The 72,089-nt window shown below is 39.5% G+C and overlaps 2 protein-coding genes and 2 pseudogenes across 4 annotated transcripts; all 4 read left to right on the top strand.

Annotated features, from left to right (window-relative positions):
• The first annotated feature begins 391 nt into the window (after window positions 1-391).
• LOC133863631 (proline-rich receptor-like protein kinase PERK1) lies at window positions 392-8,502 on the top strand. Of its 2 annotated transcripts, XR_009899414.1 has the most exons (9): window positions 392-811; window positions 3,491-4,021; window positions 5,143-5,229; window positions 5,325-5,395; window positions 6,625-6,701; window positions 6,876-7,023; window positions 7,427-7,588; window positions 7,902-8,326; window positions 8,417-8,502. XR_009899414.1 is itself a non-coding variant. In XM_062299667.1 (8 exons), exons 1-8 carry the CDS (start codon window positions 496-498, stop codon window positions 8,199-8,201), a joined length of 1,692 nt encoding a protein of 563 aa, XP_062155651.1. In that variant the 5' UTR covers window positions 392-495; the 3' UTR covers window positions 8,202-8,415. The 2 variants fall into 2 exon arrangements, 1 of the variants encoding a protein (XP_062155651.1); XM_062299667.1 differs by lacking the exon at window positions 8,417-8,502 and having other exon boundaries at window positions 7,902-8,415.
• An 18,179-nt stretch (window positions 8,503-26,681) lies between these two features.
• On the top strand, window positions 26,682-42,196 carry LOC133863458 (ras-related protein Rab7). Of its 2 annotated transcripts, XR_009899394.1 has the most exons (8): window positions 26,682-26,926; window positions 27,199-27,225; window positions 27,378-27,477; window positions 39,917-40,063; window positions 40,148-40,228; window positions 40,401-40,546; window positions 41,612-41,755; window positions 42,002-42,196. XR_009899394.1 is itself a non-coding variant. In XM_062299388.1 (7 exons), the coding sequence occupies exons 1-7, from the start codon at window positions 26,874-26,876 to the stop codon at window positions 41,679-41,681; spliced, it is 624 nt and encodes a 207-aa protein (XP_062155372.1). In that variant the 5' UTR covers window positions 26,682-26,873; the 3' UTR covers window positions 41,682-41,934. The 2 variants fall into 2 exon arrangements, 1 of the variants encoding a protein (XP_062155372.1); XM_062299388.1 differs by lacking the exon at window positions 42,002-42,196 and having other exon boundaries at window positions 41,612-41,934.
• A 21,119-nt stretch (window positions 42,197-63,315) lies between these two features.
• On the top strand, window positions 63,316-63,471 carry LOC133865066 (5.8S ribosomal RNA; annotated as a pseudogene).
• A 3,461-nt stretch (window positions 63,472-66,932) lies between these two features.
• Window positions 66,933-67,088, top strand: LOC133865065 (5.8S ribosomal RNA; annotated as a pseudogene).
• The last annotated feature ends 5,001 nt before the right edge of the window (window positions 67,089-72,089 follow it).

The raw sequence follows: 72,089 nt of genomic DNA, 5'->3' as shown, positions 1-72,089 counted from the left end.
TTTACCTATTCCTTAATCAAGCCCGCCTGTTTAGTTCCTTTTTCCAAGTGGGATAAAAAGAAATTCGTAGTAAAAATAAAAACAAATCTTTGTAGAATTAATATATGGAAAGTCGGCCCTACCGTGTAACAAAGCGGCATAATTGGATTTTTTTTTTTTTTTTTTTTGGTTTTTTTCTAGTATGCGTAATTGGATTTGCATCTTCGTGATTCGGACATATCTCCCACCGACAAACCTTCGTTATGTCGTCAAGACAAAACACAAAAATAAACGACGGCAACGACACCGATTTGCAACGTAAAAACGACATTGTATTGTTATTCTCTAATCAATGCCGGGCCCACCACATTCTTCTTCAGCAAACCATATGAACTCAATTATTCTACGCTTCTAGCTTTTCTTTCACTCCTCAGCTTTTCACGCAAACACACGTGTGCAAAACACTAGAACCTCGGCGAAATCGAAAAACCTGAACATCGCCGGATATCTCCGGCGATGTCGTCTCCCTCTCCGGAGACTTCTCCGGCGACCAACCCCAGCACTCCTTCAAGTTCTCCGCCTCCGCCGCTGACGACAGAGTTTTCGCAGCCGTCTCCGCCTCGTCCGCCTCCATCACTACCGCTGCCGCTGCCGCCTCCGCCTAACGGGGGTTTGGCAAAGGGGGCGCTGGTAGGGCTGATAGTGGGGATAGGGATAGGAGGGTTAATTGTGCTTGTGGGCGTTTGCATTTTCGTCATTTTCTATAGGAGGAGGAATCGGAGGAACCGATTTGATAATGTTCACTCCGATGGTCATCCACAAGAATCTAAAAGTGAGGTTCTTATTTTATTTGTTTAGTTAATTTTGTCTTAATTTTTAGGTTATATTAATTTTTGTTGTTTTGCCTATTTTTATTTTTATTTTTTTATAATGGCAAGGCTTTGGCTTATTTTATGTTCAACTAATGGACTGATTACTTCCATAGATATAGATATTTGGTTTTCATGCAAAACGCTATCTTGTTTTCAGTGAAACGATTGGATGTGATTTAAGTTCTCCCAGGGAAATTAATTGTGTTTCCGAATTTGTTTAGAACTTGAGCAATTTTTTTTTTTTCTTTCAATACAGTTGCTTTGATGACTTGGTCTTGAAACGCTACGTTGAGATTAATTATTCTCCCATGGAAATTAATTATGTTGAGATTTACCGATTTAGAACTTATATTGATGATTATGGCAATGCTCAATGTTGCTTTGATAACTTGGTCTTGAAACGCCACGTAAAATTTGACAGAATTTTCTGGGTTTCGTACGACCCTCTTAGATTGTCTTTCGTATTGAAGTAGAGCTTTGGGATCTGGATATTGTCATGGAAATGCTCATTTGGTGATAGGGTGAAGGTCTTTTTTTTCGTTAGAGCTTAATTATGTAACTTACGTATGTATTCTGACTAGAACAGGATTGTTGTTGTTGGGTAATGCAAATTTGACTTGGTTTAGTGTTTGCGACATGCAAGGGCCCTTGCCTAACTACAAGGGTTGACAACATCACTCCAAAAATTTGCCAATTCAGCTTCTCAAAAGTCATCACTTTATGAAACTCAACAGTTTTTTTTTTTTTTTTTTTTTTTTTTTTTTTTTACGATGAATGAAAAGTTTTTACTAATGAAACAATTATTACAAAGTCACTCCAGTGAAAACTGGATCCCAACCAGGAACTACAAACCTCACTTCTGCAGAACAAAATCTACAGATTTTATTATTATTATTATTTATTATTTATTATTTTTATATATATAATAATTGGATGATACATTTGGATTTACTTCACAGTTCTATAAAAAAAAATTATTATTTTTATTTATTTATTTATTTTTACAGTTTTTATGTAAAAAAACATACAGTTCTCTTCATAGTTCAATTGATTGCATGATTTACTTTTGATGGTAGCATTCTAGCACCTTCAACTTCTATTGATTTACTTCTCATGTGTGCAGCCCTTATCCATGGACTTCAGTGTTTGGCTCGGATTCGTATATGCATATAGTAATTTGATGATACATTTGGATTTTGGAGACATCGCTTCATCATTCTCGTCTTGCATTTTACTTTCATCCTTTCTCTTAATTAACAAAATTGTATTATTGGTATATAAGTAATGACACACCTTTTTGGATATACACATAAACAAAATTTCTAGATGAACAGAAAGCATAGTGTCACATACACACTTAGATATAGACAATAAGTTATCCAAGTATTTTCTCCTTGATCATCCTGAATCTACCATATTAACCATGTAGGGATTCCGCCCCAATTTTTCTTACAAAATGTGCATGAGTATGTGTTTTTTAAGTATTACTCCCTCTGTCCCACAGGCAACTGTAGCTTAATTAGGGATTGAATTCAGGGGAGATGTGTCTATAAAGCAACCAAAAAAACTGCAAGAATGGCAGTCTACAAATTTGTGAAGATGATGATCATGAAAGAGAAAATTTTCAGCCTAGTATTTAACAAATCTCTGGATATATTTATTAAACTGCATACCATTTAGTGAGGCCACAATTACATTTTGAACGTTATGGAAAAAAACAAAAAATTGATATGCTACAGTTGAAGTTGCTATTATGAGTCAAATTTGCTACATAACATGATTGACAAAGTTGTGGCTATCATCCTCATAGGATTAGGTTTCCAGTAAATTGACCAGCAGACAAACTATAGTAGAGGTGCCAGATAGAAGTTGCAGGAGGGTGACATCTATAAAATTGCCAATTGAACAGTTACGAAAGTTTAATGGGGGTAAGAGTCTCTTTATAATGCCTTGAAACTGCAGATTATGGAGGAATTAATTTCCTATAATGGTCGTTAGGGGTAGAGTGTCAAACTATGATGCACAGTAATTTGGTTGCTTGATCTAAGAATGAGTTATGGGAATCCAACAAAGGCAAGGTTGGTTACTCCTTGTGGATTTACGAAGTGAAGGCATGATTTATTTATTGGTTTTTGATTTGCAGTATGAAACTGTCTATGATGGAAGATTTATGGTGTGTTTGGGTGTTGGATTTTTGAATTAGAATTCAATTTTTATTTGGTGCGCGAATTTCGAGGTTTGACTTTTTAGAAAAAGTTGAATAAAATATAATTTGTTTTTGAAAAAAGCAAAATCAGAATCATATTCATTTTTTAGTTATTGCAAAGATCACTGCTATATGTTTCGCTGCCATGAAGGAATTGTATGTTGAAAGCCTTTACATGCCTCATAAGGATTTGTATTCAATTGTTCATTTTCATTTCCCCTTTTTGATCATTATGTTTTGGTTGGACAATGGATCTGATTGAAGACGTACAATGGATCTCATTGAAGACATTATATTGTTATTTCAATTTTCTAGGAGATGCCAATATACTTGAATTTTATGATTTAGTTCTGATGTATTGTGTGACTGCCACTTTTTGTGGTATCTTACCATGCCTGCTCATTCAGCTTCTTGCTGATCTTGGTTTGTCCAGATGACCCTATTGGTGACCCACCTCAGCATTGGCAACAAAATGCTCCACCACCAAAAGATGGTAAAGTAACATTGTTTCCCAAGCCAACTCGTCCCCCTGGAGTTGCATCAAGTCCCCAACTGTTACAAGTCTCCACTCCTACTGCACATTCTTCGGCAAGTAGCAGTTTGGGCTATGAGAGACCAATCCCACCACCTTCTCCTGGCTATGCCTTAGGTCTTTCACAAAGTACATTTTCATATAAGGAATTAGCCATTGCAACAAATGGTTTCTCCAGTGCCAACCTCCTTGGTGAAGGTGGTTTCGGTTACGTTCATAAAGGAGTCCTTCCTAATGGGAAAGTGGTTGCAATTAAGCAGCTGAAATCTGGCAGTGCACAGGGGGAGCGTGAATTTGTGGCAGAGGTTGAGGTCATTAGTCGTGTCCATCACAAGCACCTTGTTTCACTTGTTGGATACTGCATTTCTGGGGCACAGAGAATGCTTGTTTATGAGTTTGTCCCGAACTACACCTTGGATTTTCATCTACATGGTAAGTCCTTGCACCGACCATATTTTGTGGTCTCATGTATAGCTTGGATTTTTCTTTACGGAATTTCCTTTCCTTGAGATAGGTTATGATTCATGTCCTATGAACAATTTGAACTCCTATGGAAGTTAAAATACTATCAACCTCCCACCCCCCAATTTATACTTGTAGTTCTTGGGTATCAAATATATCTGCCTTCTATGTTTCTTACAAACATAATTTTTCTCTTTATTAAAAGGATAGAGCACAAAGTTATCCTTTCCCCAACATAATTCATTTAAAAGAGGAGGTCCATAAGCGTAGTTATGGTGGTTCAATTGGGTAGGTCCACTTTTTCTTTGTTGGTTCCAATCTTTACAATTGTTTTGATCAGAATACGGGAACAGGATATTTATCGATGCAAAGAGACAACTTAACATTATTCATTAGTAAGCCAATCAATCATTATAAGATTTCTTGAGATAGAAAGAATGACAATGGAAAAAAACATTTACATCATAAATCTTCATAAACATATGAAATAGCTTAACTGAGAATATCTAGAGAGAAAAGAATAAAGAATTTAGTAGTAGTAGATGCCATTATAAAAAAAAAATTTAATAATATACTTTTGTCATTGAGTTAATGTACAAATCTCTATGAACACATTTTTGTCTTTCCAAATGCAGTCAAATATAAGCAAATTTAGCAGATTATATATCTGATATATTGTTGGGGAAATAAAGAAGAAACGAAAAATCTTATGCATTGTGAAATATCATTTCTTGATTTTGTTTTTCAAAAAGTGTTCGCTAGTGGTACAAGTCTCTAAATGAATATTGGCTTAAATGTGAATTGGCTGAAACTATTGGCATGGAGACATAGACCTGTTTCAATTAACCTATGTAAGAAAGACAGTAAAATTATCCAATTTGGTTATTCAACTTCACAAGTCATATCCTCTGGTTGTCATTTCAATTAGGATTCAAATAGGGATCTACCACCCTGAGAGGTTTGATGGTTAGTTGGATCACAATGTAATGTTAGGATTGAGATCGAGATTTCTACAATTTGATTTGGGAATAACTTTATTTGTCTTCACAAACTACTATACACCATTTTATTGTGGAAAAATGGCATTGCAGGAAAGGAGAGGCCAACTGTGAACTGGCCAACCAGAATGAAAATAGCTCTGGGCTCTGCAAAAGGATTGGCATATCTGCATGAGGACTGTGAGTTTCGTTTGTGTAGAATCTTTACATTGCAAACCTTAATAATTTTTTCTGGTTTTAGGTTCACTCTCCTTTTGAGCTAAATTTATCTTCAGGTCAGCCCAAGATTATTCACCGTGACATCAAGGCAGCTAATATTCTTCTTGAATATAACTTTGATGCGAAGGTAGGGTTTATTAATTTTGATTTGTTGAGAAATTAGAGGAATAGATAAAGAGGGAAAACATTGGGACTTTGTTAGGTTTGTAGTAAATATGGATCATTAATTTTTATTTTTATTTTTTTGCTTTTTTTTTTTTTGGTCTAATTGTGTGTATTTGCTTGAATCTTGTGCATGTGTTGATTAAAAATTTGGTTGAATTTTTTGTACTTCGGAATTTTGTAAGATGTCTCTTTTCTTTAAGCTTCAATCTTTTTTTCCCTGTATTCTTTTTCCTATGTACATTTGTTAATTGAATTTGAGCTTTTAAATATATATATAAAAAAATTTTATGATTGATATTATATTTACATCTTTTAGTAGGATCCGCATAAATTCAAAGAAGTTGCTAATGTGAAGTAGTTGCAAAAGCTTTAAATTACTAAATGTATACTTGTATTTTAAAAAAATATTTGAATAATACTACTTATCAAAAAATATTTGAATAATATTACCCTTTTGGAATATTGGAAGTTGATTGAATTAGCATTGAGCATTGCTTTTGAGTTATGATGATTGATTAACTGATTATGTGAAATAATATTATTTTTATTTGCTAGAAGACCATTGAGTACAATTAATATAATTGATGTTAATTTTCTTCTTTTTGTACATTTGAATTTTAAAGTTGAGTAGATGTCTACTTATAAAAAAAAAAAGATGTATTCTTGTATGCACTAATTGAGTTATGTTATAATTTGTAGACTTGGATGGTGCTATAAAAAACATGTTTTCTGTAAGAACTTGGAGATTTATTCATAAATTAGTAGTTAGAAGATACATTTCTTTTTTAGATTTTAATTCAACGTAATTTCCTCTCCCCGAAATAAACTCTTGGCTTCACCTAGGGTGTGTGTTCGTTTACTAGTGACTTTTTGCTACTCCATCTATATTTGCAATTGAGTTTCTGAAGTTTTAGATTTAAATCCGTGGTGATTAGTCTTGGTTCAAAATGGTTCCGGAACAAGCTGCCATGACCAGAAAAATTCTTGATTCCCTTTTGCCTCCTCCTCTACCTACAAATAATATAAGGTTTCGCATGTCATTTAATTGCGTGGTTGCTGTTTGCATGGCATGAGTTATATGGAAAAACATCAATTTTGTCTGGTACTTGTCTAAAATTAAATTCTATGATATGATTTTTTCTTATAAGTAAAATTCTATGATATGATAATGTAACTGGATCTTTTGTTCAGGTTGCAGATTTCGGGCTTGCCAAGTTTTCATTAGATACTGATACTCATGTCTCCACTCGGGTAATGGGAACTTTTGGGTAAGATCCATTTCTGTGTTGTTTAGGCAAAGCTATGGTGCTGCCATGAAGTCTAGTTTTTGAAACAGTTTAAATGCTAAAAAGCAATCATGGTTTGGTTGCTTCATTTTCTTGTACTTTTTAAATGAATTGTTTCTGAAAATCGTGAAAGAATCTTGTATTCACCAAATGCAGTTACTTGGCTCCCGAGTATGCTGCAAGTGGAAAGCTCACTTATAAGTCAGATGTCTTCTCCTTTGGGGTTGTACTTTTGGAGTTGATTACCGGACGCCAACCTCTGGATAAAACTCAATCCTTCACTGATGATAGCATGGTTGAGTGGGTGTGTATGCGATTTCATAAGCACTTATTAATAGTTCGTGATATTTATGGGTGTAATCAGATTCATCATGGGATATGTTTAACTCATCTTTTTTGGTTGTTGAAATATTAAGGGAAAACGCTCTTGGAAAATCTTTGATGGCCTTGTTAAGATTTTTTTTTCTTCGACATTATAGATCCTTGTGGGAATATACACTGGCCTGTAGTTTAACAGCAAATGTTGCTCTCTTAAAAGAAGTGATAGTGGAAAAGAGTATGGGTACCTACTAGAAATACTTAGGGGATTGAATTTTTTATTTTTATTTTTTTATGTATGGAATTGTTGATATCCTTTCCTAGTCCATTATGCCCTCCAGCACCTGCAGGCACAAGGATAATTCTAAGTGCATTTTCTTGTCTTTTAGGCAAGGCCTTTGCTCGCGCAAGCTTTAGAAAATGGAAATTTTGAAGCTCTTGTTGAACCGAGGTTGCAGAATGATTACAACTCTGGCGAAATGGCACGAATGGTTGCTTGTGCTGCTGCTTGCATTCGTCATTCAGCTCGGTATCGGCCAAGAATGAGCCAGGTAAAGTCTACCAAGGTCTAATTTTGAAATAATTGTTCTCTTTGCCTAATCATCATATCCAAAATTACAGATGAACCTCCTTGGCCCTGTGTCTGTGAACTGTAAAACCCTCTGCTTGTGTATTACTAAATGTTTATCCGATATTCTCTTGTAGAATATTAGGTTTGGTCTCAATATAATGCAAAAGTTTAGGATGGTTAGTGACCTTTGTTTGTTCAAATTCACCACCACATTTATGGAATTGAGATATACCAGTTTGACCATTATTCTTTATGATGGCGTATGACCCAATTGCCATTCTTGATAAAAGCAGATAGTTCGAGCTTTGGAAGGAAACCTTCCTCTAGATGATCTAAATGAGGGAATGAAACCCGGGCACAGCAGAGCAATCGGTTCGTTTGAGAGCACGGATTATGAGAGTAGCCAGTATAAGGAGGACTTGAAGAAATTTAGAAAGATGGCACTAGAAAGCCAAGAGCTAGGTACTAGTGAGTGCAGTGGACCTAGCAGCGACTCTGCTCTGCTCCAATCTGTCTCAAGTAGCGAAGGCCAACGAACTACCCAAGAGATAGAATTGGGGAAACTCAAAAATGATGCCCAAGATTTTGGTTAAATCTCTTGCTTGATTTTTCGGGTTTTCTTGTAAATTTGCCCGCTTTTCCCCCATCATTAAAATTGCCTATTTTGCAGATTATTATGCCACCATGAGGAACAAGAACAGAACCCAACTATTTAACGGTAGTTTTGGTTGATTTTTGCCTATTTTCTGATATATTTTCTGATATAGTTAGTTAATCTATAAATAGAATCCTTTTAATGGTTGGACAGCTCTATGGAGAGGAAGATTCAACAGCGTGGAATCTGGCTGTATAATTCTCATGTTTAATGTGATTCAGGTTGTCATCATGTTCATAGATTTCGTCCACTACCATTCAAATCTCACTTATTCCTTTTTACTAACTAATGAAGGAACTTGTTAATATTTTTAGTCTTGAGTTGGCAAGTGCCAAGTTCCCCACATCACCTTACTCGGGTTGACTTCCTGGTTAATTCCTCATTCAGAGGGACCAAAGTATAAATGGCAAGGAAGCAATCATCATAGGCATAGAGCATTTTTTTTTTTTTTTTTTTTTTTTTTTTTTTTTTGTGTCGTGTGTGCAACATTTGATGTACTAGGTATAAATATAATCTGCCAAACTACAAAGAGTTATTAAACTTCCACCATCCATACTAGACATTTTATTGAGTTTTGAGCTTCTACTAATATATTTCATTTCACTATTCAATTATAATTGTTTGAAAGCATGGGCTGAGAATGTTAATCATTATCCATCTTTAAAAGAACTCAAAATCTTTTATTTGGAATGCAAGATTAACTTTGAAATAAAATGGGTATGTTTGGTAACCACCTTCTCCTCTCCTCCCCTTATTTTCAATTTTCTAAAAATAAAACATTTTAATTTTTTTTACTTTTTATATCGCATCAATATTCATTTTTATTACTATTTAAATAAAAAAAACCACTACATAATATATATATATATATATATATTATTTTATTTTTTTTTTCATTTTTTCATATAAATTCTTTTTGCTTTATATCAAATTAATCACTTCTTACTACTACTAAAAAATCAAAATTCACTTTAACAATCTTTACCGAACACACCCTTTAGAATTCGTTTGATAATACTTTTTAGATGGAAAATTTTGCTTTTTTGTTGTGATTTGACATAAAGGCGAAAGTTATTTTGTGTAATTTGTATATTTTTGTTCCAAAGGTGTGGATTAATTTCTTTAGTGATTGACGTTGGATTATTTACCCAAATCTTAAAAAGATATAATCCACGGTTTTTGGTTGCGTCCACTAAGGGTGAAAATGCGGGCGGATATTTATTTTTCTTTTCTTTGGTAATGCAAATCTCAATTACTTTATGAGACAATGACCATCGATGACTAATAATCGTAAATTGTGTAATAAGTTAAATCTTAGTTTATTTAAGTTTGTATATAGTAATAACTGCATTATTTAATCTTGTATATAGATTTAGTTAGTAATCCAAAATACTAATTATCTCATATGCAGATAGCGGATAAGAACCGCAATAACCGCGACAGATAGTAATCATATTATGGGGATGCGGATATCTAAAAGTGATAACCACATTTTAAGGATGCAGATATTTCAAATAACCACATCCGCATCCGCATCCGTATTTTCACCCCTAACGACCACGCCTTAATAACTATTTTTTTTTTTTTTTTTTTTTTTTTTTTTTTCTGGACACAATTGCCCTCCATTTTTTTACACTTTAAATAGATAAACATTGTCCCGTCATTTTGATTAAAAGAAAAATGAGAGCAATTAATGGTATGTTTGGGTATTGAATTTTAGGAATCAGAATTGAATTCTTATTCTCTTTACGAATTTCTAGGCAAATAGAGTTTAGAGTTTTTTTTGAAATTGTGTTTGAGTGTTGAATTTTTGAGATTGAAAAGTATTGTTTTTTAATGGTATGAAATGATTAGAAATGATTGGAGGTATGAAAAGTTGTGTATAATGATTGGTGTTATAAAAAGTAGTGTGGAATTATGATTGAAATAAATATAATAATTAAAAAATGACTATTAAACGGAAAATTTCATACTTAATTAAAATTAATTATAAAATTTAAAAAATATGGCAACAATGCTGTTGATTCCTTGTCCATTCCTTGGTTTCCCATTTTGCCCCTAATCATTTTGTATTCACCTACAGGTCTAGGAGATCGATGCTCTATGGATTTATGCCCAAATAAAACTATTTTTGTTTTTAATTTTAAGTACATTGCTTTTTTCAATCTAAAACTAATGCCGCACTTTTCGTTTAAAAGAAATTCATTTACTTTTTAAAATCCAAGAAGCATACCTCTTTCTCTTCTATTTTTACTATAAATTAATTTTATTAAAATATCATTTTTTAAAACCAAAGTTAATGTCATTATACTTAAACTAACATAAATAAGATAAATCTAAGACAAATGTACACATATAATAATGTAAAATAAAGAAAGAAAAAAAACCATACATAAATCTATGGACAAAAAAAAAAAAACATGCAGGTCAATTCCGAACAAAGCTGGGCAGCTAGTCAAATGCATAGCTCCATTATAGTTCACAAACGGTACTGAAAATAAAACAGTTCAAGTAGCAATATCTAGAAATATCCGACATATATTATACAATAAACTGAGTCCGATAGAAGCAACCGAGATGCATAATAAACAGTGGTTTCACATACCACCCACAAATACAAACCAAACTACTTTAGGCAAACATGACAACCAACAAAAACAGTATCCCTAAGAAACACAAGATGCAAACCCCTGTAATACCATAACATCGCATAATGCCCCCGACAATCCACGGCATGCCCGACGCGCTGCCATCTTCACGTAAACCCACAGTGTCGTCATCATGTACCGCTTCTGGCAAATTTTGCATCAACTCATCTTCCCAATAAAAACCTCCGGGATGATTCTACAATAACACATTAAAACAGAATGAGACTGTCATTGTTAAATACAACAAATGTGTCAAGAATCAAAAGACATAAAAATGAGGCTTCAATTTGAGACCTGTGATTGCTTATGAGTTCATACCTTTCCTAGGGGACACTTGTAAAAGCGTCTCATATAGTTTCTTTCTGTTCTTGAGATGAGGAGTGTCATGGGTCCAGCACCACATGTGCAATTCACCTTGACGTTCATATCTACTTGGTAATGCAGCATAAAACAACAAACTTCTCATGTACTGGTGGACAATTTGACATAATAAAATATGTAATTCAAATGACCCACACAAACAACATACATATCAGTCAATTTCACATATTTGTCTTACATTGAAAAGTCCTATCAACCATAAAACAAACTCAACCATAACAAAATGCACGGACATTATAAAAAATATTACTTCAACATTATAATTGCCATTTTTTTAATTATCTCCAACTTCGTTTCCATGTGCATTATCCCACATTGCTTGTGTAATGCCTTCTCTAAAATTGCTCATTTCAATGGCAGCTGCAGATGAGAAGTCATACTGTCCTGAATGTGAGGGGCCTGCCTCATCATTGTTGCCATATGCATAAGGCTGCTTGTTGTGCAAATTATAATACTCGCAAGTGCACGAATCGTTTGCAATATAGCGTTATGCAAGTGCGAGGTCGATCCCACAGGGAATTGTGTTGCGAAAATTAATCTCTATTCAAACTAATCCTATTTTAACATAGTTCCAAATTTAGGGTTTTTAATAAAAGAAAACATAAACAAAATTAATGAAAATAAAGGGGTCTAGGGTTTTGGAATCCACACTCACCAAATCACAACAACTTGATCTCATGCTCAGCACACATATTTCGAGGTTTTCAAATGCAAATCTTAGGTATGTTCTACTTTTGCTTCAAAAATAGTTTAAATCATTCAATGAATCCATTCTTCCACAAATCACAAAAGATATCTAGTTTCAACTAAATCATCAAATGTATCCATAGAATGAAACACAATGAATATCCAACATACATGAAAACCCAAGCCATCAATTTAATGAAACTATATCAAATCATCACTTGTATCTGGAAATCACAAGAGATATCCAAAAATAATCTCAAAAACCGAAATAGAACAATGAGAAATCAAGCCCATAAACTCAGTTTCTATTCACTGGTGAGGTTTCATCCTCAACCCTAGATGAAAGTATTAGCTAGACATGAACAAAGAAAGCATAAATAAACTACAAGAATGCATTAAAAACGAATAAACTTATAAAAGATTGAAGTTCTAGGTCAAAATCGACCCAAAAACCCTTAGATACAGTGAAATCGGCCCCTAGGGCACTCCTAAGCGGCCTCCCCCGCGGCTCTCTCCTTAAAAATGAGAAAAGAATGGTATTTATAGAGTTAGCTAGGGTTTATGAAATTCCAACTCCGCATAAATTCGATTGATCGATTTTATAATCGATCGATCGACATCGGGAAAATTTCGATCGATCGAACTTGAGATTCGATCGATCGACTTCACAGCAATTCCAAATCTCCAGCTTTTATGCATTTTCACTTGAAAATAACCATTTTTCTCTTTATGTCCTGGAAAAACGTAAAATCACCAAAACTAAGAAAGTAATTAAGCTAAAGGTTTAACTAATGTAAATTAAGGGGTCCAAATATACACTTTTTGGCACTCATCACTGCTCACTCATCCCTGGTTCTACTGCATCAATGTCGTTGAATATTTGATCATTTGGATTACGTGTCCTAATGAAGTTGTGCAGTGTACAACATGCCATTATAATGCCTGGTTGACGTGGCAATAAGTACTTTGGCATATCGTATAAAATACGCCATCTCCTCTTCAATCTAGAGAAGCAGTTCTCAATCATCATTCGTAGTGAGGAGTGTCTGAAATTAAACAGTTCCTTGTACCCACGGGGTAGAGGCCTATTACGAAAATGGGAGAGATGATACCTCTCCCCTTTATATGGAGGCAAGAAACCTCGCGTGCATGGGTATGCAAAATCCGCCACATAATAGTGCCATTCATAAATAAAATACCCAAAGTTTATTCAAGAGCATGAAAATCTATGATAGATGGAAAATTACGCAATTGTATGCAACGTACTAACCATCTGTAGGCCACTCAAAGCCTTGGTCAGTTGTAATAACATCCTTAAAAATGCGGCCATCATTTGCGGTTCCCTCCCAGCCAACGTACATGAACGTGAATAACATATCAAAATCGCATATTGCCATAATGTTATGTGTGCACTCATTTTTGCGGCCACGAAAGAGGCGTTGGTGCTCTGCCGGGATTTGGGCCTTTATGTGTGTGCTGTCGACTGCACCAATACAATCCTGTAATAATTTTCAAACAAAAATAAACTTAAAAATGTACATTGTTTTACAAGTTTTGAACAGTGGCATTGATAGGGCCGCTGTGATATAAATGAACAACACTCACCTTGAACCAAGGATAATATTTAGGATTACCCTGTACATGTGGGTGCACCCCAGTTCTGTGTCTCACTTTGATGTAAACCTTGGCCAGATGACCCACTGCTCTCAACACCTTATTATAATGCCGGTTTATTGTCTCCGTGGAGTGTTGAAAGCGATCTGCAGCGATTCGCTGCCCTTGGCAGTGCCCAATAAGCAAAAGAAATATAGTAACACTTTCCTCAACATCAAGGTTCCTTGTACTCTTTATTAACTGGCGCTCCCTCAACTCAAAACACAAAGCTATAAAATCTGGTGGCTCCATACGAAACATTTGAAAACACGGCACTGGGTGACCGTTCAGCATGTATATTATGTACATGGCCCCTCGTAATGGCAAGTTGCGTTGCGGCATTTTGGTGTTTTCATCGTCGTCTGATGAGTCAATCGCACTCAGTAAAAAGAAAATCTCGTCATCAAGTTCATCATCTCTATCTTCATACGCGGGTACGAAAGGGAGGTTAGATCCGTCCATCTACTAACAAAGACTTAGTTCAATACAGTTTAAAATAATTTGGTGAACAATACCATCTAATACACATTCAACAATTAATTATTGTCACATATGCACGTTGTAAAACACATTGCCCCAATTAAACTTGTCTCATAGGTAATAGCTAAAATACATCAAACTAACATAAAATAACTTGTCTCATAGCTAGTAGCTAAAATACATTAAACTAACATAAAATAACACATTCCACCAATTAACTCAGATTGTCAATCCAGGGGCTTGACCTTTGATAGCCAAAGCAATCTGTGTTCTTTGTTCCAAAGGAGAAACAAGTTTTGAAGTTTTTCATCTAGTAGGGCAATTGATGCAGCCACGTAAGTATCGAGTGTAATTTCAGCCTGCAACTCATTAAGCACGGCGATTGCCTGGTTTATTGGAGGTGTGGATTTGCCAGTGCTGAACTGTTGCGTCGAACTCAAGTCGTGCTGAGTTTGTTGCTGTATGGATTCTCTTCTTGCCTTCGCTAGCTCCCTCATCTCATCATACATAGCCTGCTTCGAAAGAATTACAAGCTTTTGTTTCCCTGCAGGATTTTTTACCCGAGGATCCTTTCTCTAAAGATCCCATGCTGACGCCCAATCCGATACCACGTGCCGGGGCATTTCCCCTACCCCTTGTATCCTCCACCATTGGCTCTTTCCCACTACGGCGACCTCTAACAAATGAAGGTCCACCAATCTCCTCATCATGCGGACTGCCAAGGTCAACAAATGTGGGTGACGGATAATCTTCGGGTTGACCTCTACGACCTACCCCACCATCGTACACGTGTATGCCTTCTGTCTGCATACGGTGCATAAGATGTGCTTCCTCATCGGTGTCAGGCGGGGACTGTGCGGAGGACCGGCAGAGAATGCTAGTTGTTGTGGACCGATCAAATATGAGCCCAAGTTCCTCATAGTTACAGCACCCTTTTGCTTTGAAGCGTGAAATTTTCGGATCCACCTACGGAAGCCCAGAGAAATTATTATTCCCCAAATAATATATAAGAGTGATCATACCAAGCTAGTTTGGAATAAAGCATACCATCTTGGCACGCTCCTATTGCGTCGGGGTCCCAGAAACTGTGTTTAGTACTGGATCCCAGCCAAAGCCAGTTTCATGATTTAACAGACCAGAAAAGTCGATGTGGTCTTTTCGCAACCTTCCATACTTCGATGATAGCTGGCTAGGAGTCCAGACTTTACTTGCCCTCGGATTCATAGCATTGGCTAGCTGCACCCACAATGCTTTATTCGCGGTCCCTCGGATGATGGAACCGTTGTGCACATATTCGACTAAAAGTTGGACGAATAGGTCCTCATCCTCTAGTGGCCACTGCTCTGATTTTTCGCTTGACATTGGCTCTCGTTTTCTCTAGTATGGTTAGGAAAAGTAGGGCTATTATAGAAGTATAGTAATACATGAGCAATACAACCCCACCAGTAACTTTAAATAATTAAACTGATACAAAGTGTATGAGCACGTTTGTTATTGTATTTTAGGGTATTTTTTTCTGTTCAAATAAATTGTTTTGTTGTAATTAATACAAATATTAAAAATAATTTTGGGTTTTTCGCATTTTAATTTGTTTGTTAATAATATTATTTTAAGAATCCAAAATAAAAACCTAACATTTAGATTTTGAGATCATAAATGTGATTGTACTTAATTTAAATTCGTTAGTAATGGTGAAAATTAAAACTCATTACAGGGTATATATATATATATATATATAAAACTCATTACAGGGCTCTACCTTCTCATTTTCTTGAATACTAGAGAGGAATCACTGCACCCTCATTTATTTATGAACGTATTTTCTCGATGATTTGTCAACTTCAATAAAGTCTTTTACTAGAGAGGTATCATTTATGTTTGTCTATTTCTACGTTAAAATTGTGCAAAGATTTTTAATAGAAAAGCATATGAGCTTTTTATTTTGAACAATTCACAAATACTTATAAGTGAACAAACATTTATATAAAACAGATAAAGAAAAAGGTTGTGCGTAATATCTTTCGAATATGATAAGAACTAGTCGCTCCTAATAATTTGTGCTTCCCACTTCTCGTTAGATAAGGCTGTGCACCATGTAAATTCAATTAGTCCAGCATTGGGACACATGAGTTCAATATTAAAATAATTTTTATTTTTTTAAAAAAAAACACATCGCCAGGAAATTACATTTGCCTAACGCCATTGATTTGGAAACGTACGAAACTGCTTTTTAAAATTGGAGGTATGAAATGCTTATTTGAAAGCGCAAAATTGGACGAATAATATACCAATACATAAATCTGTTTGAATTGGACAAATTATAGTATATATATTCCATTTGTTTGATCAGGTTTGACCAATAAATATAACTAGTGTCAAAAAACTATTCTGGCAAGCTAATGAAAATTAATCTTCATCCGGATAAAGCTTATTTTCATAATAAAATAAAATTGGAAAAAAGTATATTTATAAAAGCATGTCTGTAATGTGATCCAAAATAAATATATTGCTTCTATTTTAAATTATAATAACTATGCTAGTCTATTATCTGCTACATACTAATGACACGTGGTATTCTACTATCCATGAAGAATACACGGGATTGACTTCTGTTTTTTTTTTTTTTTTTTCATTCAAAAACTAGTTTCATATTCTACATTTAATAGTATAATACATTATATATTTTTCAGATTTAATAGAAAACCAGTATTGTTTTTGAATTAAATTACAAAATTTTGTAAAACAATTTTGGGCAGATTGTTGTTGCATTTCCAAAACCTAAAAAAAGAGCAAATTTTTTCTTGTTCCCATTTTCCATCTTCATGTGAAATATGTTGGTACAGTTTCCGGTACGGTGACTTGTTGCCTTGTGATTCGTTGCCGTGTTGCCTTGTGATTCGTTGCCTTCCTTGATATTCGCTCTCCTCGTAATCTGCAAAATAATAAACGGCTTGTCGGCTCGTGGGGGTGCCGACCATACCCCCACTCCGATGCCTAAGTCAGTTCAAACTATTTATTTTCTAGAGAGTATCAATAATCTCAGAGCTTAGAGAATTTGCCTGTCAAAAATACCTGACGTAGTAGTCTTATTTATAGACTCACAGTTCACAGTTATGAAACTACTGGAGTGCTTGGAGCATAATCTAATTAGGAGTCTGAGTCCTAGATCACATAGGCTTTAATCTTATCTTCATAGAATTCAAATTGGGTAGTAGAGTCCAAACTGGATATGACACTAATTGGGTAGTAGAGTCCAAACTGGATATGACACTCTCTTTAACTAATGTCATTCTATTATGTGCCTTATCCCATATTTGATGGGATAGAAGTCTATCTTGATATATTTGGGATATGCGGCTTTTTGGAGATAATGGATGGTCTTGTACTTAAGTCTAATCTGGCCGGGTCAACCCGATGGGCTCAGCCCCCGATACTACCTTAGGCCCACGTGTCTTTGGAGCTGATTATTTCTCCAACAATTACCCCCCTAATTCTCTTATTTGAATTTAGAATGTAAGAGAATTAAGTACCTCAATTTATGAATCTGGATCTTCCATAACCTGTATCTAACAATTGCCGCCTCTTTCAAAGTAATTATGACGAATAATGCCTTGAATCTTTGGATTGGAGTGGCGTCCGACCTGATGGATGCCAATTCAATTCTTGGACACTTGTGATCTGTCGAAGTACTAATAGAAACTCCCATAAATATCTTCTACATAAGTGCCTCTACATAATATTGTCGGTCGGGCCAAAGTTGTGAAGATGATCTTCTACTCTCGGTAGGAGATGGATCAGATTGATGTAGTTGATTTCACCAAGATTGTGGTGAAATGCCACTCTGAGAGAACACTTTGCGTACAACTTTCCTGAGATCAAGGTTCTGTCTGACAAAAAATGGTAAACCGTTGAAGAAAAAGGCTTAACATACCTGAAGCTTCTTCATCGGTAGTGCTTCGTAGACCGCTTCCACAAAAATCTCTCTTGGCGGCTTTAGAGGCTCAGACTAGCGCTGAGGCTTTGGTTGTCCGAGACTTACAACGACTAGGGGCTTCTGGTGGCCCGAGGTTTTGTGCTTGGCGTACCGAATCTTCTAATCTAAACACCATCTAGCTTGGTCTCACCTGTGAATCTCTTTATTTTTGAACTTTGTAATGTTTGAATTCTTTGTTATGGAAAAACTTTCCATAACAAATCAATTCTCACTTATCCTCTAATAACTTGAACAAACAATCGGTTTGCGTAAGTTAACTCCGAGGAGGGTAAGAAAAATCTTTTGTTTCAAAAATCTTTTTGTTTCAACCTCCGGGACTAGGAGGGAAAAAATCTTTTGTTTTAACCTCCAAGCCGAAGAGGGAAAAAATCTTTTGTTCCTCCAAGACTAAGAGGGAAAAATCTTTTTGTTTCGACCTCCGGGACTAGGAGGGAAAAATCTTTTTTTTTTTCTGCCTCCGAGACTAGGAGGAAAAAATCTTACTTTGAGTTATCCTCCTTAACTTGAACAAACAATCGATTTGTGTAAGTTATGACTGAGGAGGATAGGAAAAAATCTTTTAGAAGCGATGAACTTACTTGGTTATTTTTTGTAGAGGTGATATCCCCGTATGGTTTGTTATAGGGGTTGTCTCCCCGTAAGGTTTTGTTGTAGGGGTTGTCTCCCCGTATCTTTGTCCGAGCTACTCCTGAGAGATCTTAATTTGAGAGCTTGGTGTAGCTTCAGTGATTTTCCCTTTGCATAAGCTTTAACTTTGTTGAGCTACCCCCCATAACTTTAGTCCGCGACCGCGGGCTAAGTTGTTCGAGGCGGATAGTCAGGTCCTCTTGGTATCCTGGACGATGGTGTAAAAGAGATCTCAGAGTTCGGAGTGAGTCTCGGGGCTTCAACCTGTAAATACTTGAACTTTCCTTTTCAAATGCATATTTTCTTTTCATGTAAATTTTTTTTTGTAATGAACAAAATTTCAATGTTAATGAATGGAAGTCTTGGACATTTTGACTTTCACTTTCCTTTTCTTATTAGCCGTAGAGCATCATAATTTTTCAAACTGAATTGAACATCTCTACCTTCCTGAAGCTTTACCTTCTTGAAGCTTTATCTTCTTGCAGCTTTATCATTCTAAAGCTTTGTCATCCTAAAGCTTTGTCGTTTTGAAGCTTTATCTCCCTGAAGCTTTATCTTCTTGAAGCTATATCATCCTGAATCTTTCCTGAATCTTATCATCCTGAAGCGTTATCATTCTGAAGCTCTACCTTTCTAAAGCTTTATCTTTCTGAAACTTTATCTTTCTGAAGCTTTACCTTCCTGAATCTTTATCTTCCTGAATCTTTACCTTCCTGGATCTTTCCTGAAGCTTTACCTTTCTGAAGCTTTATCTTTCTGAATCTTTACCTTCCTGAAGCTTTATCTTCCTGAAGCCTTATCTCCCTAAACCTTTATCTTCCTAGAGATCTGTCTTCCTGAAGCTTTATCATCTTGAAGCTTTATCATACTGAAGCTTTATCATACTGAAGCTTTATCTTCCTGAAGCTTTACCTTCCTGAATCTTTATCTTCCTGAATCTTTATCTTCCTGGATCTTTCCTGAAGCTTTATCATTCTGAAGCTTTACCTTTCTGAAGCTTTATCTTTCTGAAGCTTTATCTTCCTGAAACTTTGTCATCCTAAAGCTTTGTCATCCTGAAGTTTTATCTTTCTGAAATCTCTAATCTCGCCTTGGTATCCTTTCCATAACCCTTTCGGGTCGTCCGAGGAAAGGACTCGGGCCAATTCTTAACCTTATCCTTCGGAAACCCTCAACCGGGAGGTTTCAACCCTTTGTATCCTTTCCATGACCCTTTTCGGGTTGTTCGAGGAAATGATTCGGGCGGATTCTTTTCTGGATATCCTTAGTCTCATCCTTCGGAAACCTCCAACCGGGAGGTTTCAACCCTTTGTATCCTTTCCATGACCCTTTCGGGTTGTTCGAGAAAAGGAATCGGACGGATTCTAATCGGGATATCCTTAACCTTATCCTTCAAAAACCCCCAACCGGGAGGTTTCAACCCTTTGTATCCTTTCCATGACCCTTTTGGGTTGTTTGAGGAAAGGAATCGGGCGGATTCTAGTCCTCATCCCTTCGGAAACCCCCAACCGAGAGGTTTCTTCCCATTGAATCCTTGCCATGACCCTTTTGGGTTGTTCGAGGAAAGGATTCGGGCGGATCATTCCCTGAGCATCACCACCATAACTCTTTCGAGTCGTTCGAGGGGAGGAGTCGGGTGGACGTTGATGTAGCTTGATCATCTTTGGAGAAGTTTGATGAAGAAGTGCTTTCATTCTGTTTCGGACTGCTGCTTTATTCTTAGTAGAGATCAATCGATACCTGGGGGCTGTATGTTCTTCCTTGCTCTCAGCGTTGGACTAACTGAGAGACTTTCCTTGTTTTCTCTGCAGGGTTGTCTCCCTGGCTCTCGGTGTTGGACTAACCGAGAGATTTTCCTTGTTTTCTCTACAGGGTTGTCTCCCTGGCTCTTGGTGTTGGACTAATCGAGAGACTTTCCTTGTTTTCTCTGCAGGGTTGTCTCCCTGGCTCTCGGTGTTGGACTAACCGAGAGACTTTCCTTGTATAATTTGTTGTAGGGGTTGTCTCCCCATATCTTTTCTACGAAAAGGGTTAAGAAAGCACTGCATATACTAAAACAAAATAGTAGAATGCACAATAGCACCATATATTCTTTTCATCCGTCGAGATGATTTTGTGATCCTTTCACTCACGGCAGGAGTGATGCCTCAACACATAAGTCTATTTTATCAAAAAATATATATATTTTTTGGCAAAGCGTACAAGTGCATGCATATATATATATATATATATTTTTTTTTTTTTCTAGTTGATAAAATAAAAACCAACATTTATCCTTACTTTAACATGAATCATGTTTGTTAAAGAAGAGTATGAACTTATCTGGTGAATTTGATGAACTGTCTTACTTGGAGTTCCTTATCTTGCATGCCACTTGATATGGGGCTTTTTGGGAGAGTTCCTCAAATTGGACCCTCAATTCGGATTGGTCCCTCGGCATGTGACTATACACTTCGGAGGATGGCAAATCTGGAGGAGTCCTCGGAGTGTGCCATTTGGAACTAGAAGCTCGGGCATAGGGTCCTCGGGATAGTACCCTCGGAATAATACTCTCGGTATATGTCATCTCGGTACATACTTTTCTCCTCGGTAGAACACCTCGGATCTAACTTTTCGCCTCGGTAGAACACCCTCGAATCTAACTTTTCTCCTCGGTAAAACACATCGGATCTAACTTTTCTCCTCGGTAGAACATCCTCGGATCTAACTTTTCTCCTCTGTAAAACACCTCGGATCTAACTTTTCTCCTCGGTAGAACACCCTCGGATCTATCTCTTGTTCTCTATAAAACACCCTCGGATCTATCTTTTTTTCCTTAATAGAACACCCTTGGATCTATCCTTTTTTCCCTCAATAGAACACCCTTGGATCTATCTTTTCTTTTCTTCCTTTTTTTTTTTTGTCCGATCTCTTCAAGATATTAGAGGTAAAAGTGTCGGTGTGAGAGAGTTCAACATCTCTCCCTAGTGTGTCATGCTCGCTGACAACCCAAATAATGAGAATATCACACTGTCTAACGAATTGGAAGGCTTTGACTACAACTCTGTCTCCGTTCACTCGCATCAGACCGTTCTTGTATATAAAATCTGTATGGCCGATAACCTGAACCGCCCAGCCCCACAGGACCCCACTTTGCCTCGGAGGTCTGGATCCTCGGGATTCCATAAACTTATGGGTGAGTCTTTCGTTGCCTCAGAAGTCTAAGACCTTCCAGCCAGCAATGTTTTGTGGATCACGGTCGGGATTGGGCTCTCCTTGACAACACTGCAATTCTTCATCCGATCCACTGAAATTGACTAGAAGGGGTTCTGGTTCTTTGATTTTTCTAAAGCTGTGAGCTCTGGAAAATCGTGCGGTGATGCTCTAATCCCCTCACCAGCGCTGTGGTTTCGGATCTAGCTTCAGATTCTGGCTAGTCCCAGTTAAAGCCCGATTGTCTTCTTGGACAGATTCTAGCACCACTCAATTGGCAATAGATCTGACTTCAAACTCCTGGTTCATAAGAGGAACAACCTACCTGATTGGCTGAATCATACCCATAGGTTGGCTTATTCTTCTGAGCCGACTCTTTTCTTCCCTTTTTGATGTGGCTGCCGGAACAAACAACCCATAGACTCGAGTGTTTTCTTTAAAAAAAATTCAAAACCTTGATCTTGCACATCCACATAGAAGGAATTCGATTTTGTGCGGATCAAGAGGCCAAAGGCAATACCCAAGTAGGGCTTACGAGGGACAACAAGTATTTTGTAGACCGAACCTTGTATTTCAATTGTCCTGTTTTTCTTTTCTTCTCTTTTTTGACTCTATGTATGTGTAGGCCTAGATAGCGAACATCGGTCGTTGGCGTTCTTGAAACCAAGCTTGCAAGAAAACACAGCCTGCCTGACATCCCTGCGGACCTGAAACACCTGAGAACTGAATTTTGGCTCCCCGTTGAGCTGGAACACGACCGATCTATGGCTCAAGGAGTCCAATCAGAACGTGTGGTCTGTTTCGGATGGACTGATAGAAGAGGGGAGTCGGTGTGAATCTTCCATGTCGCTGCTGCCTCGGAGGTCCGGATCCTCCTGAGTGGAGTCTCTCCTTCTTCTCGTTATTCTTAGAAATTTTCTCACTTTTTCTGCCGTCTAATCTGCCACCTTATTTTCCAGTAAGACTCAGCGATCATTAAAGGCAAATTGGCAGAGGCGAGCGTGTGATCGATGGTGTATGGCTGATCTGGCTCTTGTGGTGATGCTATTACCTTTTTTGATTTCTCCTTCTTGGAATGAGTCAAAAAAGCTCTATTCTTGACATCGTTCAAATATTGGAATCGTTGGATGCCATTCTAAACCCAAATCTATGTTGGAATGTGCAAATTATGCGAATACCTATCCACGTAACCTCATCCCTGTAAGGCAATTTACTGAACATGTTGCAGTGAGTCCTCTGATCTTCAAGCTGCTAACCAGCAGTCACCTTGCGTGGACTTGATCTATGACTTGCATACCCTGACCTGACAACGGGGCACTACACGGGGTGACTTTGATCCGAAGGACAACGTGGGGCCTTTCTTATCGAAGTTCCTGATGCCTTTCTTTTTTGGTCCGATCCATCATATATGAGGATGCATGGGAATCTTCGTCGTTATTGACGTTGAGTGTGAATATTGGCGTTCCATGTGCCAGATTGGTCTCACATACCATAGACTTGGCACATACTGGTCTCATGATCCAACATTTTTTCATGTGTGTGAACACAGATCTTTATGTTTGACCATAGATTTGCGTAAATCCACCTTTTTGTTGATGATAATGAAAGATACGATGTAATTGCATAGTCACCGTTCCGAATTTGTTTTTGGAGAAACTACGTCGAGTTCCCACAGACGGCGCTAAACTGTTGGTACAGTTTCCGGTACGGTGACGTGTTGCCTTGTGATTCGTTGCCGTGTTGCCTTCCTTGATATTCGCTCTCCTCATAATCTGCAAAATAATAAACGGCTTGTCGACTCGTGGGGGTGCCGACCATACCCCCACTTCGATGCCTAAGTCAGTTCAAACTATTTATTTTCTAGAGAGTATCAATAATCTCAGAGCTTAGAGAATCTGCCTGTCAAAAATAACTGACGTAGTAGTCTTATTTATAGACTCACAGTTCACAGTTATGAAACTACTGGAGTGCTTGGAGCATAATCTAATTAAGAGTCTGAATCCTAGATCACATAGTCTTTAATCTTATCTTCATAGAATTCAAATTGGGTAGTAGAGTCCAAACTGGATATGACACTCTCTTTAGTTAATGTCATTCTATTAGGTGCCTTATCCCATATTTGATGGGATAGAAGTCTATCTTGATATATTTGGGATATGCGTCTTTTTGGAGATAATGGATGGTCTTGTACTTAAGTCTAATCTGGCCGGGTCAACCCGATGGGTTCAGCCCCCGATACTACCTTAGGCCCACGTGTCTTTGGAGCTGATTATTTCTCCAACAAAATATTTGTTATTAAAATCGATCCAATTCTTTCTTCCATTAAAAATTGATAAATAAAATTTATTTTGCAAAACCAACAGATTATTAGCTGAAAAGAAAAAAAAAAAAAAACATACTTAAAGAAAAAAGATATACCACACAAAGATCTGCGGGAACAACTCGACGAGAATGAGCTCAAGATAAATACATACATTGCATTCATAAAAAAAACCCAATAACAGTCCGTTAAAACCCATTGGCAGTGTTCTTGGGCAACATTACAAACGACTAATAAAAAAAAAAAGGAACAACATACTAATCTCAAATTTATGAAACTAACCCTCCAAGATCGTGTTCTCGGACTAACCACGTGGACTGGCTTCACCAGAGGAACTGGGTACCACGAGGAGTTGGAACCACTGGATGAAGAAGGTGATTCCGAGTGAAGAGCATTCTCCGAAGTCATGGATGAGTTTTTCCAATGCTCGAAGTTATAGGAATAAGATGGCACTGTGCGAGGCCTCAAATCAGCCTCAGGATACTCGGAACACACTGCCCCAAAAACGGTAGGTTGATGTCAGTAATAAGAAGTAAAAGCCATTGAAGAAAAAAACTTAAAAGAAATACATACTGATCAAACTCTTTTTCAAGATCTGATGGGGAAGATATGCAGAATATCTCGCTTTGTGAGGACAACGGTCGTAAGGAGGTGATAGATGCCTGCAAAGAACCTGAAACGCTGGTTGAGGAGAATCGTCCCCGCACGGTGTAGGTCTGTATGAGAAAATGAGGGAAATTGTTTTTGGGAAGACAGTATGAACGCATCATCAGGTTCGGGGGTAATATGCACGAGTATTACACAACAACAAAAATTGCAATGGGCTATGGAAATCAAAGACTGATCTACGGTTGAGAAGTTAGCAAAAAAGTGTGGCCTATCGTGAAAATCCAAGCCAAATATCATACATCGGGGGTAGAGAAGCTGAAGACAAATGCATACACGTTTCCCTTTGAAATGGGGAGTTATAGGGTGTGGGCACATGGACGATGTTTGAATCCATTGGACGGCTCGGATGAAAAATCGTCTACAATTTATGCATCCAAAAGCTCATATTAAGTGAAACTAGAATATGGTGTACAAGTTTTACACCGTGTATTTATAAAAGCATAATAATGTCTGACGCAGCAGGTGGAAAAAGGTGAGCATTTGACGTAAAGGCTGTTTGAAAAGTAAATTTTAATAAAAAATAAATAAATTTATTAAAAAATAAATAATTATACATATTTTTTAAAAAAAATTAAAATTTAAAAAAAAAACAAAAAAGAAAAGGAAAAAAGCAAGGGGTGGCCCGATGGCCACCCCCAGCCACTGGGGGTGGAGCGCGGCCACCCCCATAGGCTGGGAGTGGTTGGGCCACCCCTTGCTTTTTTGTTTTTTTTGTTTTGTTTTGTTTTGGTTTTTTTTGTTTTTAAAAAATAAGTATATTTATTTAATTAATTATAATTTTGAAATGGTGTACAAGTTTTACACCGTATGTTTATAAAAGCATATTTACCCCTGATGCATCAAGTGGAAAAAGGTAAAAGTTTGACGTAAAGGCTGTTTGATTTTCGTGGCATTTATGGTGTGGGAAGTCGAGAAATGAATGTTGGTTTTCCAATCGTACTGCGGCATGGGCTCTCTCTGACTCTCTTAAGTAATGGAATTCGGGTTTTAATTTGGGTTTTTGGCTGATTGAATGCGGGTTTTCGGGTTTTGAAAAAAAACCGGAAAAGAATAAGATTTCTTCTCTCTATCCAAACAGAAGGTTGTAGAAACTTTTATAAAAGAAATTCGAGTTATGTTTCACAATTGTTTTGAAAAGTGCCTTTTGGTTTTGATTTGAAAAAAATGTTTCAATATGAAAGTGAGATATTTGAAAATAATTTTTGGAGATAACTTCTTAAAGAGTATCGAACTATCGACCGTTTTGAAAAAATGATACTGAATTTCAAAACGTCTCAAATTAGGGTATCCAAATTTCCAAACGTCTCAATAAGGAGTAATCCGTTATGATTTGATATTAAATCTTAGCAAAATTTTCAAAATACCCTTATGTTTATGTTTTAAAAAAAATTTATAAAATTTTTCAAAGATTCAGGTATGGGTATTTTTGTAAATTCCGTTAAATTCTGACCAACACCTAAATCCTAGCAATTTTATTCTTTTCTTTTTTCCTAAAAAAAGAGGGGTATTTCGAGAATTTTGGCAGGATTTAACAGTAAATCCTAACGAATTATCCCTTATTGAGACGTTTAGAAACTTGGACACTCTAGTTTGAGATGTTTGGAAGTTCAGAACCAGTTTTTAAAAACCGCCGATAGTTTGATAGCCTTTTGAGAAGTTATCCCTAATTTTTCTGCTTTTAATAATTTTTTTTTTTTCCTTTTAAAATATTTTCAAAATCGTGGCCGTTTTGTTGTGGTTCAAAGGTAAATTCGATGCAAAACCAATGGCATACTCGGGACCTCTGAATCTCCGGAACCGCAACTCTCGCTGGCGTTCCATGATTGGCTTTCCCCAACCATAGCAAACCCACGGAAACAGAACTCCCAGATTGAATTCAAATCACATATACAGGATTTCCTTAATTTCCCCAATTCCTTTGTCTCAGAAACCCTAAATCTCAAATTCTTACTCTGACCCATGGCTTCTCGTCGTCGCATGCTTTTAAAGGTCATTATCCTAGGCGACAGCGGGTAAACATTTATTTATTTTTGTTTTAATTTCGTTTGTTTGCTGAGAAAACGGAGGAAAATTTTGAATTTTTATGTTTTATGTTGTTTTTGTTGTTATTGAAGGAATAACACAACTCAATTTAGTGATTTAGTTCGTCTTGGGTTTAGTTGAGTGGATAATTTGTAGGAGATGAAGTTGATATTTTTTTATTTAAGATTTTGTGATTTTATTTTCTGTTTAACTAATGGTATAGGATTTGGAGTAATGTGCAATTTTCTTGATCATTTGGCAGGGTGGGGAAGACGTCGCTGATGAATCAGTACCTTCTAAAACTCAAATCTTGAATTTGTTTTCTGAAGTTCTAAATTTGTTTGTTTGTTTTTTTTTTTCCTTTCAATTTTGTCATATAATTTTTGTTGGGCTTGTAATTGCTGGATTGGTGTTTGATTGTTGTTAATGTGTTGTGGTTAGGTATGTGAATCGTAAGTTTAGTAATCAGTATAAGGCGACTATAGGAGCAGATTTTCTGACCAAGGAAGTTCAGTTTGAAGATAGGTTGTTCACCTTGCAGGTGAGAGCAATGAACACACATTTTGCTTCTTGAACACATTATGCCTTAATAGTATAAACTATGCGATAAATCTAATAACAAGTATTGAGGATTGCTTGTCTACAAGCTTCTTGCTTTGGCTTTATTATTACATTGAATTGTTTGTTAGTGAATGTTATTTGCCCCTTGTAAAGCCCATTTGTTTGCGCTTTAAGTTTCAGTTAAAATTTGCTCATGTGCTTTAGTGAATTGGGTATTGGAGGATAATTATGACTCAGATACCCATTGGTGTTATGAGGACGCAAAATTCTTTTCAGAAGATAATAGTTTTTTCTCCTCCTTTTAATTCTAAATGCTAATCAAAGTGGTTGTAGTGAGATTGAGGTTGTTTTTGTTTAATCTCAATGCTTCAGGGATTCTCTAGGTAACCACTTTGCTTGACTGATGGCTGGTCGATTTTGGGGGGTTTTGGAAGGATATAATTGTTTTGCCGGTGTCTCTGTTTGCCATGAGAGTGGATCTCTTTAACTCGCTTAATACTTATGATTTCTTTTTAATGAGCTAGTTGGTTCGTATGGGGTAAGGGTTTGGAAGAATATCAAAAGGGGTTGGGAGATTTATTCTAGTCATACTAGGTTTTATGTTAGAGATGGCGTCAATGTTAGATTTTGGCATGATCTGTGGCGTAGGGACAAGGCCCTTATTGAAGCCTTTTAAGACTTATATGGCATTGCCCGTGTTCAGGATGCTTTAGTAGTGGCTCTCTTGGAGTATTTTGGTGACCCACTTTAGTGAAACGTAACCTTTACTAGAGTGGCACATGATTAGGAGGTGGATGTTTTTTCCTCGTTTGTCAATTTGCTGTACTAAGTTAGAGTGAGTCGGGTTGGTGTAGACAAGCTTGGTGGTCCCCCTCCATAAACGGGTGGTTCGACGTAAGCTCCTACTATAGTGCCCTTATTGGTAACGATGTCTCTCCTTTCCCCTGAAAGAGTATTTGGAAGATGAAGGTTCCCTTGAGGGTGGCTTTTTTTGCTTGGTTGGCGGCCTTTATGGAAGATCCTTACTATGGATAATCTTAGAAAGCAGCATGTCATTGTAATTAATAGGTGTTGTATGTGCATGAGGAATGGGTTGTCTGTGGATCTTCTCCTCCATTGTGAGGTCGCTTGCTCCTTATATAATACCTATTTCAGTCGTTTTGGGCTATCTTGGGTGATACCTAGTAGTGTTGTTGACTTTTTTGCTTGTTGGTGGATTGGTGGGAAAACTCGGAGTGCTGTTGTGTGGAAGATGGTGCATTCTTGTATCTTGTGGTGTCTTTAGGGGGAAAGAAATGATAGAAGTTTTGAAGAACGTGAGAGATCGTCAGCGGAGCTTGAGTATTTTTTCTTTTTTACTCTTTTTACTTGGACAACTGCATTTGTAGTTCCTTGGGAGCTTAGTTTTCATAATTTTCTTGTTCTCTTCTCTCCTTTTACCTAAGTGTTTTCTTCTGTATACTTCCTGTATACTTGAGTAGCGCTTTTTGCTCTTAGTCATAATTCGAGTATATATATATATATATAATACTTATGCCTTCATTCTCTCCTCATTGTCGAATGCCCTCTCTTCAATGATGTCTAAAGCACATAGCTCTTCAGCCTCTTCCCAAAGGATTTTTTTTCTTTCTTCCTACATCGCCAAACACCTCCTCATTCCATCTCCTTAAATCAACTTTCAAAGCCTTGAGCTTGTTGGCCACAATAAAGCTCAGAGAGCCTTGGAAGTGATAAGAGTCCCACCATTGTTTCACCCTGTTAGTACAGTTTTCAGTATGGCATGAACACAACTCGTTCCTTAGGCTCTTCAATATATATGCAAAAATACAAACACTAAGAGACCCTTCTGGGGGTCTCACTCCGATGCTTAAGCCAGTTTCTGAGAGAAAAAGCCTACTTAACTGCCAAAATAACGTCTGAGTTTATACCTGGAGCCTGGGCCTATTTATAGGCTTTTTAAAGCCGTTTGGAGAGTGTCGAGGATCCTAGATCTCTCGATATCCACGATCTCCTCTCCGAATCTCTCGAGATTCCTTCCTTCTTATCCTCCAAGCGAGATCCTTTCCTGTATATCCAGGACTTATCCTCAATCCCGAATTTTCAGGGGCTGAGCACGATCTCTGAGCCATAAAGTCTACCTTATTTCGTGGGATCCACATCTGGAATTCCTGGGATGCGGTTGATGCCTGATTTTTTGGGATTGGTTTGTCCCAGGCCTTGGCTGGCTAACTCGAATCTCGGTCTCGGGATGTCTGTATTCCCGTTGTAATGGCCTCTCTGCTCATGGAAATCGCAATAGTTGCCCTCATTCTTTTGTGGAGGGTTGCCTGGTATCTTTGGTGGCTGGAAAAACTCTGGATTTCTCTTGATTTCCATGAGAACTCTTGATATCTCGGCATTTAGAGGTGTAAAATTGTAATCCTTAAATTTCTTTACCTGCCTCTGATCTTTTCCTTCAGCCTTTTGAAATCTTTCTTTTTTCTTCCTGGGGACCTATCTCGGGATGGCTTTGAATTGGCCATTGGCTTCAGCATCTCTTCCTAATGGATATATTACTCTACCTTATCCATCAGGCCTTGCAAGCTGCTTGGTTGCTTCCGAGCCAACTTCCTCATTAGAGGCTCCTTGGGTGAAATGCCCTGATAGAGGGCGGCATAAACCATGTCCTTAGTTGGATCTTCAACCACCATCTTCTCTCGGTTGTACCGAGCCACAAAGATCTTTGCTGCTGCGCTGGTGCAGTCTTAACTAGTATCCAGACGGCTTCTTTCTTGTTCGGAAAGCTAAGAATTCCGTTAGGAACATCTTGCTCAACTCCTTAGTTGTCCACCGAGTTGGGGGGCAGTCTCCTGAACCAGTCTTGGGCATTCTCTGAAAGAGCTAGAGGGAAGGCCCGTCATGCTACTTCATTGGATGTCCAGTGAAGGTCTAGGTGGGCTTGAAAATTCTCCAGATGATCAAGAGGATCTTTGTCTCTAGTGTAAATCATGATCTGAGGTACCTTGAACTTCTCGGGTTGTCGGTAGTTTGCTACTCAGCTGGTGAAGGGCGAGTCAGTGCCCGACAAGAGCTTGTCCACCACTAGGGACTTGCTCTTGTCCTTCCTTTCCATCTCCATGTGAGCGCATCTTCTATCTAGCTCGACTAGAATTTTGCTTAGGTCTCCTACATCCTCTTCTCGGCCTCAGGGGCGGTGGGCCTTATGTTTCTTAATTCATGGGAATCACCTTCCTGAAAATTGTCTTCCTGGTGGTTGTCCTCCCGACGATCCTCATCTCGATAACCTTGGCCTTTTGATATGGCTGAGCCGCTCTTCCTTATGCTCATCCTGATTCATATCAGGATGGGGTTGTCCTATATTTCTGAGTAGCAACTCTGCGTTCTGCCGCGTCAAGGCTTCAATATAGGCTTCTAATGCTGCTATGCGATCTTGGTCTCCACCGCCAGGGGGAGGAAACGGTGGAGGCTGCGGGTTGCTCTGAATAACCGGGTCCGGTTGAACTCTTGGCTATCGGTTATTCTGGTTGCCGGAACGTGTGTTCATCACTATTGCAGATTTCTTCTTTTTGTGAGAATCGAGTTCCCACAGATGGCGCCAAACTGTTAGTGCAGTTTTCGGTATGACGTGAACACAGCTCGTTCCTTAGGCTTCTTAATATCTTTGCAAAACAGCAAACACTAAGAGACCCTTCTGGGGGTGTCACTACAATGCTTAAGTCAATTTCTGAGAGAAAAAGCCTACTTAACTGCCAAAATTCCATCTAAGTTTAGACCTGTAGCTTGGGCCTACTTATAGGCTTTCTGATGCGGTTTGGAGAGTGTTGAGGATCCCGGATCTCTCGGGTCCACGATCTCCTCTCCGAATCTCTCGGGATTCCTTCATTCTTATCCTCCAAGCGAGATCCTTTCTTGTATATCTGAGACTTATCCTCAATCCCGGATTTTCACGGGTTGAGCACGATCTCTGAGCCATAACGTCTACCTTAGTTCATGGGATCCACATCCAGAATTCCTGGGATGCGGTTGATGCCTAATTTTCTGGGATTGGCTTGTCCCGGGCCTTGGCTAGCTAGCTCAAATCTCGGTCTTGGGATGCACCTAAGCTGATTATACCTCCTGTCTACCTTAGTTCGTGGGATCCACATCCAGAATTCCTGGGATGCGGTTGATGCCTGATTTTTCGGGATTGGCTTGTCCCAGGCCTTGGCTGGCTAACTCAAATCTTGGTCTTGGGATGTCTGTATTCCCGGGACCTAAGCTGATTATACCTCCTGCCTTTCATTCTCGGGAATGGCTGCTTGGTGTCTACCTCTCGGGATTGGACTATCCCGAGAGTTCTATTATCTTGGTTGCTTAGTACCTGTCTCCCGGGACGGGACTTTCCCAGGAGTTCTTCTGTTTCTCCTTTCTGGGTTGGTATTGACCCGAAGGCTAGTCTAAATGAAATTATTCCCAACACACCCTATCCACAAAACCCTCATACTTCAGCCACACATTAACAAATTTGAAGTACCTACTTCCCCTATGAAAGTTACCACAATTAAGGAGAATTGGAAAATGATCCGAGCACAGTCTAGGGAGCCTTCTATGGGACATATTCGGAAACTGAGCTTACCAAGCTGGAGAAACAAGAAATATGTCAATCCTGGACCAAGAGGGAGACTCCCGATTGTTCGACCAAGTATAAGTACCACCAATAAGAGGGAGGTCCATTAAGCCTCAATAAAAAATGAAGTCAGAGAACTCCATCATAGCTAGGTATAAGTGAGCTACTCCCGATCTAAAGATGCCTTCTATCACTATTATTAGAATTAGGGCCATAGACACCCACAAAGGCCCAGGTGAAATGATCTATAACGTTTCATAAGGTAATAGCTAGAGTGAACTCCCCCACACACTCGTCGATCTTCTCCACCACTCTCCTATCCAATATAATCAAAATGCCACCTAAAGCCCCTCTGGAGTCTTATGCAACACCAATCCACATGATCGCAACGCCACAAACTATACGCTACACTATGAGACATTGCTTCCAACTTAGTTTCATGAAAACATATAGTGTCAACTTTCCATTTTCTGACTAAGTTTCTTACCCTTAGGCATTAATCCTCCTCATTCAAACTCTCACATTCCAAGATAAGATTTTTTAGGCTTTATTAAAAACCGGAGAACCCCTCTCCTTTCCAATTCCACGGCTAGAAGTCTCAAATTTAGAATCATATTTAATGGAGCATTCCAACCATTTTAACAACCTATTGCCCTTTCTACTAGGTTTAGAATTGGAACTTGACACCTTTTGAAGACGACACGCTTCAGTAACTCTCAAGATTGCCTTAAATTGCTCCTCAAAGCCAACACACGAAACTCCCACGGGGAATAGGAGCTTAGGGGAGTACACAACAAGGCTTCCTCCCTCTTGAAAAGATCCACATCCCGACAAGGTTCCAAGTCACGCACAATCTATCTTTTCCTTCCAACACTACCCAACTCCATCCCAATCAAGGTATAGGCAGAGGAGGACCTTCCCTCATATCACCAGTAGGACTTATCTCCCATAGAGGACTTGAGGAAGAGCAAGGAACAACAGAATCATCAACTGAGTTTGTAGGGGGGGAAAGCGCCAGGGTTTGTTTAGGTATCATTGGAAGCTTAGCCACGGGGGAATGGGCTTTTGGCAAACTGCTCGCCATATCCACAACTATATAACAAGATGTTGCCGACTCCTTCTCGGCTGGGTCTCGAACGCGGGGAAGAGACTGAGTTGCCGACGAGTTCTGGGAAGGTGTACTAGCAAGTTGTTTAGGTAACACCAAAGACTTAGCCGTGGGGTAAAGGGCTTCTGGCAAACTGTGCGCCATACCCATAACTCCAAAACTAGGCGCTGCCACCTCCTCGACTGGGTCTGGAATGTGGTGATGAGACAACTTTCGACGAGTTCTTGGAAAGACCATCGAAAAATTCCCTTTGATCTTGGCGAGTTCTTGGAAGGACCACTGGCGAAGTCTAGCCACCCAATTGACGTAGACACCTCCTTTTTGGCAAGGGATGGGTGACGGCGAGAAGGGCTACCGGCGATTTTCTTATCGAAAGAAGCATTGCGCCTTGTGGAGCTTCCCTCCCCACTTTGTGGTGGCTGTTTGCAAAATACCAAAACAGCCTTGTCTGGGCGACCTGCCGAAGGACCATCGGGGTGTGGGAAAACTGAGCCCTTCTTCACGCCCAAGCTCGAGAAATTGCTCCACTTACCCGATAGTTTTGGGTTTAAAGAAGAGTTTGGCCCGAGAATTAGGACCCAAAATTCCTTTGCCTTTCAAAGCTGGGTCAATCTTGGAGATTGGAGGCGGGCCCATAGAATTCGGGCAAGAGGAACAAGCAGTAGAGGGGTTGGTTTTGTGTTTGGCTGAGGGGTTGGGTTTGTGTTTGGCCGAGGGGTTTTTGGAAATGCTAAAAACAAGTGGGCTGTGTTTAGTATTGGGCTCGGTTGAGGGGTTCCGAGAAAGGCTAAAAATAGGTGGGCTGGGCTTAGTAATGGGCACGACCGACTTCTTGGGATCTTGCCTAGGTCCTAAGCCAACAGGCCCTAGGCCCTAGGCCCAACTCGACCCACTCAAAGCATCAGTTGATTTCCCATTTGAGACATACCAGAAATTTCTCTAAAAGCTTGCAAATCGAAACTATCTCCAAAAACGACAATATCCTTCCTCGTGTAGACTCCTTCCCCAGCCTTGTAGTCAGACTCCAATGAAAAAGGGGTGCCGAAGCCCAAGGAACCCCTCGTCGACTAGAGACTTATTGGCCGTCCTTTTAGAGCCACCACAAAGGACCTATTCCCATTCACCTCCTTTGCTGGCAATGTCGCTTACCCCAATGCAGTTCCACCTATGCCACATGGCTTTCCCATGGACACCAGTGAACCACAAACACTAGTGAAGCATTGCCCACATCGTACAACGTCGAGCCACCAAAGGGCCATTGAGAAAAAGGAGCATTGCCCTTGCCATAAGGCATGTCCAAAAAGTCCACCACCTTCCTAAGCTCGGAAGCACAACTTCTCCAGCCCCGTTCCTTATGTCCCTTTGGGATAACGAGGAATCTTCGCTGACCACCACTCCCGTATTCCGTCACTGCCAAATACCGGCCAGACTGGTTTGCACATTGTTGAGTTTTTTTTTTGATAAGTAAGAAGATTTTATTAAAAAAAGCGTAAAGCGCCCTAAGTACACAGGAAGTATACAGAGGAACGACCCAGCTAGCCCACAGAAACAAAGGAAAGCTAAAAGACAAAGAAAAGCCCCAAAAACCCAAATAAACAAAGATAAGCCCCCAACAAACACCCAAGAAGCAAAAGAAGCACCCCAAAACCACAAGAAACCCAAAAGAACCCACAAAAAAGGTAAGCCCCTAACAAACACCCAAAAAACATAAGAAGCTCCCCAAATACAATAACAACCCCTACCAAGCACCCAAACTTGCCCCGAAAGCCCCCAAACTAAAACCCCCTACAACATGAGAGCTTTTCCTTTCCAAGGCTTGGAGGAAGTGCTAGCATTGTCATAATTGATGGAGCTCTTCAAATTCAAGAGCTCCCTCTTGCCTTTTGTCTTCTGGCGAGCAATCATCTTGTCCCGATGGATCTCTTCTTCCAAGGCATCCAAGATAGCCAAAGACTCCTCATCTTGAAAACCATCCATCTCCCAGTCCAAGGGCAACCCCTCCCAAAAATCATTGTCCTTCTCCCAAACAACAATCTCCCCATTTTGATCAAACCCAACATGCCGATTCCGAGATTGGGAAAAGCCATTGCCCTCTATGGGTGGAGGACAACTTGAGGGGGATGGAAGTCTTTCCACTCCAACATCCTTAACCTCCCGAGGCGGAGGGTTGAGGAACCCCTTCCGAAGGAAGCTTTTCTTTGCCGAACCTGCAGACTTCTTCACTGGAAGCGCTGTAACTGAACCCTTACAGACAGCCGTCTTCGAAGCTACCAGTGAATCAGCTAACAACACCTCGTTCCATTTCACAGAATGGCCAACCCTGAGTTCTCTAGCCTTTCTGTAGTATCTCTGGAAGGGCTTAGAAGGCTGCAACACAGGAAGAGAACAACGGATCTTCTCTCCCAACATAGCCGCCCCTGATGGAGAAGGAAAAGCGGCCAACCCAGCACCAGCCTCGACTGAAGAGTTTGGTAGAGAGGCGAGCGCAGAATCCACTTTAGACCTAACCGAAGCTGGAGCGACGTCCATGGACGCCGGAGGCAGCAAATCCAGAGTCGGCAAAGGGGGGAAAACGAAAGGGGAGGGAGGCATGACGGGTACGGCCGCCGGAAACGACCCACCCCCAGAGCTTGACACCTCCTGACCCACCCCATAATCTGCCGCCGACGATATCTCTGGCCGAAGAAGACTCCCACGAACGGCCGTCGGAATCGCACCCACAAGAACTTTCGGCTGCTGCAAAACTTTAGGTTTAGGTCTCGGAAGAAACCGACCCAAGTGAAGGCCTTTGCGAAAAAGGCCCTTCCTAGACCCAGAAGACCGCCCCAACCTTTTCCCAAAAACCCTATTCCCAAAAACCCGGCCCAAAGCCAAAAAAAGGCTAACGAGCAAATTTCTCCACGTGTGCAAGTTCAAATTTAAAAAAGACCCCCTATCTGGAAATGCCCCACCTCGTGCAGAGAACCTAGGAGAATGAAGCTGCTTACCCATCGGACAAAGAGGTTTGTCCAAATCCAACGGAACAACTGGAGGGATCACCTTCACTGGGATGGGCGTCTCCTTTGCCACCTGCACCGGAGCCGAACCCACCACTGACGCATATGAAGGCCCCGATCTATCGAAAGATAAACCCAGCATTTCCCTTTCTTCCCACCCAAATTGACCGTCGCAGCCGAGGACCAACTCCCACAGCCCACTGATGCAGAAAGAAAGGCAGAAATCTTACTCAACTCGCCAGAAAACTTGCGCCAGCCCCAACCTCCGCGACCCTCTCGGATCAGAACGAACCCTCTTCGACCGCCCAACCCAAACACCGCCGCCTCTAAGAACCGGCCATCTTTGTTGCCACCTCTCCGGGCAATCAACAACTTTGGTCCTTCCCTGTAAGACTTGATAAACTCTTGTTCTCCAGGAAAGCCCAAAAGTGTTTCCATTGACGAAACAAGCCATGCAGAACAATGGGAGCTCAGGATGACCGCTCCATGGAAGTCCTGTCTCTTCTCCTCCACCCGCAACACCGACGCCCCCTACAAGACCGAAAAGACAAAGGATTTAGACTCCACAAGGAATCTCCTTTCCATTACGAGGCACACCCAAGCTCAAATAACCAACCCAGAACGGAGATGCATTCTCGCCGGAGAAAACAAAAGCCCACCAGCTAAGCACCCTACCGAACTAAGAGGAGCGACCCACGAAAGCACTTTTGGTCGTGAAGAAGAAAGACCCCAAACAAATTTGACCCAAATCGATGAGGGCAAAAAACATTATTTACTCTGCCCAATTGTAAATAATGTAAAATGAATCCATTGTTGAGTTGAGAAAACCTTGTTTCCATCCCTTGGCAATTTAAAAAACTATGTCGTCACCTCACCATTAACCAACTTCTCCACCATCGACAACAACCAGATGATATTCAACTTGTTCCCAAGAGGTAGTTCAATTGGCTGGGGACCACACCTCATGAAGCGGAGGTTACTAGTTTGAATCTCCCCTCCCCCCTCTTGTGTGGACATGTCAAAAAAAAAAGAAAAAAAGAAATTCAACTTACCCACAAACACCGCTTGAACTACCCCATGACTTCTATTAGGGAAAATATTAGTTTATCAAAGCCCATTAAAATCATTTGGGCCCAACCGGTTCAACCGACCCGACCACCCGACTCGGGTAGTCGACCCGGATACCTTGTAACACTCGAGTCCGTGGACTTCTCGGGATTACCCGAGATTTAAGGGACACGACGTACGATACATAACTAGATCGTGCACCCGAAGTTTCTCCAACAACATGTTACCCATAAAGGATCGTGCGACCGAGTTAGGCGGTCATGGAACCCGAAATGTCCGTGCGCCCGAGGCCACGTTTTCCTCAACTACCGATCCTCACAAACCAGGAACAATCCTAATTGCTCTTCAATCTCTATAAATACCAGAATCTCTTCAGATATTGAGGTACATTCTCTGCTTCTAAAAATTACTCTACTCATATTCAATCTATTATCTGACTTAGGCATTGGAGGGGGATCGTCGGCACCCCCGACGCAGTGTTTATTATTTTGCAGATCATAAAGAACAAGGCGAATCTTTAGGCGAATCATCATCCGACACGTCACCATGCTGGAAACTGTATCAACAACTTATTTCGTCAAAACGCAAGCCTGAAGCCCCTTTTGCAACCAAGAGCTCAAAAACTACGGACTCTACACAAAACCAACTCAAAAACCCCATGATAACTCTTCTAAGGTGTTTATCTTCCCTCTCTCACTCGGCTTGATTGAAAGAGATCAAGATAAATGTCAATCGAGAGTTGACATGGTGGATGAGGTGGCAAGCAGAGACGAGTGATTTAAAGTAAAAAAGATAGGTGGACACTTTAGAGTTTAAAGTAAAAAAAGATAGGACTTCAAAGCAAGAAGTGTGTAGGAAATATTTGACGTAGATATTGTTATTTGTATATAATATGCAATATAATGGAGTTTTGTCAATGTCATTAAAAAGCAGAAACATCTGCTGAGAGAGTGGCTTTCCTTCTGTTTAAATATAAATTTGAGGACCAGTATGTTGCCACGTCAACCACCACTATCAATTAGTTAACATTGATGGCATCCAAACCACTCTGGCCCCGATCAAGTCCTTGAGGTTGAAATTCCTCTTCTTCTTCTCCTTTGCACAACTCCTTTCTCAAGTCCCTTTAAGCTCTTTAATCAAACAAGTACTTGGGAATACTAACCCAAACTGATGCTTTAAAAGTTTTAAATAAAAGGTAAAAAAACTCAAACCACTCTGCCTTCCTTTTTCAGAACTGACACCTCTTCTCTGCACAACCCCTCTCTAGAGCCCTTTCAATGTACCACCACAAGGAATGAGAGGAGTGGAAAAGGTTTTGTTGATGGGGTTCCATGGCCGATCCATGATGGTGTGCCATTCTTCTTCCTCAGAAACATTGAAACCGAAAATACTAAGAAAGAAGCCTCATTTTGAGCTTTAATGGCAGTTTTCCAAGATACTCATCGGAAAACTCCTTGTGATCTTTAACCCGCACTATAAAATTTTCAGATCAGGTCTGAAAAATCACAGATTTTTGGGGAGAGAGAGAATGAGAAATTGAATTTTTTTTGAATTGCTGAAGATAGAGAAATCCACTTTTTTTTTTTTTTTAACCGTCCTGCTACCCCTACCAGCAAGCATGCTTCAGTACCTCTACGTCCCTCTACACTATTTGCAATACTTTTGTCTTTGCATGTGGCTTTGCCTAAATTTCTCTCCTTAAGTTTTGTTGCTCCATCTCTCTCTAAGCCCTTTCCCTGCTCTGCCAAGGGGTGGATGGTGGGCCTTGAGGAGGGGGGACGTCGGTGATGAGGAAGTCATCTAAGGAGCATTGATAAAAATAGAGGAAGCCAAATGCCTTTAACGTCAACATTAGTTATTGATGGAGTGTTCATTACGTGGTAAGATATTGATCATTGGATTTCTTCTTTGACATGTGTCCTGCATTTGCATAATGGGAGGACACAGGAGTGTTTTTAATGGGAGGAGAGCCGTTCCACTCTTTGGTGTCATATCTTTTATGCAGCTTCTTATACCATAGTTGGAGAAGGGAGGTTGTCTTGCAGTGTCAGCACTTATAGTTCAACGAATTTCAGAGAAAATGAGTCCATAAAAGGAAGGATAAGTGAAAAGGGATCTGGCAAGCCTGGTGTTTGGAACCTCTGTTTGAATTTAGTTGATGCCAAATTTTGGTAGTTGTGATAAGACTTTTTGTGGTTTGAGTTTTTCATGGGGGGAGTCTGTTGACCAAAACTTTTTCTCTTACATATGGATAAGTTTACCAAAACTCGCTAAAGAGAGTCAATGCTCCCTTGGTATTTTTTTTTTTTTCTTTCTCCATTATATGTTTCTCTTGTATACTTTATGTGTGCTTGGTTGCGCTCTGCGCTTTTAATGATATTTCGATTACTTTAAAAAAAATGTATACGTATTTTACGTTTAATACATGTTATAATATGTATACTATGGACTCATTTCCTGTCATTTTTATATATTTATATCATGTGCATTAGTTCCTCTCAAATTACAGCTTGTAGACAAGCCAAAAGATTATCTGTTTTGGATGCAATGAGGAGCTTGTATTCTTCATTTGGTTGAGATATTTGGAAATAGTTTGACTTAATTGCTTTTTACAGTTGACACCTCTTGTTCATATATACAGATTTGGGATACTGCTGGGCAAGAAAGGTTTCAAAGTCTTGGTGTGGCTTTCTACCGTGGTGCAGATTGCTGTGTTCTTGTGTATGATGTGAATGTAATGAAATCATTTGATAATCTTAACAACTGGCGGGAAGAGTTTCTGATTCAGGTAGTGCTAACCTATTGGCAACCCATATAATCCTAAAGTTAAAGAAAGAGTGACCGATAGTTATGGTTTGTGTTTGATGTTCAGGCCAGCCCGTCTGACCCTGAAAACTTCCCATTTGTTGTGCTGGGGAACAAGATAGATGTTGATGGTGGGAATAGCCGGGTGGTGAGTTTTTTTTTTTTCGTTGACGCGCTTTTTTCTTGTCATCTGTGACTTGCATTTTAAGAATTTAGCAATTTGGAATAACATTGTTCTCTCTTGGTGCTTGGCGATACATTTGCTACTGTTCTTGCTATATTGAGCATGCATATGGTTTTCTGTTTTTTTTTGGTTGCAGGTTTCTGAGAAGAAAGCTAAGGCATGGTGTGCTTCTAAGGGAAACATACCGTACTTTGAAACCTCTGCAAAAGAAGGATTCAATGTTGAAGCTGCTTTCCAGTGTATAGCCAAGAACGCTCTCAAGAATGAACCTGAAGAAGAAATGTGAGTATTTTACTCGTCTGAAATCCTGAATTCTATCTGTTCTAGAGCATATTCGGGTTGCAGAGGCTAAGCTTTATAAACCAACGTCCCCCATTAACTAGGAGGTAGTGGGAAGCTAAGTTTTCCCTTAACCATCTTAAGTCTGAAAGTGAGAATGGTGTATAGTGTGGTCAATACTGTCTTGCCAGAGTAATGTTATAAAGTAAAAATGAAAAGGAAAAAGAAACAACGGAAGAAATAAGAGAAGAAACTGGTGCTAAAAGCCTCGGTCTTCTTTTGCCATGATAGGCAGCATCTACTTGATTGACTTGGGGTCGTGCTGTTAAAAATGAAGTTTAAATGTGCTTATGAATTTATTGTAATTGGATTCATGTTGGAAATGAAGCTGACTGCTTATCAATTTGTTGTAACTGATTTTTTTTTGATACTCGAAGCAAAATTATTAAATTGTTACTGGATTCTCTTCCTTGTAGTGGTAAGACAGACCATGAACTCTGTATAGCTAAATTGAAACAGTGATCTGAGTTATGCTTTCATGTCTTATTTCTGAAACTGCTGTTGATATGCTTTTATTTCTTCATATCTAAGTTTATATTAATTTATGGTGAATATGATTTTGCAATTTGAAAGTGCTTTTAAAGCCCCCTGAGTCACTTCTGCTGTCCTTAATAAATCAATAGGTGGATAATGGGACATGTTCGACTTAAAAACATGGGGTTTGATATTAAGTACACATTGAGTTCAACATCCACCATGCCTTAAATAGCAATAATACAATTTAATGGCCAGCTAGAGACCAACAAGAGGATTGCGTTGCATCTGATAGCAGCTCTTTTGTACCTGTTGACCCTTTGCCTTTTCCGGCAATACCAAAAGATTCCCATCTCTTTTGGTAACAGTCAGTGAATTATGATGAGCATAGATTTGGTGATCAATGTAAATCTGTCTTCTGGTAGTTTAGTTTTCTTGAACGTTATACAAATATCAAGTTATGTTAGATACCCAACTTTCTTATCTGTGTACTAATTGATCGATTTTGTTTTTGTGATTTGTTGATGATGAAAGATACCTGCCTGACACCATTGACGTTGGGGGTGGAGGGCGGCAGCAAAGATCTACAGGTTGCGAGTGCTAGAAGAGTTGTTGGATTTTCCTGTGTTTGTTCCTTGGATTGCAAGATACAGCTCACTGCTATTTGGCGACTTACGAGTCAGTACTTTTCAAGTATCAATAATATAGGGAAGAAGGTTATAAAATTTTTATTTGTATCATAAGTGGGTGAGAAAAGGCATGTTGGTCGTCTTTGGATTGTTTCTGTTCATATCTTACATCTGTATTCCACCTTTTATTTGTGTTCATCTGGAAATTTAATTGTACCTGGTTGCTAAGTTGTGAGTTGTGATAATTTAATGGTCAGATTAAGGGTTATTGAGGGAGGTTGCATTGTGCTCACAGGACAAGGTGCGGACGATTCATCTATCGACTCAGTTTCTTATCGTTGTCAATTTTATGGACCGGACGTGTACGAGTATAAATCCAGATGATGTTGCTCAAACAAGAAGAAAAAAAAATTGTAGGCATACAAGAGGAAGTTATTATTATTATTATTATTGTTATTATTATTTTTCTTTCTGTAGAAGTATTTTGTCAGGTTATTGTTTTGTTTCCTTCAAGAATTCAAGGAGATCTCGATGGGCATTGCAATATGATATTCCATTTGTTTCGGCATAAAATATTTTCGACAAAATACATTTTTGAAGCTTGGCATGTTCGGAAAATCATAGATATATTTTTTATATTTGTATTCAATCATATTAATCGATAAAAATTAATTTTTATTCATAACATAAAAATATTAATATAAAATAATTCTTTGGAGGTGGTCCGAGGGTGACTCGGTGATGATCCGGGGGTGGCTTGATGATTGTCTAAGGTGGCTCTGTTGTGATCCGAGGGTGGCTCGAGGATGGTCCGGAAGTGGCTCGGTGGTGGTTCGCAGGTGGTTCGAGGGTGACCCGGTGGTGGTTTGAGGGTGGCTTAGTGGTGGTTCGGGGTGCCCTGGTGATGGTCTAGGGTGGCTCGGCGGTAGTCTGGGGGTGACTCGGTGGTGGTTCGCAGGTGGTCCGAGGGTGACCCGGTGGTGGTTCGGGGGTGGCTTAGTGGTGGTTCGAGGTGCCCTGGTGATGGTCTAGGGTGGCTCGGCGGTTGTCTGGGGGTGGCTCGGTGATGGTCCGGGGTGGCTCGGCAGTGGTCCAGACGTCTAGTGGTGGCTCGGTGATGGTCCGGGGGTGGCTTGGCTGTGGTTCAAAGGTGGCTCAACGGTGGTTCGGGGGTGGCTCAGTGATTGTTTGGTGGTGGTCTGGGGTGACTTGGCAGTGGTCTGGGGGTAGCTCGGTGATGGTTTGGGCGGCTCGGTGGTGGTTTAGGATGGATTGGCGGTGGTCTGGGGGTGGCTTGGTGGTGGTTCGGGTGTAGCTTGGTGGTGGTCTTGGGTTGGCTCAGTGGCGGTTTGGGGGTAGCTTAGTGATGGTCTGTAGTGGTTTGGTGGTGACTTGGCGGTCTGCCTCATAAAATAATTTTTGGAATTTAAAAATGTAAATAATTTTTCGAAACTAAAGAAGTCTTTTTGGTCAAATAAAAATATGACTTATTTTTTGTTGCACCAAACATTAAAATATATATATATATATTTTTTTTCACCGAAATAAACAAATCATAATATAATAAAAGGGTTGCTACCTTCTTTATGGTGTCCATTCCTAGCCTCATGATATCTTAGTCACTGATTCCTGCCTGCAGCCTCCAAAATCAACGGATGCCTCAGCCCCCTTGATAAAAAAAATTCACTCCCTCCATGCTCATCACTGTCCCAGTCAATTCAAAGGTTCCTGTTTTTCCAATTGGGGTTGCACGTGTAATCCTCTTTACCAAACTTTTATTATTATTATATATATTTTTTTATTGATTCATCTCTTTGCCAGACTTGGGACAGGAGGCGATTTCTCCCTCAGTCTTTCGGTTGTCAACTCCGAGAGACAAGTCTACATTGTTAAATGGCAAGAAGTTAAAAGCGTATTGTCTTGACTCTTGAGACGACTCAACAGGTTCCTGAGACCTGATGTAATTCAACCTTGGAAAGTTATAATCACATACAGGTAGATGAGATGGACTTAAATTGATAGAAGACACTTCGTTCCCTTCAAGTACTTCCACAGAATATAGGTACAAAGGTTACGTGGAGTTAAAGATTCACTCAAGCACCCGGTTACATGAAAAATATCAAACATTTATAAGGCTCGTCATGTGGCAAGCATCAAATAGACCATCTACATGAAGTCTACCATAAAAATGTGCACACATCTTAAAGTGACCCGTAGCCAGTGTAACCGTTTGAAATTTTGCTTCAACAACCTGAATAATCAAGTACTCTCAGGACATCAAAGGTTTCCTCTAAATCAGATAGGTGTTGGTCTACCTTCTGGCTTTTAACCGACATGACATTTACATAGGCTTTTATGTTTCTCCCAATCTGCCGTTTGAACATACAATTTACAAAGCCTATGGTTGTTCTTTAAGCCGAAGGGCATTACTGTAATATCCCCAAAAATGAATACATTTATTTAAACGGCAATGATAATTTACAAAACCAAAAGATTCTTAATTTTAATTCACATAGAAAAGGTTATCAATAATGTGTTGTAATTCTCTAAATTAAATCTCTCAAGGCCTTTTAACAATTTGTTTAACTTTAAGCAGAATCTTGATGTCCAAACATTCGAAGTTCCTACTCGAACAAGCGAGATTTCCCTTCTCTGAACATCGAGTTTCCTCCTGATCATTTGAACCTATCTAAGAACATTTTCATCTTTTTAGCCACCCCAGCCCTTTGAGAGTGCAAGAAACCATGAAGCCCTAGTGGCAGATGAGCCACGCGGGCTGCCTTAAAGTATATTTAAGTGATTGCAGTTAAAAAGCTCATAGTTGGATCTAGGGTTGGGCAGATCGGTCCACCCCTAGTGTGCACCGATCCACTTGTCTCTTCTACGTGCGATACACTCCTTATCTTAATTGGCCAGGTGGTGCCTTCGGTGTTGTTACTTTGAAGAAATTAGAGTGCTCAAAGCAAATCTATGCTCTGAATACATTAGCATGGGATAACATCATAGGATTTCGGTCCTATTGTGTTGGCCTTTGAGATCAAAGTAATGATTAATAGGAAAAGTTTGGGGCATTTGTATTTCATAGTCAGAGGCGAAATTCTTTGATTTATGAAAGACAAACAACAACGAAAGCATTTGCAAAGGATGCTTTCATTAATCAAGAACGAAAGTTGGGGGCTCGAACACAATCAGATACTATCCTAGTTCTCAACCACAAATGATGCCGACTAGGGATCAGTGGATGTTGCTTTCAAGACTCTGCTAGCACCTTATGAGAAATCAAAGTCTTTGGGTTCCAAACGGAGTATGGTCACAAGGTTGAAACTTAAAGGAATTGACGAGAGGGTACCACCAAGAGTGGAGCCTGTGGCTTAATTTGACTCAACACGGGGAAACTTACCAGATCCAGACATAGTAAGGATTGAAAGACTGAGAGCTCTTTCTTGATTCTATGGGTGGTGATGCATGGCCATTCTTAGTTGGTGGAGCGATTTGTCTAGTTCATTCCGTTAACAAACGAGACCTCAGCCAGTTAACTAGCTATGTGAAGGTGACCTTCCGTGGCCAGCTTCTTAGAGGGACTATGGCCGCTTAGGCTACAAAAGTTTTGTGATGCCCTTAGATGTTCTGGGCCACACGTGCGCTACACTGATGTATTCAATGAGTTTATAGCCTTAGCTAATAGGCCTGGGTAATCTTTTAAATTTCATCGTGATGGGGATAGATCATTGCAAGTGTTTGTCTTAAACGAAGAATTCCTAGTAAGCGTGAGTCATCAGCTGGCGTTGACTACGTCCCTACCTTTTGTACACATCGCCCGTCGCTCTTACTGATTGGTGAAGTTTTCGGATTGCGGTGACATCGCGAGTAGTCCACTGAACCTTATCATTTAGAGGAAGGAGAAGTCGTAACAAGGTTTTCGTAGGTGAACTAGTGGAAGGATCATTGTCGAAACTCGCCCAGCAGAACAACCCGTGAACTTGTCACAACAACTGGAGGGGGAGGGGGGATAAATAGCCTATACACCCCTGTGCTTTACGACCTTTATTTTTTGCCCCCTCAGTTTTACTTTTTATCAAATTTGGTACCTGTGGTATATAAAAAGACGGAAATGGTACCTCTGTCCAATTTCCTGTCCAAAACTAACGTCCAACCATGTCATCCTACAGGTGTCGGCGTACATGTGCGATACCTGTCTCCGTGCACACCTCAACCATCCTACGTGCTTATGAAAATCCACATAATCACATTCAATTCTTTAAAAAAGAGGGAAATTTAAAAACTGAACAAGCCGTCTTCCTCCTCCCCTTTTTCTCCAAATGTCTGAAAACCCTGACCCCTAACCCTAACCAGCTCCGGCCCGACGAATCTCCCCAAATCAAACTTAGGAACTGAAGTAGATAAGGCCGACGCATATTTCTGTGGTGTCCCATAGGTCCTGCACGACCGTTTCTCCCGAGCAACTGCTGAACAATGGGACGAATGACATCATCAAGTCGCCTACGAGATTCGGGAGGGAAAGAAATTTCTCGTTCTTCAGACATGGTGTGTTCTTAACCCATTGGTTTGTTTTTGAGGTAGGATTTTTTTTTTTTTTTTTTTTGGTATCAGGTTGTTAAAAAAATAATTTATCTTTTGTTTTGTTGTTTTGACATTTGAATCAAACATAGTTATCAACTGGATCTTCCTTGGTGGGGCGTGCTGGGATGTCGTTCATATGTTATTGCGATTTAATAGCACCATTAAAGACCTTCTGGACTGAGGAAAACCCTGGGAAAAGATTTTGGGGTTGAGCCACCTACAACTCAAGAGTAAGCTCATCCTCGCAATTTCATGTATGCTTTGTTGTTGTTATGATTGAAGAACTTCCATAACATAATTTGAGTGAGTTCTTACTGACTTCCTATACTTCAACATGCAGACAAAATCTGCATGCAAACTTTTTAAATGGCTGGACAAACCAACTTGTGCAAGGGGTGTGGAGGTCTTAAAACAGATTATGAAGAAGGTTAATGACCTGAAGGATGAAAATGAAACATTGGTGGCAATGATGAAAGACTTGGGGAATGAAATGGAAAGTTGCATGGAAAGGGCTAAGCAGTTAGAGAAGGCGGATGATAAACAGATGAAAATCATCAAGTGTCTAGAAAAGGAAAATGACATATATAGGGCAAGAGAGAAAAATTTTATGTATGCTTTGTTGTTGTCATGGTTTACAATGTTGTTAGTTGCTTGTGTTGCACTTCTAAAGTGACTTGGTAGTTTGACATATGTATGTGAATTATGTAAGTTTTGAAAAGTCTAAGTTTGAATTGTCCTGTATCAAACTAACATTTTGAAACGAAACAATTCATCCATTTGTAAGCAAAAAATGAACAAGACACAATTAGTCATATGCAACAATTGGGAATACAATGCAATATGTGTGGCCACTTAATTACATTTCTATACAAAGAAAAAAAGGTTCAAAAAAGAAAAAAAATGGTTTTTTAAAAGTTAAATAAATGGTACCTTAGTTTTGGTACATTTACCATAAATGGTATGTTTTGCAACATGTTATAACAAAGTAGCATTTTGAAACAAAACTTGACACGAACTAGCATTTTGAAACAAAACATGTATCAAAGTAGCATTTTGAAACAAAACTTCATAGTGTCACATATGGTACCTGAATTTTTTAAATGTATCATTTATGGTACCTGAGTTTTTTAAATGTACCAATAATGGTACCTAGGTTTTTAACGTTTACCATAAATGGTACCTATTTACACAAAATTATTTGCTTACATTTGGTATTGCATGTTTTGCAACATGTTTTGTACCAAAGTAGCATTTTGAAACAAACTTGACACGAACTAGCATTTTGAAACAATAGTTCACATTGTCATAAATGGTACTTGGGTTTTTCAAATGTATTGAAAAACGAAATTGACTTCTAAAAATAAAGTGTGTGCATAAGTGTCAACAAAAATTAAAGCACAGTGGAAAATAAATGACACAAAGATTTTTGTTGACGAAGTGGAAACTCAATTAAGAGAAAAACCACTCCGGGGCAGCCAAACCCAGGAATTCCACTATTCAGAAGACATAGCTAGATACAAGACAGTAACACTCACATATACCCGATGCAGTGGTCGTATCTTGATTTCTGATGTGTAACCCAACACGAACGCTTCCCAACCAGGTTCTCCTACCTGAAGGGGTCTTCAATGGAATCCTTTATCTTAGAGCCGACCTTTAAGATAGATTTCAGTTGTAGCACAGCAACAGCACACTTGATCAGAGGAAATATCACGTCTCTGAGCAGTTGTGGAATTCAATACCGAATTCTTGCAGTTCTCAATGCCCAGGGGCCTCTATTTATAGGCTGGGGGCTCAAATGAGCGTCAGGCAAAATATACCTAGGCGCCGTCCGGACGGTGGACATGGGCCGTCCGGATGGACAACTGTGCGACAAGATTTTTTGAAAATTTTGCGAGGAAATCTTTCCTGTTTAAGAGCCTCGTCCGGACGGGATGGAACATCGTTTGGATGGTCGCACATCCGCCGCAAGTAATTTCCTTATAAGGCTTCATGCGTCCGGACCATGAGGGATGAGCGTCCGGACGGCTATTCTTCAACACGTAATTTCCATATCTGCAATGCGCGCGTGCGGACCATGATAGGCAGCCGTCCGGACGGTTGAAGTTGAATCGGCAATTTCCTTCTTTGATGAACGCGCGTCCGGACCACAGCTGTCAGACGTCCGGAAGGTGATATTTGAATTGCGATTCTTGCCTTAAGGAGACGCGCGTCCAGACGGGATACCACATCGTCCAGACGGTTGATTGATCTTCCCTTTCTTGGAACTTGGAAAGAAATCTGAAACTGATCGAGTACTGAGAGGCGTCCGGACGTGCTGCTGAAACATCCGGACGGATGCAAGCTAGATAGAATCTTCTCGACACAGTGGAGGGTCCGGACGGAGAGACACGTCGTCTGGAAGGATGATGCTTGGTCTGTTTGGAGTCCGGACGGTATGGCACGTCGTCCGGACGGATGGAACAGTGACAGATGGTCGTCCGGACGGGATGGCTCGATCGTCCGGACGGTTGACAGGGAATTGAAAATCTTCTGACTCTGAAGCATTTCTGAATAGTAGAATCCCTGTGGAGCATCGTTACACACAAGTGATTTTGTCCAAACACAGAATGAGGCCAAAATACTAACAAACTCCCCCTTTGGCCATTCTGGGACAAAAATCACTTAACCGGTTTGGAAATACATTCCCGGTCCAAAAATAAAAATTACTCCCCCTTTTTGTCACAAAGGGACAAAGGGTACAACAGAGTAATAAAAACCAACAGTCATAAAAGTTACTCCTCCTAACGGTCTCAGAAGGACCCGGGAAACAGAGTAATATAAGTTCAACAGTTTATCAAAAAAACAAGGACTGAAAAATTATTGAAGAAAACTTCTGAAGAGAAAGAAATCAGCAAAGTTAGGGCCTCCACAAGGATAGTAGCACACGCAAGTATTTCTGTCTGAGAAACTAGTCATAGAGCAAGTCAGAATTATGAGAACATGGAGGTGATAGACAAGTATAACAGACACAAAAATTACCCTGCCAAAATAATGAAGAGAGCCTGCTCAACTCATGCAATGCGTGTGTGTGTGAAGACTCTTATCCACAAGGTTTGCATTTTACAAAAATGACAAGAAACCACCAGATTTTCTAGACAAGAGAGAAAATCAGTGACAGATTAGCCAAAAGTCAAACCTTATAACTTAATAGGGCCTAGTCATCCTCATTTGATACACTCCCCCTGAGATACAACACATATTCTGTTTTACTTGTACCATGTAGGAAAAGGTAAAATTTTTTACTTGCTCATAGAGGGCAAGGTAAAGTTGAGCACATAAGCAGTGATTAAACAATTTAAAGCACAAAACTTTTTACGAATTACTGCTCGAATTTGCAAACTTTAGGGAGTGCCAGAATTTATAGATGCTAGGTTCAACTAGCCTGTGGTCAATTTGGCCATCTAAGAAAAAAATTCTTCTCTTATCCAAAAATTTAGTAGTAAAAGGTCAGAGAAGGAAAAATACGCACCTTTTGGGAAGTCTAGGACAGTTCACGAGATCATCACATAAGACAAGCGACTATCAAACAGAACAATGAGCAGGAAAGACTTTTGTACGTGTCAGACTAATGTTTTCACCCACATGTAAACATAATACATCAATGCTTCAACAGACTAGAAAACAAAAAAAAATAATAATACATGAAATAGCTGACATACCTTGTGAAAGACTTACCCTGCCCCTGCTATGAAGACTCCCCCACCACCCCATTTTTTTTTTTTTTTTTTTTTTTTTTTTTTTTTTTTTTTTTCTTTCAACATCATGCTATCAGAGGATACATGGAATATCATGACTAGGACATGTAACAAACACCAATGGCTTTTCGAAGAGACTCAAACCTGCTACCATCTAGTGGTTTGGTAAGAATGTCAGCCAATTGATTCTCGGTGGGGATGAATGAGAGAGAAACTACCTCAGATTCCACAAGATCACGTAAAAAGTGATGTCTGATGTCGATGTGCTTGGTCTGAGAGTACTGAACGGGATTCTTTGAGATATTGATAGTACTAGTATTATCACAGTTGATAATCATAGTATCTTGAGAGAATCCGTAGTCCCCCAGTAGTGTCTTCATCCACAGTAATTGGGTACAACAACTACCCACAACAATATACTTAGCCTCAGCAGTGGAGAGAGAAATAGACGCTTGTTTCTTGCTCATCCAAGCTACAAGATTGTTCCCCACATAGAAGCACCCTCCAGAGGTACTTTTTCTATCATCAGCATTTCTAGCCCAATCTGCATCAGAGTATCCTGCAACAACAAGATTTGTTTCTCTAGAATACCATATGCCATAAGAGAGGGTATCATTTACATACCTGATGATACGCTTGATTGCAGTGAGGTGAGATTCCTTAGGATTTGCTTGGAAACGAGCACAAACACCCACACTGAAAGTAATGTCTGGCCGACTGGCTGTAAGATATAGGAGGCTCCCTATCATACTCCTGTAAAGAGATGGATCAACAAATTTGCCTGCAAGATCACTATTGATCTTGACATTGGTGCTCATGGGAGTGCGAGCACACCTTTTTCCATCCAACCCAAATCGTTTGACCAGATCCCTAGCATACTTAGACTGAGAAATGAAGATGCCTTCAGCAGTTTGCTTAACTTGAAGGCCAAGGAAGTAGTTCAGCTCACCAATCATGCTCATCTCAAATTCTTGCTTCATTTCCTCAGAGAACTCATGGGCAAGAGAGTCTAAAGTAGCTCCAAAAATAATGTCATCAACATAAATTTAAGCGATGAGTTTGTGAGTACCTTGTTGCCTGATAAACAGAGTTCGATCAGCTTGTCCCCTTGTGAATCCCTTTGCCAGGAGATAAGTGGTGAGATGCTCATACCATGCTTGAGGAGCCTGCTTAAGCCCATATAGTGCCTTTTTCAGCTTGTACACATGATGGGGATGATGAGGGTCTTGAAAACCCTTTGGCTGTTCTACATAAACTTCTTCTTGCAGAACTCCATTTAAAAAGGCACTCTTTACATCCGTCTGATATAACTTGAAGTCAAGATGACAAGCAATAGAGAGAAGAATTCTGATAGACTCTAACCTGGCAACAGGGGCAAATGTTTCATCAAAGTCTACTCCCTCTATCTGAGTATATCCTTGTGCAACAAGACAGGCTTTATTTCGAACCATAGTACTATGTTCATCTGTTTTATTCTTGAAGATCCACTTGGTACCAATAATATTCTGTTCTGCAGGACGGGGAACCAAGGTCCAGACATCATTTTTGGTGAACTGATGGAGCTCATCATGCATTGCAGAGACCCAGCTTTCATCCTATAGGGCTTCATCAGCTTTCTTGGGTTCTGTCTGAGCTAGATAGCAGCTGTAAGAGACTTGATTAGCTACTTCACTGGTGGGCTGAATGACTCTACTTCTCAGCCTACGCCCTTCATCTATGTTCCCAAGCAGCTGCTGAGGAGGATGATGATGTTTCACCCATGATCGCTTAGGGGGATTAGCAGGAGTATCCTTATCTTCGGAAGTAGTAGGAGTGGTATCCGAAGTCGTGGGAGAAGGAGATTCATCTGGAGACTCCTTTGAAGAAGGATTAATGATATCAGTTGGGGCTGCTGAAGGCTCAGCTGAATCGAGCTGTTTTTCCTCCCTGCTGATAGGTCTCTGAACTTCTTCATCATCAACTACTACATTTATCGATTCCATCATAGTCTCTATTCTTTTGTTGAAGACTCTGTATGCACGACTGTTTGTGGAATATCCCAAGAATATACCTTCATCACTCTTGGTATCAAATTTCCCCAGATTTTCCCTGTCACGAAGTATATAACATTTACTTCCAAAAGTTTTAAAATACTTCACTGTGGGTTTCTTACCTCGCTAGATTTCATAGGGAGTCTTGTTTGTTTCAGGCCTAAGGTAGACCCTGTTGATGATATGACAAGCAGTGTTTACAGCTTCTCCCCAGAAGTGTTGAGCAAGATTTTTTGAGTGGATCATCACACGAGCCATCTCCTGAATTACCTTGTTCTTCCTTTCAACAACTCCATTCTGCTGAGGAGTGATAGGAGAAGAAAATTCCTGCTTGATTCCATATGAGCGACAGAATTCTTCGAACTTGGAATTTTCAAATTCTCTTCCATGATCACTGTGGATTCTCACAATCTGGCAATTTTGCTCAACCTGAATCTTCTTGAACAAATGTTGAGCTGTATCAAAAGCATCAGATTTTTCCCGAATAGGAATAGCCCATGTATATCGAGAGAAGTCATCAACAATAACCAGAATATATCTTTTCCCACCTAGACTTGCAGTTCTAGTGAGACCCATGAGATCCATGTGCAGTAATTCCAAGTTTTTGGAAGTTAGAATACCTGAGGTCTTCTTATGGGCTGTTCGAGTCTGTTTCCCTAGTTGACAAGGACCACAGATTCCTTTTCCAGTCTTCTCCATTTTGGGCAGGCCTTTAACAACATCTTTGCCTGCAATTTTCAACATATCGGAGAAATTGAGATGCCCTAACCTCTGGTGCCATAGCTCACTGTCATCTATGGTTGCTTTGTTGCAGAAAATCTGAGGATCTGCAGTCAAACCAGGAAGGCCGTAACAATTTTCAGCAGTTCTTTCTCCGCCCATGAGCCACCTGCCACTGCTGTCAAATATATTGCATTCCTTCTTGGAGAATTGCACCACCAAGTCATTATCACAAAACTGGCTGATGCTGAGGAGATTTGCCTTGAGCCCTTCTACATACAGAGCTTCTTGAGATGATCCGAGGCCTGGAATGTCGATGATCCCTTTACCAATGACTCTGGATTGACTCCCATCTCCATAGGTGATTCGCCCACCTTTGCCCATCTGAACTTCTTTTAGGAAAGTCTTATCACCTATCATGTGTTTAGAACAACCACTATCCAAATACCACAAACAAGTATCAAGAATTTTCAGTGCAGTATGAGAAACTAAACACAGATTATCTTCCTTTTTGACCCAGACTTGTTTGGAAGTTTTTTGATTATTAACCAGGACAGATCTTTGCTCATTAGGGGTGAGGTATGCTAACTTCTCACTAATGAGTTTAACTTGATCACTTAACATTTTAACTTGTTCTTCAAAACCTGGTTCATCTTTCTTAGGGATAAGGGTTTTCTTCCACGGTTTCTGAGACCTGATTTGGAAACAGTTTGGATGAATATGACCAAAAATACCACAGTGATGACAAGTAGGTATAGATTGTTTATCCCCTTTACCCTCACAAACAGATTGAGTATGAGACATGATAGGTTTAATGAACATGGTCTTATGAATAGACATATCATGTGAAATAGAAGCAATTTTATCCATACTCAACATAGACAAAATAGAAGTCAGAATAGCACTCAAGAAATTAATCTTCTCAGAGTGTACCAAGCTCTAATACCAATTGAAAAACAAAAATGACTTCTAAAAATAAAGTGTGTGCATAAGTGTCAACAAAAATTAAAGGACAATGGAAAATAAATGACACACAAATTTTTGTTGACGAAGTGGAAACTCAATTAAGAGAAAAACCACTTCGAGGCAGCCAAACCCAGGAATTCCACTACTCAGAAGACATAGCTAGATACAAGACAGTAACACTCACATATACCCGATACAGTGGTCGTATCTTGATCTCTGACATGTAACCCAACACGAACGCTTCCCAACCAGGTTCTCCTACCTGAAGGGGTCTTCAATGGAATCCTTTATCTTAGAGCCGACCTCTAAGATAGACTTCAGTTGTAGCACAACAACAACACACTTGATAGGGCTTCAGAGGAAATATCACGTCTCTGAGCAGTTGTGGAATTCAATTCCGAATTCTTGCAGTTCTCAATGCCTAGGGGCCTCTATTTATAGGCTAGGGGCTCAAATGAGCGTCAGGCAAAATATACCTGGGCGCCGTCCGGACGGTGGACATGGGCCATCCGGACGGACAACTGTGCGACAAGATTTTTCTAAAATTTCGCGAGGAAATCTTTCCTATTTAAGAGCCTCGTCCGGATGGGATGGCACATCGTCCGGATGGTCGCACATCCGCTGCAAGTAATTTCTTTATAAGGCTTCGTGCGTTCGGACCATGGGGGATGAGCGTCCGGATGGCTATTCTTCAACACACAATTTCCATATCTGCAATGCTCGTGTCCGGACCATGATAGGCAGTCGTCTGGACGGTTGAAGTTGAATCGGCAATATCCTTCTTTGATGAACGCATGTCTGGACCACAGTTGTCAGACGTCCGGACGGTGATATTTGAACTGCGATTCTTGCCTTAAGGAGACGCGTGTCCGGATGGGATACCACATCGTCCGGACGGTTGATCGATCTTCCCTTTCTTGGAACTTGGAAAGAAATCTGAAACTGATCGAGTACTGAGAGGCGTCCGGACGTGCTGCTGAAACGTCTGGACGGATGCAAGCTAGATAGAACCTTCTCGACACAGTGGAGGGTCCGGACGGAGAGACACGTCATCTGGATAGATGATGCTTGGTCTGTCTAGAGTCCGGACGGTATGGCACGTCGTCTGGACGGATGGAACAGTGACAGATGGTCGTCCAGACAGCTGACAAGGAACTAAAAATCTTTTGACTCCGAAGCATTTCTGAATAGTAGAATTCCTGTGGAGCATCGTTACACACAAGTGATTTTGTCCAAACAAAAAATGAGGCCAAAATACTAACATGTATCATAAATGGTACCTTGGTTTTTTACTTTTACCAATAATGGTACCTATTTACACAAAATTATTTGCTTATGTTTGGTATTGCATGTTTTGCAACATGTTGTGTAACAAAGTAGCATTTTGAAACAATACTTCGTAGTGTCATAAATGGTACTTGGAGTTTTCAAATGTATCACAAATGGTACCTCGGTTTTTTACTTTTACCCTAAATAGTACCTAATTACACAAAATAACCTGTTTAGAAACCAACCCGATGAAACAATTGAAGCTGTAAACAAAAAAAATGAACTTGAACAAAAACAATAATAACATGCCCACATGTTTCACAACTTCACATTCATTCACATTCAATGTCTAGATCTCAAAATGTATATACACCACTTTGAATGACCAAAACCAATAATAACTTGCCCAACTGGTTCATAACTTCACATTCATTCACATTCAATTACATTCAATGTCTAGATTCACAAAATTTACATTCACTACTTTGAATGACCAAAACCAACAATAACCTGTTACAATTAAATCTGTTCAAAAACTGACCAACTTGTTACACACACTCAACCTGTTTATCGTAAACTTGTTCAGAAAATGACCAACCTGTGAACTACTCTACATATCCACATCTTTCACAACTTCGTAGTCATTCACATTCAATGTCTAGATCTCAAAATTTACATACACCACTAATGGACCAAATGTCAAAGACACAATCAGTTTTGTAATCCTGCTGCGATCCTCCTTTCAGCTGATGCACTGTGTTTCAATTTTGTTCCCGAAGCTGTAAGTAATAAGCAACAAATTAATATTTTGTCCCTAAAGGAAAATTCACACAAACTTTATGAGAAGCTCACCTGTCTCAACCTCCGGTATAGGTCAGAGACCCACCTTTCTCTATTCCTGATGGGCTGAGATGTAGTCTGAGGATTGCCTAATGGTTGACCTGTAGTTTGAGGGTCGCTTGATGGTTGACCTGTAGTTTGAGGGTCGCCTGATGGTTGACCTGTAGTTTGAGGGTCGCCTGATGGTTGACCTGTAGTTTGAGGGTTGCCTGATGGTTGACTTGTAGATGGTTGGCCAACAGTGTTTCTAGGGGCACTGTTTCCAGGGGTAGATACTGTTTCCGAGATTCCTCCCTGGGACATAGAAAACACTTAACATTCAATTATAAATCAATTTATGGTTATTTCGTATAGTTAAAAAAAAATTATATTATAACTCACAGTTGTTGGCTTCGGCTTCGGCTTCCTAACCCTCTTGGGATACTTCTTCCTGTTTGGATTTTTAGGTTGGCTGCAGCTTCTAGCATTATGGCCTTTTTTACCACAATTTCCACAACATACATCATAGCTCTTTCGAGTGGCTTTGGAATTGGTGGCTGTATAGGGTCTACATCGCGGTCAATGGGCCAGTCACTGGGTCCAGGTGTTGGATGCAACTAGGGGCATATGACAGTCTATATGTGTCCATTAAGTACCATTTGCTGATGTATTCTTCAGGGTATCGCCTGTTTCTGTATATTGCACAAATTGCATGAGGGCAGGGAATACCGTTTAGCTGCCACCGGCCACATCCACAAGTTTTTGCTTCAAGGTCAACGATCCTCCTAGGCTCATGGCTGTGGTCAACCTCAAACTTGAGGTTATTACTCCAGTGACATATGTAATCATCAGCCTACTTCTTATTTCGCTCCAGCTTTTTCATGATCTTAGGGCACATTATATTAGTTGCATTTACTGCTCCAGCCCTTTTCTTATCAAACTGATTCATCAGCTGCCTCCGTATTGTCTCCAAACAAGATAGAATCGGTTGGTCCCTCGCTTCCATCACCCATGCATGAAGCTCTCCGCAATGTTGTTCAACAATATGTCATTGCAGCTACTCGTTATGAAAGCATGGCGTGACGACATCTTAGGGTCAACCTTCTCAAGGTAGTTGTATGCACCCTGGTCCATTCCTTTGATTACCTCAAGGTAATACTTGAATTGTATCTCGTTGGGTGCCCTGGTTGCACCCCAAAGAGCATCCTTGTACTCCTACCCCTTAAAGCCTTTCCTCTTCAGGTTGGCATGCAAGTGCTTGACACAGTATCTGTGCTCCAAGCCAGGCATCAGTTCCTCTAAAGCCTGAATCAACCCCTGTTTGATAATATTCAGTAGAGACATGTTAAAATATTTTTGAGTATATTTTGTAGGAGCACAAGACAATTACATAAATATTACCTTTTGACGGTCGGATATGAATGATCACATATGCTCACGAGGGTACCCAATATCTTCCAACAGTGCCCACAAGAACCAGGTCCATGTTTCCTTAGTTTCAGACTCGCATACAGCATATGCTATTGGAAATATGTCATCATTTGCATCCCTTGCAACTGCTGCATGCAACTGACCTCCCCACTTCCCCTTCAAGAAACAAGCATCTACACAGATCATCGGCCGACAGCCAGACAAGAAGCCTTGCTTGTAGGCAGCCAACGAGACATACATCTGCTGGAAGAACACTCCATCCCGCTGAATGTACGCTAAGGAACCCTGATTCCAATGCAGTAATGCATTGGCGTACTCCCTGGTGTGCTTGTATTGCTCAACATCTATACCATCCAAGATCTCTAGTGCCTTTCTTTTTGCACGGTGGCAGCTCAATAGTTTCATCCCAACATGGTAATCCCTCCTGATCATATCCCTTAGAGCTTTTGGTTTCAAGTCTCTATTGTCCTGAAAATTGTCTATATATCTATTAGCATCCCAAGGTATTGTTTCCCGCTTGTTGCGGTAATGGCTGCCACAATTATGATTTGAGTGGAAGGTTTTGATCTGGAAGAATGATTTACAGTTAGACCAGTTTGCGTGTATTCTCTATGGACAATTTTTCTTGCAGACTGCGGAGACCCACGTCTTTTTATTGTGCTGGTATTTTTAGTCAAATGAATTTTGCACCGCAAACACTTGTAAGGCTTTCTTGAACTCAGTAAGGTTGCTGAACTTCAACCCTACTAATAATTGCACTTTTTCTTTAAGGTCTCGCTTCGGCATCCACTCGGGATACCTCCTCACTCTTCTCGGATGATGCTCACCTTCATCATCCTCTTTGCTGCTCATACTGTTAAATGTCTCACTATTTGGGGACATGTCATCTGGGTCATTTATTGCATCACATCCCTCCTTTGATGTAGATGCTTTATCCCATGACTGATACCATTTGCTGGTTTCTTCCTTCGCCTGGCGTAAAATATTTTCTTCACTTTCAGTGAAGATGTCTTCTTCTTCTTCATTGGTGACTTCAAAGTCACTCAACTCAAGGTCCTCATCATCATCCTCATCTTAAGGCTGCTGTTGTGCTGGCTACCGGACTGACTGTCTCCGAGGTTCCCGGGCAGGCTTCCGGACAGACTTCCGGGCAGGCTGCTGTGCTGGCTGCCAGATTGACTGCCTCTGAGGTTCCCGAGTAGACTTCTGAGCAGGCTGCTGTGTTGGATGTACAACAGGCTGCTCCGCTGGATGTACAGCAGGCTCTCCGCTGGCTGTGAACTGTGTTTTGGCACATCATCCTCAGAATATTGAATCTCCACCTCTAAAGGAGTTTGATAGAGAAGCAACATTGGGGACACCACTTCAATCAGGACTAGTTCAACTGGTTCCTCCTCTTCATGTTCTACAAACACATGCAACCTCTTCGTGTGACCCTTTATGATCCCAGTTATCATATTTTCATAATCTTTGTTTGAATTTAGACCGTGTATATCTTCGTTGCTTTGATCGTCGTACTTGTAGTACATTGCCGGTATGTCATTGTATCGGTACCCCAAATACCCTTCTAGTACATTTGTAATGTCCCAACTGGCAAACTTGTTTGCATCCAGTTGTTGAATTTCCATAATGTCCCCTCCTATATACTTCATCCTGTGTTTGGACAGGGACCCATGATGGTAAATGATTAGATCAAACATTGTATCCATTTCTGTACAAAGTACAAAAATTATGTTATGGAGAATTGAAGCAGCACTAAGTTAACAAGTAATTAGCGCACTTATATACAGTAAATACAATCTAGGACAAGGACAAGGAGATAAATACATAAACAGTTCATTCGGTAGTAATTTAACAATGTCCTAACAAGTTTCAATGTTTTGAAAAATTGTAGTCTCCCAATTATCAAAAAATTGGAAGTTAATGAGCATATTCCAATTGCAATACCAGGCAACAAATTAGCACACCATATTACACAAACCATCTGGTATCCATTATTTAATAGGTGCTACCCAGTATTGAATGTGTGGATGAGCATCCACTTAATTAATAGAATTTGTATTCTTGGGCACTTAACTCTAATAAATTGGACCTAATAGCCAAAATATCAGTCATTCCTCACTAGTCACTTCCCATTATTTACTTCCCTTTCAGAAATATTGATAAAATTAAACAACTAAACTAAGAGTAATAAAGCATAAACTTGCAATCATTTTCACTCACAAAAACAACAAAGTGCCTCCATTGTTCCAAAAGAAAAAAAGCTAGATTGGGATGAGATTTGTCCTAAATAGCCTTTGTCAACCAATAATAACATGTGATATATATACTCTCTTTATTTTAATCTTAAGTGTAAAGTAATGGCAAGATTGGGATGCTAATTTAACATAGTGCATTGGGGACCATATGACATACAAATTCAAGACCTTTTATTACCTTTTATTCTAATCTAACACAGTGCACTGGGGACCACAAAACACATACGAATTTAAGACCTTTTAAGAAACATAATGTTAAACCTACCATACCCACATTGTCAGAACTAGCATCAATGAGTGGGGACCTTTCAGAGTCTCTCACTCAACTACATTCAACCTTTTGGAAATTGGAAGACCTAAAAATTTGAAGCCCAGAACCAAATTCTTTACACATCGTTCCCAACAACATTCACACAAGAACATGATAGAAAATGCCAAAAGCTACAACTGACAAAAACACACAAAACACAGTGCACTGGGGACCCTACATAAAGCTCGGCACTTTATGCTTTGCCCACAAAACCAAACTCATATATATAAAAATTACTTTACCTAACAACCAACCCCAACACAAAAGATATATATAAAGCTTCTTGGGTTTCCGCATATCACAAAGAAAGTTCACACAAAGCATCAAGAAATATCACATTCAGGTCTCAAAAATACCTTCTGTCTTTTCCTGGTACTCTGTTGCGAGTGGGTTTCGAGAAGGTCGGCCGAGTGGGTTCCGGGAGAAGGTTGGCCGAGTGGGTTCTAGGAAAATCTAACTGTTGCCTCCGACAACAAATCTGGCCTAAATGCTAGAACTAGCTTTGGGGGGAGATTGAACGGGGCAAGAAGGAAGGAAGGAAAGAGATTTGGGGGAGAAAGAGGAACGAAAGAGATTTGGGGGAGAAAGACGAATTTTGAGGATTTAGGGCTACAAATTTTCAGAAGTTAAGAAAAATGGTACTCTCTGCATCGAAAAGAAATATTTTTACTCTTTGTTTTTTTTTGAAAAGTCCCAATTTTTTTTTTTTAAAATTCCCTCTTAAGTGATGTGGCAGTGGAGAGAGGCTGACGTGGATGTCTCTCTCATACTGAGGTGTGCACGGAGATAGGTGTCGCGCATGTACGCCGACACCTGTAGGATGACGTGGCTGAACGTTAGTTTTGGACGGGAATAGGACGGAGGTACCATTTCCGTCTTTTCATATACCACAAGTACCAAATTTGATAAAAAGTAAAACTGAGGGGGCAAAAAATAAAGGCCCTAAAGCACAGGGGGCAAATAGGTATTTAACCCTAGTTTTAATTCACACAGAAAAGGTTATCAATAATGTGTTGTAATTATCTAAATTAAATCTCTCAAGGCCTTTTAACAAGATGGTTGGTATTTTTATTGGCTACATTATGGATAAAATAAAAACACTTTATGTAATGGTTGCGTTTCAACAGGATGGTTGGTTTTCAATTCAGAATCTTCATGTTTTTAGACAATGATCAAATCAAAGACAATAACTGATCAGAAGCTTCTAAAAGATGTTTATGAAGAGTTCTTGCAAAATCCAAGACAAAACAGCCAGTTCCTGTGCAATTGTCCGGATGAGCCTTTAAAGGCATCTAGACGCCCCGCAGTGTCTTACAGATATACATTGAAGATGTCCGGACGTCAGAGCAACACTGTCCGGACGACAAGTCAATCAGTATTCAATAAGGAGTTGGATTTCAGAAGTCGAAACTGTTTGGGAAGTTTCTACAAGACGTCCGGACGATGTCCAGTATTTCAGAATATTCCAAAGTTCCGTTAGAACGCGGAATTTTTTTTAGTGAAGATAGTCCGGATGCTCGGTCAAGCCGTCCGGACGTGAACCCGATAAAGATAGAATTACGCTGTTTCTGAAAGGATATGGCAGAAAACCGTCCGGACGAGGCTAACTTCCGTCTGGACGCTCGCCATTCAGAGTCTGAATCTCAGCAGTTTTTGAGGTCTCTTTAAGTCTATAAATAGGGGGCTTTAGGCTAGTGTTTTGTATAGAATTCGACAGTGAATTCCATAGTGCTTTGAGAGGGTGTTTAGGGAGAATCGAAGATCCGCTAGCTCTTAAGCCATTGTCGGTGTGTGCTCAGTTGTTCGTGTGAAGTCTATCTTAGGGGTCAGCCCTAGGGTAAAGAATCCATCAAAAACCCCTTCAGGTGGAAGATCTGGTTGGGAAGCGTTCGTGTTGGGTTACATGTCAGAGTTAGAGGTATGACTACTGCATAGGGTTATGTGAGTACAAGTGTCTTGTAACTAGCTTTGTTTTTGGATAGTGGATTTCTTGGGTTTGGCTGCCCCGGAGTGGTTTTTTTTTCTCTTCATAGAGTTTCCACTTCGTAACAAATATCTTGTCTTATTTAAATTTCTCATTTAAGATATTTTTTTGCACACAAACACACACACTTGGTTTAAATTAGAAGTTAATAATTATTTTCACAATTTGTTTAACTTTAAGCAGAATCTTGATGTCCAAACATTCGAAGTTCCTACTCGAACGAGCGAGATTTTCCTTCTCTGTACATTGAGTTTCCTCCTGATCATTTGAACCTATCTAAGAATATTTTCATCTTTTTAGCCACCCCAGCCCTTTGAGAGTGCAAGAAACCATGAAGCCCTAGTGGCAGATGAGCCATGCAGGGCGCCTTAAAGTATATTTAAGTTATTGCAGTTACAAAGCTCATAGTTGGATCTTGGGTTGGGCAGATCGGTCCACCCTTAGTGTGCATTTATCTGCTTGTCCCTTCTACTTGCGATACACTCCTTATCTTAATTGGCCAGGTGGTGCCTTCGGTGTTGTTACTTTGAAGAAATTAGAGTGCTCAAAGCAAGTCTATGCTCTGGATACATTAGCATGGGGTAACATCATAGGATTTTGGTCCTATTGTGTTGGCCTTCGAGATCAAAGTAATGATTAATAGGAACAGTCTGGGGCATTTGTATTTCATAGTCAGAGGTAAAATTCTTTGATTTATGAAAGACAAACAACAGCGAAAGCATTTACAAAGATTGAAAGACTGAGAGCTCTTTCTTGATTCTATGGGTAGTGGTGAATGGCCATTCTTAGTTGGTGGAGCGATTTGTCTAGTACATTCCGTTAACGAACGAGACCTCAACCAGTTAACTAGCTATGTGGAGGTGACCCTTCGTGGCCAGCTTCTTAGAGGGACTATGGCCGCTTAGGCTACAAAAGTTTTGTGATGCCCTTAGATGTTCTGGGCCGCACGCGCGCTACACTGATGTATTCAACGAGTTTATAGCCTTAGCCAATAGGCCTGGGTAATCTTTGAAATTTCATTGTGATAGGGATAGATCATTGCAAGTGTTTGTCTTAAACGAAGAATTCCTAGTAAGCGCGAGTCATCAGCTGGCGTTGACTACGTCCCTACCCTTTGTACACATCGCCCGTCGCTCTTACCGATTGGTGAAGTGTTCGGATTGCAGCGGCGTGGGCGGTTTGCTGCCGGCGATGTTGCGAGTAGTCCATTGAACCTTATCATTTAGAGGAAGGAGAGAAGTCGTAACAAGGTTTCCGTAGGTGAACTAGTGGAAGGATCATTATCGAAAACCGTCCAGCAGAACAACCCGTGAACTTGTCACAACAACTGGAGGCGGGGGGTGATCTTGCACCCCGCCCTCAAACAGTAGGGAGACACTTGTGTTTTCTTGCCGAACAACATTCCTCAATGTGGTCTGTGCCAAGGAACATGAACGAAAGAATTCCTCCAATCGCCTCGAAAACGTTGTGCGTGCCAGAGGTGACTCTTGTCTAGAACCATAATGACTCCCGACAATGGCTATCTCGACTCTTGCATCGATGAAGAATGTAGCGAAATTCGATACTTGGTGTGAACGACAAAATCCTGTGAATCATAAAGTCTTTGAATGCAAGTTGCTCTTGAAGCCACTTGGCTGAGTGCACGTTTTCCTGGGTGTCATGCATAGTTGCCCCCAACCCCATTGCCCTGGAAAGAATGATGGGGGCATGTGGGGCAGACATTGGCCTCCCGTGGGCTTATGCCTTGTACTGGCCTAAAAACGAGTGCCACGCCAATCGGTGGTTGAGAAACCCTCGTTCCTGTCGTGCTTGCATCTTCACTAATCGTGTGCTCTTTGGACCTTGTCGTGTCTCGCTCGTGATGATTCCAACATGACCTAGGTCATGCAGGACTACTCCTTGAGTTTCAGCATATCAATAAGCGGAGGAAAAGAAACTTACAAGGATTCTCGTAGTAATGACGAGTGAACTGTGATTTAAGCCCAGCTTGAGAATCAGGCGCCACTTGGCGTCTGAATTGTAGTCTCGAGAAGCGTCCTCTGTGGCAACTGGGCCCAAATCTCCAGGAAGGGGGCGCTGGAGAATAAGTATAATCCATCTTTGGTTCGTATAGACTGTTCACCTAACCACTAAGATGCTGTATGACCCGTCTTTTCTAGGTATGGATTATCTAATTCTTTAATAGGATACATACAATTAATGGAATAGTATAACCCATCTTCGGTTGGCACGGATTGTCTACCTGAATTACACTAAACTAGGGTGCAGTATGATCCGTCCTCCCTATACATGGCCTATCTAATCTTCTTGATCATATGTCAATTAAACCCATTATATAATTATCACTTTCATACTCATGGAAAATAAGAATGATTTGAGTTCAATAAAGGTAAAAAGCTTTCTAAGACAAGAAAAATTTCACCAATATTGATTTTGAATTTAAGAATGTTAAAGCACACAGACTCTTATCAAAGAGTCCGAGTACTGATGGCCTCTTACCTTCAACTGAAGATAAGAGATATAGATAAACTCTAGTTTAAATTATAAACCAACCGGTTATAGACTCTAACCTGTTGTATCTGTTTTAGATCAAGATAGGTTTAAATTAAATCTCTATTAGTGTATATCTTATAGTGTAATTCTATCACTGTAAACACTCATAGGTAGAACCTCTACCTATAATAAACTCTTGTAACCTGTATACTCTATAAATACAAAGTGTCATTTTAAGGACAGTGGCAGAGCCACTAAGGAGCTTGGGGGGGGGGGAAGCCCCAAGATTCTCCAAAAAAAAAAAAAAAAAATTTTTTTTTACCCTTATTATTATTATTTTTTTCAATTTGGCCCCCGCCAAATTGGGGACACTGGCTCCGCCCCTAGCTAATGAAATAACATATGCGAGTTAAGGGGCTTGAATGTGCAACATTTAACGCTTATCAGCTAACTTGTCTAGAGAATCTGTAATCTTGATAAGGAGGAAGTGGGCACTCTTTGTGAGTCTGTCTATGGGGGGGGGGGGGGGGGGGGGGGGGAAGCCCCAAGATTCTCCAAAAAAAAAAAAAAAAATTTTTTTTTACCCTTATTATTATTATTTTTTTCAATTTGGCCCCCGCCAAATTGGGGACACTGGCTCCGCCCCTAGCTAATGAAATAACATATGCGAGTTAAGGGGCTTGAATGTGCAACATTTAACGCTTATCAGCTAACTTGTCTAGAGAATCTGTAATCTTGATAAGGAGGAAGTGGGCACTCTTTGTGAGTCTGTCTATAATCACCCATATGGCATCTTGTTCGCTTGGTGCTCTTTGTAGACCAACAATAAAATCTATAGCTATTTGATCTCATTTCCACATTGGCACTTCGAGAGGCTGAAGTTGCCTAGTTGGCCTTTGGTGTTCAACATTTACAAGTTGACACAAAGGGCACTGTGCAACATACATAGCTACATTACAGTTCATGTCATACCACCAAAATTTCTTCTTCAGATCTTGGTACATCATTGGAAATAACTATTTTCCCACTGCTAGTCTTCAACGTTCCCTTTTCAGTTAAATAGAACCTAGATGCTTCTCTACATCAGCACCTTTAAGAAACTGACATGTGTCCTATGCCCCATTAAAAGTAAAATTATACAATAAAATAATTAAAAAACTAAAACACTTAAAATATTAAAAATTTTATAAAATTAAAAATAATAATAAAAAAAACTTCTCGAAAGAAAAAAGAAAAAAGAAAAAAGAATAATAGAGTGGTGGACAAAGAGAAAAATGGGGGTGGCCGAAACCACCCCTAGGCCCATGGGAGTGGCTCAGCCACCCCCAAACCGTCCACGAGGGTGGGTCGAGCTACCCCTCGTTTTTTTTTTTTGAAATAATTTATAAAGATTTTATTATTTTTAGTTTTTTGATTTTTTTAATTTTTAATTAGGTATAGGGACACATGTTGGTTTTTTAAGGCCAGTGACGTGGACAGACTTCCATAAATATTTGGATGGAAGTTCCATTTTCATCTTTAGTCATCAACAAAGTACCATTTGTCAAGGACGAAGGCAAAAAGTATTTTTGGCAGGGGCCAAGCCGTCAAGGGATGAATTACAAATATATTAAAATAGGAATAGAGGTCAAAGCATAAATAAAAAATATATTAAGATTGAAGATGAAATAAATATATAAAAACGAAATTAGTATAAATTTAGTTTTGACAATAAAAATTAAACAAAATAAGTGTTTCATAATACATCAAATTTAACCAAAACAGTTATAAAAATGGAACCCATCGTTTTTTTGAATCCCAAAAATCATCTATAAAATAAATTTACATGGTTATGTTGGAGTCTTTAGAAAAGTAAGAATTTTTTTTTTCTAAGTTAACAACTAACGAACTCACATAAAGAACAATAGAATATAATAGCTTTCATATGTAAAATTCTCCAATTAATTGTTTAGACTTATAAACTATTATAACCAATATTCTAAATATTTAATAACCATAATATCCAAATTACAATACCACTTATATTAGGAATTGAGCTTAGAAAACTAACCTCAAAAAGTGCGACTTGCGTTAGTGATTTTGCACCGGTTCTGTGTTGCGAATTAATCGTAAAAATCAGATTAAATCAACAATTTTCAAAATCAAAATTTTTTAATATTGTAAAGTAAAAACTTTAAGACACCTTTTCCTAGGTTTAATTGGGTAAGGTATTTTTTTTTTCTTGAATTTTGTTCTCTAATTTTTTTTTTTTTTTTTTTTTTTTGGCTTGTGGACATGTGGAATGTAGTTTGGTCAGAGGGCTTTTTTAGGTTTAATGGCTTTTGATATCTACAGCAAATATGTGGATTGTAGTTTTTTTTTTTTTTTTTTTGATATCTATAGCAAATATGGTTTAATGGCTTTTGATATCTATAGCAAATATCCAGCAGAACAACCCGTGAACTTGTCACAACAACTGGAGGTAGGGGGTGATCTCGCACCCCGCCCTCAAACAGTAGGGAGACACTTGTGTCTTCCTGCCGAACAACTTACCTTAGCGCGGTCTGCGCCAAGGAACATGAACGAAATAATGCCTCCAGTCGCCTTGAAAACGTTATGCGTGTCGAAGGTGACTCTTGTGTAGATAATGACTCCCGACAACGGCTATCTCGACTCTTGCATCGATGAAGAATGTAACGAAATGCGATACTTGGTGCGAACGGCAAAATCCCGTGAATCATCAAGTCTTTGAACGTAAGTTGTGTTTGAAGCCACTTGGCTGGGGGCACGTTTGCCTGGGTGTCACGCATAGTTGCCCCCAACCCCATCGCCCTGCAAAGAGGCGATGGGGGTATGTGGGGCAGACATTGGCCTCCCGTGAACTCATGCCTGCGACTGGCCTAAAAACGAGCCCTCAACGACGAGTGCCATGCCAATCGGTGGTTGAGAAATCCTCGTTCCCGTCGTGCATGCATCTTCACTAATCGTGTGCTCTTTTGACCCTGTCGTGTCTCGCTCGTGATGCTTCCAACATGACCCCAGGTCATGCAGGACTACCCACTGAGTTTCAGCATATCAATAAGCGAAGGAAAAGAAACTTACAAGGATTCCCGTAGTAATGACAAGCGAATTGTGATTTAAGCCCAGCTTGAGAATCAGGTGCCACTCGGCGTCTGAATTGTAGTCTCGAGAAGCGTCCTCTACAGCAACTGGGTCTAAATCTCCAGGAAGGGGGTGCCGAAAAATAAGTATAATCCATCTTTGGTTCGTACAGACCGTCCACTTAACCACTAAGATGCGGTACGACCCGTCTTTTCTAGGTATGGATTATCTAATTCTTTAATAGGATACATACAATCAATGGAATAGTATAACCCATCTTCGGTTGGGGCGGATTGTCTACCTAAATTACACTAAACTAGTGTGCAGTACGATCCGTCTTTCCTATGCATGGCCTATCTAATCCACTTGATCATATGTCAATTAAACCCGTTATATAATCAACACTCTCATACTCACGGAAAATAAAAATGATTTGAGTTCAATAAAGGTAAAGTGCTTTCTAAGACAAAAGAAGAATTTCACTAATATTGATTTTGAATTTGAGAATGTTAAAGCTCACGGACTCTTATCAAAGAGTCCGAGTACTGAAGGCTTCTTACCTTTAACCGAAGATAAGAGATATAGATAAACTCTAGTTTAAATTATAAACCAACTGGTTAGATTTTGATCAGGACTCTAATCGGTCGTCTCTGTTTTATATCAGAATAGGTTTAAATTAAACCTATATTTATTAGTGTATATCTTATAGTGTAATTCTATCCCTGTAAACACTCATAGGTAGAAGCTCTACCTATAACAAACTCTTGTAACCTATATACTCTATAAATACAAAGTGTCATTTTAAGCCCAATGTCCATGTAATTCTTGCATCTATCATATGAAGCCCTAGAACATGAAAACAAAACAAAATTAACAAATAACAATAATAAGGACAGTGGTGGAGCCACTAAGGAGCTTGGGAGGGGCGCCGCCGAGCCCCAAGATTCTCCCAAAAAAAAAAAAAAACTCTAAACAAAAAAAAAAAAAATTAAATTAAATTTTACCCCTAATTTTTTTTTTTTTGTTTTTTTGTTTTTTTTTTGTTTTTTTTTGTTTTTTTCTTCTAATTTTGGCCCCCCCCAAGTTGGGGATTCTAGCTCTACCCCTGGCTAATGAATTAACATATGCGAGTTAAGGGGCTTGAATGTGCAACATTCAATGCTTATCAGCTAACTTGTCCAGAGAATATGTAATCTTGATGGGGAGGAAGTGGGCACTCTTTGTGAGTCTATCTACAATCACCCATACGGCATCTTGTCCGCTTGGTTCTCTTGGTAGACCAGCAACAAAATCCATAGCTATTTGATCTCATTTTCACATTGGCACTTCGAGAGGCTGAAGTTGCCTAGCTAGCCTTTGGTGTTTAGCTTTTACAAGTTGACATGAAGGGCACTATGCAACATACTCAGCTACATTACACTTCATGCCAGACCACCAAATTTTTTTCTTCAGATCTTGGTACATTTTGTTGTTGCCGGGATGAACAGTATACTGTGTCTGATGAGTTTCATCAATAATTTCTCCTATCAAATCAACATTATTGGAAATAACTGTTCTCCCACTGCTAGTCTTCTACGTTCCCCTTTTAGTTAAATAGAACCCAGATGCTTCTCTACATCAGCACCCTTAAGAAACTGACACGTGTCCTATGCCCCATTAAAAATAAAATTATACAATAAAATAATTAAAAAACTAAAACACTTAAAATATTAAAAACATTATAAAATTAAAAACAATAAAAAAAAAATACTTTTCAAAAAAAAAAAAAAAATAGAGGGATGGACAAAGAGAAAAATGGGGGTGGCCGAAACCACCCTTCGGCCCATGGGAGTGGCTCGGCCATCCCCAAACTGTCCACAAGGGTGGGTCGAGCTACCCCTCATTTTTTTTTGAAATAATTTTTAAAGATTTTATTATTTTTAGTTTTTTCATTTTTTTAATTTTTAATTAGGTATAGGGACACATGTAGGTTTTTTTAAGGCCAGTCACATGGACAGACCTCCATAAATATTTGGATGGAAGTTCCATTTTCATCTTTAGCCATCAACAAAGTACCATCTGTCAAGGACGAAGGCAAAAAAGTATTTTGGGCAGGGGCCAAGCCGTCAAGACATGAATTACAAATATATTAAAATAGGGGTAGGGGTCAAAGCATAAATAAAAAATATATTAAGATTGAAGGTGAAATAAATATATAAAAATGAAATTAGCATAAATTTAGTTTTGACAGTAAAAATAAAACAAAATAAGTGTTTCATAATACATCAAATTTAGCCAAAACAGCTATCAAAATGGAATCCGTCGTTTTTTTGAATCCCGAAAATCGTTTATAAAATAAATTTACATGGTTATGTTGGAGTCTTTAGAAAAGTAAGAAAAAAAATTTCTAAGTTAGCAACTAATGAACTCACATAAAGAACAATAGAATATAATAGCTTTGATATGTTAAATTCTCTAATTAATTGTTTAGACTTATAAATTATAATAACCAATATTCTCAATATTTAATAACCATAATATCCAAATTACAATACCACTTATATTAGGAATTGAGCTTAGAAAACTAACCTTAAAAAGTGCGCTTGCGTTAGTGATTTTGCACCGCTTCTGTGTTGCGAATTAATTGTAAAAATTAGATTAAATCAACAATTTTCAAAATTAAAATTTTATAATACTGTAAAGTAAAAACTTTAAGACACCTTTTTCTAGGTTTAATTGGGTAAGGTATTTTTTTATTGAATTTTGTTCTCTAATTTTTATTTTTATTTTTTTGCTTGTGGACATGTGGAATGTAGTTTGGTCAAAGGGCATTTTTAGGTTTAATAGCTTTTGATATCTATAGCAAATATGTGGATTGTATCTCTCTTTCTTCTTCTTCTTCTTTTTTTTTTTTTTAATTTTTTTTTTTTAAGGTTTATTGGGTAAGGGCCAACATAATTTTTTAGAAAGGGCCAATAATTTTTTGAGAAGGGGCCAATGGGCTAAAATAATTTTTTTTTTTAGAATTTTTTTTAATCCTTCAAAACTTTTTTTTTTTCAAAAAATTGGGAGGGGCCATGGCCCCCGCCGGCCCCACCTCCTCCGTCTCTGCCATTTGTGATATGAAATGAATCATATGAAATAAAAAATAAAGCATTTAAACCCCAGAAAGGCCAAAGGTATTTAACCTTGTAATTAATTTATTTTGTTTGCATCATCACACTAGTTGTTGTGATCATTCGCTCTATATATATAGAAAGCCCCATATGGGTAAACAGGCGTGAAGCCCATTGCACATATTTGTCCGACGTGTCATATATAACGTTGTTGGCTTTTTCTTTCTTCTTCTTTTTTTTTTTTTTTTTTTTTTTTTTTTTTTTTTTTGAATGGAAAGTTGAACTTTCATTGATATAACCAACCATTACAACAAACATTTCAGAATACAAACATTGCAGCATACATCCACCCTAGGTGTACAAACAATTTGAGTCCAAATACTCAAATTAATACAGACAGTTGCAACTAAAAAAATCCAACCAACAGAATGGTGCCTCTGCGTTGACATGCACCTTTACTTGAACAAGGAGTCGGTCACCACAAACTGGGCAAAAGCCAAAGATTGAATTAGAACACGCACAATGCAAATTGTCAGAGAAACCCACAACTAAATTAAAACACAGGAGAGCTCAAAGGGGATTCTGTCTTCCGGGAGAACCACCATCCGTGGCGGCGCGTGTGTTACACGCGCCGGCGCTAGAGCATCCCCTCAACCCCCAAACACCGAAAACCTCCGATCACCACTAGCCCCACCATACACGCCGAAAAACGCACGGATTGAAGCCCCCACGCGCGCCCAAATCAGAAAGAAAGCACTGGCGCGTGAAGCCCACGCACCGACCACCGAGAAGCCCCACGGCCGTGAAGAGCGGCAGAAGCACCAGAGACTAACAGCGAAAAAGGCAAGAAGGCGCGTGTTCACCAGAAGACGACGAAGAAACGTAGATCTAGCCACCAAAATCCGACCATGAGAAACGCAAGGCCACAGAAACTCCGCCGTCGAACACACCGAGATCACCACGCCCCTCCGACATCCTCCACAGAGAACTCTCTTGCCACCACAAACTAAAACTAGACAAAACAAAAACTCCACCGGATCAACACCGAGGAGACAAAACTTCCACACCCCTAAAGAGTGGGAGACTAAACAAACACATCAAAAAACCAAAGGAGGAGGGAGGCGTGAAGCCCCCCTCCCCCCCACAAACAGCCAAAAGACGCCTCTCTCTCTCTCTAGAAAGTCGGAAGCTTCTCTCTCTCTATACGTAGCGTCGCTTTCACGCCTTGGCTTTTTCTTTCTTTGGTTGTAAACAACTCAGTTTCACATTATCACTAATTCCAAAATTTGAGGGACCAAGCATTTTTTTTTGCATGGAAAAAGATATTTATTTATTTTTTTTTGTAAATATTTTTCTGAAAAGACTTGTGGTATAGAAATGGACCGGCCGAGTATGTTCCGAAAATTTGTTGGGAAGTCGAAGAAGGGTGAACGGCAATTCGAATAATCATATCTTTCTTTTCTCTCACACTCAAACAAGTTTTCAATTTAATTTTTAAAAATCAATATGAAGAAGAGTTATCAATTTTGTTTTCATAAAAAATCTTAAAAATTTGTTTTCAGAAAAAAAGAATGTATGCGAGTTGATGTGATGTGAACATGGCTTTGGT

Source organism: Alnus glutinosa, chromosome 3 (genome assembly GCF_958979055.1).
Source record: "Alnus glutinosa chromosome 3, dhAlnGlut1.1, whole genome shotgun sequence".
Lineage (NCBI taxonomy): Eukaryota > Viridiplantae > Streptophyta > Magnoliopsida > Fagales > Betulaceae > Alnus > Alnus glutinosa.
Note: the sequence above shows the minus strand (reverse complement) of the source record. Positions and strands in the feature narration are given on the sequence as shown.

Bases quoted from the DNA above. Each gene is read 5' to 3' on its own strand.
- LOC133863458 (XM_062299388.1), top strand. From the start codon at position 26,874: ATGGCTTCTCGTCGTCGCATGCTTTTAAAGGTCATTATCCTAGGCGAC. The intron at 27,226-27,377 runs GTACCTTCTAAA...TGTTGTGGTTAG, and splicing joins AAGACGTCGCTGATGAATCA to GTATGTGAATCGTAAGTTTA. The intron at 40,547-41,611 runs GTGAGTATTTTA...TGATGATGAAAG, and splicing joins AATGAACCTGAAGAAGAAAT to ATACCTGCCTGACACCATTG.
- LOC133863631 (XM_062299667.1), top strand. From the start codon at position 496: ATGTCGTCTCCCTCTCCGGAGACTTCTCCGGCGACCAACCCCAGCACT. The intron at 812-3,490 runs GTGAGGTTCTTA...TGGTTTGTCCAG, and splicing joins TCATCCACAAGAATCTAAAA to ATGACCCTATTGGTGACCCA. The intron at 5,396-6,624 runs GTAGGGTTTATT...TCTTTTGTTCAG, and splicing joins AATATAACTTTGATGCGAAG to GTTGCAGATTTCGGGCTTGC.